This window comes from Larus michahellis, chromosome 1 (assembly GCF_964199755.1).
Source record: "Larus michahellis chromosome 1, bLarMic1.1, whole genome shotgun sequence".
Classification (NCBI taxonomy): Eukaryota; Metazoa; Chordata; class Aves; order Charadriiformes; family Laridae; genus Larus; species Larus michahellis.
The window spans coordinates 8,672,521-8,740,145 of NC_133896.1; the positions used below are offsets into that span (position 1 = coordinate 8,672,521).

A 67,625-nucleotide genomic window follows, 5' to 3' on the forward strand; every position below is an offset into this window, starting at 1 on the left:
GGCCCTGTTCACATCCCATGGCCAGAGATATCACAGCCATGGTCTTGCAGCTGCCATCTCTGGCCCCCTTGGAGCTTAATTTCATGCGAATTCAGTCAGAACATGCACAAAATAATTAAAAGAAGTTCTCTCATCCTTCTTTCCTCACCCCAAGGGACATTTTAGAGTATATACTATTTACCAGCCACGAAACAGTCTATTACTCAATAGAGACACTTGTTTCCACTTTAAGTAACTCAGCAGATGTTACTGCCTTTTTGCCGTAATCTCGGTGATTTTCCTGCAGTCAGCCTGCTACGCACAGTGCCAGGGGGATCCCCTTTTGCATTGAAGCCTCTCAGGCTGCCGGCAAGCTCTCGGCACAGAAAGAGGTTGGGTGAGCTCATGTTGCACTGTGCTAACAGCAGGTCTCAGGGTGGCAGGTCCGGATTTTTGATGGCTGAGAGGTGTGCCACAGACTGGGAAAGAGGGGGCAGCTCTGATGCCATGAAGGTTTGGGCCACTGGTTTGTCAGCCGGGAAATAATACTAAGAGTTTTCAGCAGAGTACCTGTCTAAACTCAGAGGTGAGTTTGTTGCAGGGGGAGCATGGTGGGTTTGTTTGATGCAGGTACCTGGAGATGTGCAGGACTCCGGGCAGAGTGGGGCTGGATTTCTCTCCTCCTTCTGACTAAGAGGAAAAACTCTCCCTGAGGTGTGAAAGACGAATTGCATCCTGAATCCAGGCTGCTGCTCTGATCAGTGTTCGCCTCCTCAATCCTTTAATGAACAACAAGCACATTAGGGCTTTCACTTACTTACAGAACTGCCATAGCAAGCAGTGCAGCCTCTTTTATTTAGAAGTGGGTTTTTCATCCCGTCTCTCAGCTCACTCAAGCTCAGTGCAGCCTCAGAGCTTCCCATTAGCTAAGGACACCATGCAACAGGACAGGAAGGGCACAAACACACGGATCTTTTCACTCCTCAAAAAAACCTACTGGCCACCACAAACCCTTGCCAAGGCATTTCTTGCCTTGCTTACACCTGGAAGGAACATTAACTGCTTTAGTTAAGATAAGCAGAACTTCTGTGTGTCCATCCTGACGTGTCCATGGCATAACTGGAAAATAACCATGAATGTGCTTAACTGTGTAGGAAATGTTAGCAGTGTGGCCACAAGCACTTTTTGAGGCACAGATTACACATACTGGTGTGTTAGGGATAATAGAGGATGGTCCAATTGAGACACGACGGAAAATTACTAGTTGAACCAAACCCAGTATACATGCCGAGAAAAAGGACCTCAGTACTGTTGCTGCAAAAACTATGTGTGTATCCATGAGAACCTGACCTTCAGAGAAGAAGATAACAAGAAGGGAGTACAACAATGGTTGTATCAGGTTGTAACAGGTATCAGACAGCGCTGTTAGCAAAGCTAGATTGTGAGCCTGGTAAGGCTCGCTGCGTGCGCTAGGCACGCGTGCAGTGACTCTGGCCTGTACTTTTCCACTCAATCCGGTGCGGGATATAAGGGGGGCTGTCTCTGGCCAGAGATGGGGAGAGAGACACGAGCGCACTTTGAAGATACAGGGGACGCCCTGAAATGCTGTGCCTGCCCCCCCTCCTCTGCCGTACCGATGGAACTCCTCATTATCCTGCTGCTCAGCGATGCTACTACGGTCTATGGGGTTGGTAAGACTCTTAAGTAACTTTTGGGACATCTGGGAACTGCTTAGCAAGGCTTCGCAATAAAGCTGAATTCACTGCTTTTTTTTTCTCTGTAGCAAGGCTTCACCATCAAGCAGAGTTAACCCTTTTTTTCCTTTGTGTGGGCTCTGGTTTGTACATTGGAATCTTTAAAAAGAACTGGTTACAACTGGTCTATTGTTGTAAGTGGTGCAACTGGTATTAGGATTTGGGGGAAAGCACAGGAAAACTATTCTTGGATGGTTTCTGCACCAGGGGTTTCTGTTCTCCTTTACCCTCCTGTCTTCAATGTCTCTTCTCAGACTCCCTCCATTTTTACCTTTGACAAAAGCACCACTTCCATCATCGCTTTCTTCTACAACACCTTTCTCCAGTCCCCACAGGTCTCTCCTGCTTACCCTTCTCTTTTCATTCCTCCATTTAGAGGAGCCAGAAAGGAGCTACAATTTGGACACACTTCAGAGGTATTGTTTTCAGTCGTACAAGTTTCACCTTTATCAGCACTGTGATCATCTCCCAAGCATAGACTGCCGGCAGCCTGAGCGCCAGCCTTTGGTCAGACTTCAGCAAGCTCAGTTACTGAAAGGAAGGTTGTCCTGTGACTTAAGAAGCCCAGGATCAATTTTGGGACACAAAATCCCTTTGCAATTCCAGATAGCTCCATTCCCCTCTATGTGATCTCCATCCATTCCTTTAGTCCTTCAGCATATCATACATAAAGCAAGGATAAGGACAATCTTTGCTTTGGAATGATCCGGTGAGATGGCACTTAGACTCCCTATGGAAATGAGAGGTAAACGAGGACCCAAACCTACAGAAGCGCTGTCACCTCTGCGCACACGAGGTGACCTGCTCCCCGTTGAGGCACACAGAGAACTTTGCTGCACCCATTACAGGGCCACATGGAATCCAAGGAGCCTTCAGCACGACGGAACCTCCAGGCAGGATGAAGTGAATTCTGTGTCAATGATGTTAAATTCCTCCAGGAATGATTAGAAATAATTTCTTTCAGACAGACACACACCCCTCTCCCCGTGGTAATGCCAAGATGGATTTCTCCAACTGCAGTCCAACATAATGCGACACTGAGCTTTGCTTTGAGACATCGGTCAAGCCCGGTTAGGTGATGCAAAAACCGGTGCTTCCACGTGACTGCTTGGCTAGTAACTACGGCACTTGGGCAAAAAAATATTTACACCGTCTCCATGTGCTTCGCTGGCTGCAATTAAACCACTGACATGAAACACACGGGCCCCGGCACATGGGTAAAACAGCCCCGGTCGCCTTTTCCATTTTAATCTCATTTTTTCCCAGTGTTCGGGTCCTGCCGGGTCACCCGACCGCGCCCCGCGGAGGCCCAGCGCCCCGCCGCACCAACTCCCCTCAGCGGCCGCGCACCGCCGACTTCTGCCCCGTTGCCACGCGTGATGACGCCCCTCTCTCCATTTTTCTCATTGGCTGCTCCAAGGGCGCCTCTCCGCGATTGGTTTGCGAGCGAGCGCTGCGCGGGCTTTGATTGGCGGCCGGGGAGAAGCGGGGAGCGGGATTGGTTGGGAGCGGCGGGGCGGAGCGGGGAGGGGAGGGGGCGCGCGGTGCATGGTGGGGCGGCGGGCGCGCGTGGAGGCTGAGGGGTTCATGGCGGCCATTGGCGTTCACTTGGGCGCTACCTGTGCCTGCGCCGCCGTCTATAAGGTGAGGGGCCGGGGCCGCTTGGGGGCGGTGTGACTGCTCGGGGGGGGGTCCTTGGCGGGAGGTGGCGGCGGGCCGCGGTCATCTCTGTTCCCTCATGGGTCACGCAGCGGGTGGAACTCTGAGGGGACGCCTCTCTCCACAGGATGGTCGCGCCGACGTGGTCGCCAACGACGCCGGGGACAGGGTCACTCCTGCGGTCGTCGCCTTCTCGGAAAGCGAGGAGGTGCGTGTTCCCGTCCGCGGTGGGGGTCGGGAGGGGAGGGGAGGGGAGTGCTGCCTGGTGCTTACTTCTTTGCGTTGGTTTTTTTTTTTCTTTATTTTTCATTCAGGTTGTTGGCTTAGCTGCAAAGCAAAGTAGGATAAGAAACGTTTCAAACACTGTAGTGAAAGTAAAGCAGATCCTTGGACGAAGGTAAGAGAGCAGGTGTGAAAGGGAAGGTGAGAAGTTCGGTTTCCCCCGTTAAAGCTGGTCAGTGAAACGCAGTCTCAGCTCTGATGTTGAAGGCATTTTAATCTGGTGTGATTGTAGTTTGGTTAACCTGGCATTGACAGGAGGGTATGGCAGATCTTAAAAGTTCTTTATATTGTGAACTTTTTATCCAACATTTCATGCCAGTATAAAAAGTAAAGAGATGCATAGTATTTTATGTCTGAATCTGCGAAAATCAAATTGTGAAATTAAGTAACAAGTTGTGTATGTCCTTTTGATATATACTTGAGTTTCTTAATTAAAATGTCATGTACTTGGATGTTTTCCTGTGACTAAAATCCACTGCGGTCTTATTTGTGTGAAGCTGTGTATTGCTTTTGTTACAATCGTGAAACACGCTGGTAATGCCTGTTGTGATTCTTCAGTTAATGGAGCTGTGAGAATTTGCGCTGTCAGTCACAGTGGTACTAGAACTAAAATTGTTGCTCTAGGTCTAACATCAGAGACACAACAACTTTTTAGTGGTAACCTAGCTATGTGTTACAGCTCTAATTGAAAGGAGCCGACAAGGTGATGTCCGTTTTGAGGTATATTTCAGTACTTCTCAGATGCATAACTTTACATAGTTAGTAGCGAACTAAGGATAGTCATCTTACTGCTGTCATGTTATTTCAGTCAATGCAACAAAAGTGTCCTTAAAATCTTATGATTACTGCAGATAGCAGGTTAAAACAATGTATTGGGTTTTGTTTTCCCTTTTCACTAACTAGTAGGTATTTTTTCTACCATTTGGGGAAAGGGGCTGTTGGTTTTTTTCTCCTGTGTAAATGCATCTGTAGAGTGGAAACAGAAATTTTGGTTGAAGTATAGCTTCATATGCTGTAGTCATTACAAGGAATATATCAGCAAGATTAATTTATGCAATTACCCTTGAGCATATGATTGATTTTGCTCTTTTGGATTTGTCTGGACAGCTCTGGTGACCCACAAGCAGAGAAATATATTGCAGAAAGCAAATGTTCAGTGAGTATGATCTAGGTTTTTTTGTTGTTCTTAGAATAACTGTTATCATTTTATACTGTTATTCTCGGCATTGGTTGCATGACGCCATGTTTGTGTTCTGTAGTGGTCAGCTCTTATTGTATGAGTTCCATTTGCTGCTATATAGAATGTTTCTCTTTATAAAAGGTAGAAAACTTACTATGTTCTGGGATCTGCCATTGTAAGTCCAACAGAAACACTAGATGATTTTTGGTCATTCTCAAAAGGGATGATTCATAATATATTTGGGTAATAGCATTGCGGTGTTTCTTAGCACTGGTAGAAGATGCTCAGGTTACAGCATTTTGTGATAAAAATGCTTAACCACTTGGTATAATATCAGTATTCAGTTTGGATAATACTGTGCTTGTTGCTAAAACCTTTTTGCAAAACAGGAGAAAAATTATCTGGGAAAACACATTCCTAAAGAAGGAACAAGTTTTTCTGTGGTTTTTGACTGTTCGTATGGACATGCTGATATAAGTAGTTGCTGTTTTTTCTTATGGAATATAAGCAGGCACGTACTTTTGTTTTAAGTTATGTTTTCGTACTAAGGAGACTTCTTAATGTAAAAGGAAAGTCTGGAGTCTTTAAGTCCATATGAATGTCACTGTCATGTCTGTTGGATAATACAAGTGTTTGTGTTATCTTTAATAAGCATCTTGGAAGCATTTATTCTCTTATAGTAGAGTACTGATGCAGAAAGCATTTACACAGTCCAGTGCTTTTTAATATGGACAAAAACTAAATTAAACATTACCCTTTGTTCATAACCAAATTATGTATCTAACAAAGGTACATTGGGTTTGCTTACAGATAATTGAGAAGAATGGAAAACTTCAATATGAAATAGATAATAAACTTATTAACCCAGAAGATGTGGCAAAACTAATTTTCAGTAAAATGAAAGGTAATAATATGAAAAGGTAATAAATAAGTAAAATCATAAAACATGTTTTAGTTTTCTAAGCTGTCCTCATATTTTTAAGATGTAGTGTCTTGGTTTTTTGCTTTTAATCAACATGTTCTGCCTATGTTTGTAAACAGAAACTGCTCAGTCTGCATTGGGTTCAGATGTAAATGACGTTGTTATCACTGTACCATTTGATTTTGGAGAGAATCAGAAAAATGCCCTTGGGTAAGAGGATTAAGATTTTTCTGTTATTTCACGTGCCTAAAGGAGACCGTCTGGCGGATCAGCAATGGGAATTCTCCTGCTGGACTTGAGCTTGTGACTCTCAGTCACCACATAGGAGTACTATCTGAATTGGGAATATGTGAAAGTGGGAGTTTAAATTCTGGCTTTAGAAACTTCTCATGGAATTCACTGTTGTAACCAAAACGAAATTCTGAATCAATTGAAGTGAGAGGGAGTTTTGGTATCATCAAGGATAGAAGGTCATTTCAGATGTGGATCTTTAGTATCCCCTTTGAAATTAAAACTGTTTCTCAGCTCTCCTCCATAATTCCCCATCCCTTCGTACAACAATACTTGCCAAACCACGTAGCGTTATGTGACTATTGGAGACTGTTTTGGCAGAGAGCAGATACAGAATACACACCAATATTCTACTTGGAAGTTCTGTTTGGAAAAAGTTCTGCTGTAACAATTCCTCCATATGAAAGCATAAGTAGACTTAAAGCTGTACATAATTGGCAGCACCTATTTCTACTTTCTGATATGTAGAAGCCCTTATGTTTAACTGTTGTGAAATACTTAAAGGACACTTAAAGTTGGTCATGAAACATTAGTGAGCTGGGTAGTTGTGTATGTATGTATAATGAAATGTTCTATTGCTTTGGCATTCAAGTTTCAGAATAACCTCAAAGTGGAGGAAATTACTTGTAGGACAGTCCCAGGGTTACTGAATTTTAAAGAAAACGTGTAAAGAAAATGTTGCAAGTGAGGTGCAGTAACTTGATTTGGAAGTAAAAGCAATTTTCCTTGCATGATATCCGGTAAAATAATGTACCAAGAACTTTTAATGCCACTCTTGAAGATGAATTACCAAGTTTGATTGAGGGTGAGGTTTTTCATCTTGTAGTTGAAGGGAATTTTGGTTTTTATGGGGTATGTAGGTTGATAAGTCAGGGTTTTCTTTGACGATGAGCACGCAGCAGATCCAACTACCTGAAGATCGCAGTAGTAACTGAACTTCTCGAGACCTTTCTTTTCCAGTTGCTTTGCTTTGTTACTGCCATGCTGTAACCAAGTTCTTAGTTGGTGGTATATGTAGTTCAGATGAAATCTTAATAGTGTGCGTGACTATAGTGAAATCATGAAAGTAAAATGAAATGCTGTTATGCCTTATCACAGGGAAGCAGCTGCTGGATTTAATGTTATGAGATTAATTCATGAACCGTCTGCAGCTCTCCTGGCTTATGGAATTGGCCAAGATTCACCCACTGGGAAAAGGTAAAATCCTAATATTTTACTGCTTAAATTTAAGCTGCTGAACTTAAATCCTGAGAAATCTTAAATGAGGGAATTCCATGTTGCCTTAGCAGTCAATTCAAAATTAATGATTTGATGCTTGTTTTTCTTTTTTCTCTCAATAAAGCCAATAACGAATTAGAAGTTGTAAATCCGTAGTGTTTTAAATCCCTTTGTTCTGTGTTTTATTTTTTTTAGAATTGTCTCTAAATATTTGTCCCCAGATTCTGTTTTAACTCTCTAATGAGCTGATTGGCATGAAGAAAAATGCATCCCTCCTTAAACAGATTTTGGCATAGCTGTTTTTTAATTGTGCGAGCTGGGGTCATTTTGCATATGCTAGAAGAACTAAAGCTGAGTTCTGAGCTCAGTAGGTGCATTGGGTTTCCCTTATGAATATTCATATAATTCACAAGACTTTTGAAATAGCAAAGACTGCTATCAGTACAAACAGCTGTCTTTTTTCTTCTTGGTTAGTATTTTTTTTACCCTTATCATGTAATTCTTGCCCATAACTTTGAATGTAATGTTCAATTCTCAGTTGTGTTGTAGGAAAAATGTTGGCTGCTGTAACTGTATGAAATAGACTAACTTTGTCCTTCAGGGAACATTGTCAAGTAGTCAGTGGTACAAAAATGCATTAAATACAAACACCACAAATCAAATTCTCTTGACAAAACTGATTAAAACCTGCCATATGCGATACGGTGGTCATCTTTTTAGAAAGTGTGTCAAAGTAAACATAATTTTAGAAGGATTATTAATACTACTTTCTTTTTTTTTTTAACATGGCAGCAATGTGTTGGTTTATAAACTTGGTGGAACATCACTTTCTATCACAGTCATAGAAGTAAACAGTGGAATATATCGTGTGCTTGCTACAAACACAGATGATAGCATTGGTGGAGTTTGCTTCACAGAAGCTCTGGCACAACACTTAGCTTCTGAATTTCAGAGGTAGGTTTTGAATTCCAAGCATGTTGCCATTAGGACAAGAACTTCATTATCTGATGCTTGCTTTCAAAAAAAAAAAAAATCGTGTTAGGCTGTCAGATCTAGCAAACTGTCTCTGAGTCAAATGGCTCAAAGATATTAAAGGAACAATCAGTTGTTGAGGGCCAAGGAGGAAGACTGGGAAATACTTGGTTTAGGGTGGATGTTAACTAAAGCTGGTGTTGAGCTATAAAGGCTCAGCTATGAACTGTTCTGTGTTCTGGGTGATGTATGTGACTAACAGGCTTCTTGCATCCTTTCAGTCATAAGCTTTTTGGGGGGGCGGCAAGGAATTCACCTGTGGGGGTTTCATTTGTTTTTCTTGGGGGCATGAAGGACCGTGGCGGGGCTTGGGTCATCAGACTGAAGTCTGTGTGGCATGTCATCCTATGATGAACAAAAATGAGTGAATGCATTACCATTAGCTCTAGTGATCCTGAGGTCAGTTGCATGCTATCACAGAAGGAGACCTCTTAGATGAAACATACTATTTTGTTGGCATGTATAATGTTCAGTGTTCATTTTCTTCTCAATCTGTGGTTAAAATTGATTAACTCACAGGCCTTTTCTTGCTGTTCCTTGCCGTCGCTTACAGGATTTGCTTAACTGAGAAACTGTTCAGAAAGACTTAAATCTGTATGATAAACACTAATGCCTGAGTTATGGGTGCCTCTGCACAGCATTCTTTAGTTGAAATTGAAGTAGACGCTTTTATTCTTTGAGAGTTTTCAGTAGTGTTATTGCAGATAATACTAAAATGTCTACAGGGAAAAAAAAGTTCGATAGCATTAACCTGTTTTTCCTTTCACAAAGTTAACATTATTGCTCAAATGCCTGCCTTTCTAAACTGGTACCTCTTCTTTTGGTTTTGCATTGTGGTTTTTTTTTTTTGAATGTAGGTCTTGTAAACATGATATTAGAGGAAATCCCAGAGCCATGATGAAGTTAATGAACAGCGCTGATATTGCAAAGCACTCGTTATCAACCCTGGGAAGTGCAAACTGTTTCGTAGATTCATTGTATGATGGATTGGATTTTGATTGTAATGTCTCCAGGTAAAGCAAATCTTGAAGCTACTGCTTTTACGTAAATATAGGCTTGAAATCTTTCTATGTGGTATTTAGTATGTTCAATAAGCCTTGATTATTTTTTATGGTGTTAATTTTAGAAACGGAAGATAACAGAACCATCAATATGAAACAAAGCAAGTTGGTCTTCTATGATGCGATCTGTAGTAGTTGGGGTAGTAACACTAACAATGTTGCCCTAATGGTTAGAAAATAAAGTGCAAAAAGGCACAAGGGGACACCATCTTTGGAGCCTGGTTGTTGACGAAAGGGGAACAGATACTGTCCTTACTCAAGGTGGTTCCCCTCCACCCATTATTGGTTTTGTTGTTGTTTTTTCTTAAAGAAAATAAGAATTTTTGACTCTTTCATCTAAATGAGCTCTAGAATGATAGAGTCATGGAAGTTTTGATGTTCCCTCTTTCTGACAGCTCGAGTAGAAGGATGTTTTCTGTTGTCTTGTTTGTGCTCCTGTGTCATACTACAAGTCTTTTCTCTCTTGGGATGATTTCTTATTGAAATATTTAGCTGATTTTGATTATTGCTCTTCCAGTCAGCTCAGTTTTGGATCAGGATGCTAGTCCTGTGGACTACAGTTGCAGAATTTGCTGCATTCATACAGAGTAAAACTTCCTCTTCAGGTCTGAAAGAGCCTGAAGAAAGAACCGGTTTGTTTTTCAATTTGCTGAAGTACCTACTCCGTGTGCAAATTGGGACACAGCTTGATTTGCCTCTGAAAATTGAAGAGCCTTATTTCAGTCTTTGTGTCTCCATTTCAAAGATGATGAAGGATTTTTGCTTTTTTTCCACATATGAGTCAAGACAACAATACTGTTTGTTTTTCTCTAGAGTACACTGAAGAATGAATGTGCATTTATGTAGGTGTTAATGATGGAATCAATAGCACAGATATCTTCAAAACAACAAAAAAATCATGTCTTTGAGATGAATAATTGGGAAATAAGATTTTTGACTTTTTTTTTTTAAATAAATCACTTAGTAGCAGGTGTAGCTAGAGAAACAAAGTATATTCTAAAAATGATTGTTCTCCCATTTCAGGTATTTGTCTCTAATGGATGAAATGACATTTCTTAAATTTTATTTTTTTTCTTTTAGGGCCAGGTTTGAACTTATCTGTTCTTCACTCTTTAGTAAATGTGTAGAAGCAATTAAAAAGCTTTTGCAGCAAGTTGGGTTTGCGGCAGATGATATTAATAAGGTAATAACAGAAGTCATTTGTCTGTAGTATGCCTTATAACTCCACAGGAAGAATATTTATGGGGCCTGTTTTCTTTGCAGACTGAGATTATTTTGTGATGTGTCTGTTGAGTCTGAGACAAAAATACTTAAAGTACATAGACTCAAGATCTTTAGAACTTCTGTGTTTGCTTTGGTTTTTTTGTTTACTTGAAGTTACATATAAGGTGGTTTGAGTCAATGTTGTTTTTTTACTGCTGCATCTTGAATAAGTAGTAGAGGATTTGTCTCCATTTGGTGTGTTTGTGTAACTCTTGGTAGACCAGAGGATTATTTTCTTTAAGTTTAGTATATAGATTTTCTTCTGCCTTTGCTGAGCTTTGGATGGGATTTTCTGACACTTCTGAGGAAAGCCTGAGTTTTGGCGTCTTTTTTTCTTAGGAGTTGAACAAATTGCTTAGGGTCTGCTTGGTGCCTGTGTTCCTTCTTGACAGCTTAAAAAACTAAGGAACACATTCAGTGACAAACCGTAGAATGCTTTAATACAAAGATGGTGACTAAAGTAGCAAACATTAATAGTTTCATTCGAATGTCTTTTTTGCTTTGGTATGAGAGTGTAACTTCATCTCAACCTCTGTGCACCTGCATGTGGCAAATACTGCTGCGTTTATTGTTGACAGAATTGGCACATAAATTCTGCAGCAAAAGTTAGCTGGTGCTTTTAATGATATTTGATGCTATTTCAGACTCTCAATTAGTGTTTGCTGTGTCACATCAGAGTTTCACTGGTAGGATAACGAAGTAGCCCAGGCCATTGTTCAGAGTCTTTTGTTCTCTGGTGGCAGTATTTTTTTGGTGGCCCAATATGCTGTTCTCTCAGGCCTTAATGCTTGAGGGGGGAGACACACTTTAAATGTAAAAATAAACGAACCTAACTTAAAACTCTTAAGTTATGTTTTACATGAAAAAAAGTGGGAGTTAGCTTTGCTTCCAGATCTAGTTGATCTCAACGAAGTTGCTGTAAGAGAAATGTTTTAAGGGCTTTTCTTGCACAAGATCATTAAGTGAAGGCTGGATGTCAGTGACAACCCTCAGGATTTGATCCTGGGGCTAATACCATTTAATATCTTATTAATAACCTATAGGGGCATGATAGTGAGCAGCACAGGTTACAACATGGGGAAATTTTAAAGAAAAGAATTTGTAGTGTGAGGGTGATCAAACACTGAAACAGGGGCCCACAGAGGGTCCTCCATCCATAGAGATAAGGTCCTGAGCAGCCTGTTGTAACTGAACCTGTTCTGGGCAGGAGGCTGGACTAGGTGACCTCTGGAGATCTCTTCTAACTTGACGTTATTTTATGATGAATTCCTGAATTCTTAAAATGTTACTTCATCTAGCTGATGCTTACTTTAAGAAACGCTTTTTCAAGATACCATTTCAAACTTGCAAGTTATTTCCTTTAATATCAAATATAAAAGCAACAGAAGCCAAGCAAAGATGGCGTCATTTTTTCTTTTAATAACTACAGGTGATAAAATATCCCAGAGCAGTTTGCATTTCTGTATTGCAGGTTGTGACCTGTCTGTTTTTATCTGTCGGAAGAAAGATTTGAAATCATTAAGGTGTGTTTTCCAGGTAGTTCTCTGTGGTGGGTCTGCTCGAATCCCGAAGCTACAGCAGCTGATCAAAGACATTTTCCCAACCGTGGAACTGCTGAATTCAATTCCTCCAGATGAAGTTATTCCCATTGGTGCAGCAATAGAGGCAGGAATTCTGCTAGGGAAAGAGAATCCTTTGTTAGAAGAAGAAGCACTCTTTATTGAGTGTTCCGCCAAAGATATACTTCTTAAGGTAAGGCTACAATGATTTAACTTAGAAAATTTTACCACTGCAGTGAATATACAGCATTACTTAACGCACGATTGATGTTAGAGAAACAGTGTTATTAATTCTACAGATTAGCTGTGGATCAGCAGTAAGTGGTAACTTAGCTTTATACACAAAAAAAATTGACACAAAAAACTGCTCGATTTTTAAGGGGAGATAGATTGTGTCTTTGCTATCTTGTTATAGCTGGACTTGTTCACTTATTTATAGGAATGTTTTTTTTTTTTTACTTGCTTTGATGGTAAATGTGGTAGAGAAGACGAATCTTGGATTTCTTTTCTCTTGGAGTGCTGTTGTAACACAGCTCACTAAAGTACTTAGAGAAAGGCATGAACTTTTTTTTTTTTTTTCTTTTTAAAGGGAGTAGATGAGTCAGGGGCTGACAAATTCACAGTGCTATTTCCGTCAGGGACGCCATTACCAGCTCGAAGGCAGCACACTCTGCATGCTCCTGGAAACACTTCCTCTGTGTGCCTTGAACTATATGAGTCATTGGGAGAAAGTCCCATGAAAGAAGAAGGGAAATTTGCCCAGGTGAGTACATACACTTTCATATGCGCTACTAACCAGTTGGAAATCAAGTGATCTGAAAAAAAAAAAAAACCCAAACTTGAAACCAATCCCACCCCTACCAAAACTTCTTGTTAAAAAATTAGAATGATGTGCATCTCTATGGAAACAGCCATTAAGCATTCTTCTAGCAATGTGTTATGAAGCGTTGAAGCACTTTTTAAAGAAATTGAAGTTTCCTTTTGGAATTTCTAAATGCTGGCGAGGTTTGACATTTGTCAGTACTGTAGTAAGCTTACCCGGGATGAGGGATCATAACCGGTTGTTCCAGTAGTACACAGATTTCCGACGTTTTCGAAATAAAACTGCTGGAGGTAATGATGTAGCTGGTGTGTGTACTGTTGATTACTTTTTGAACTTCTAGGTAGTTCAGGATCTTGGTATTAAATACGACATTTGATTTTTCACAGTGGTAAGATGTGATGTTTAAATCCTCACCTGATATAAAGATACTACTTGTGAGTCAGCCCATTGAGAGAGCACAGCTTGTTTGAAACAGTGGTGATGTGCTTACTCAGTGCACTTAAAGCACCAGGGAGGGGGCAGATGTGGCTGAAATGGGTGGAATACTTGAGAAAATTGGTATTCTACCTGTGTCCTGCCCAAAGATCTTTAAGGTGATAGGGAAAGGATGCTACCTAATAATTAGAGAACTGATTCTAAGTAAAGGAACATGCTCAGCTCTCAGTGTAGTCTGTGAGAGTTTTAGGTACTCCAGCTATCTTGGTGGTAGACCCTGAAACAAAACCACTGAAACGGTTGTGCAAATAGCTAAAAACACGTAGGTTTGTCCTACGTATGAGTGAAGTTCACTAGGGTATGCTTTGATTTTGAAGGATTCATATGAGATGCTAAACGGAATGAATTGCACAACTTCACTATTGTGTCACTTCCATTAAACTGCTGTGCAAGTATTTAGAGAACTTGATTATAATTTAATTTTTTTCATGAACAGATTGTACTCCAGGATTTAGATAAAAAGGAGGATGGCCTACATGACATACTAACTGTTCTCACTATGAAAAGGTACCCAAAGTATTTATTGTTCTGCTGTTTTACTTGCTATGTCACACTTCTGACAAGCAGTCTTTTCTCCTGTTACGGAATGTTTCATTTTTTTTAATTTTGTGCTGAGAAATTTCAGCATTTCATTGCTTACAGCGCTGTGTCCTAGTAGGGGTAAATTCTGTGGGACTGTGGGTTTTATGTAATACCTTCTGGGCTTTCATTGTTTGATTCCTAAAGAAATAAAACTTAGAGTTGTATAGATTTTTAGCAACTTTTGAACTGTTGATCAGTTTAACCATGCTTGAGAGCTGTCAGGATCTCAAATTTCTGGTGGAATGTGTCGGGTAGTTCTGTTGAGTGCCCACACTCTTAAGGAAAGAATGAAGTAGAATGTGTCTCTATTAGTTGCTAAGGAATCCATGAAGGACGTTTCACATGTAGTATTTGTGATGAAAACCTGTGGCTCTAGCCTTTCAGAGGCATGAGGAATAATGCCACAGGAAATCAGACTTTTTACATAATCACCTGTTTATTATGGGAAAATAGGAAGTATCTTATGGCGGGGTGGGGAACGTGGATGACATGATACTGAACAAATTTCTCTTAGGCCTTAATAGGAGTGGTTGGGCTCATTTGAAATAGTCTAAATAGCTTATAAAAATATCAGAAGGTGGAATTCAAAGTAGTCAAAGCATGTTTATTTTCTGAGGACTCCTGAAGTTCATACTGCTTTTCTAAATAATATGAAGGTTGTCTAGATGTTCCTGAAAAACTGAATCCTTACTTGCTGTTTGAGTTCAAAAGACTTGGTTTTCTTCTGTTAACTATCAGGTGTATTAATGCTCTATTAACAGACTTCACCTAAAATACCTTGTTAGTCATACAGAGACTTGCACTTTGCATTGATAAGCGAAACATCTTAGGGATTATATATACAACTGTATAGTGCAGAAAACCTGCAGTATTTTTAAAGGGGGGTTTAGTAGTACTTATAGTGAAATTTCCCTAATCTTTTTTCATCTAACGTATCTCTTTCTGTCTAAATATCACATGTGACTGTTGTATGTCTAGATAAAGTGAGATTCAATATTGTCTCTGATTCTTGAATTTTGAAGATTAAGGTTTTCCTCTTTGAAGGAGATTCTTGGTATTTAAAGACTACTTCTGCTTTTTTAAAAGTCAAGCTCTGATGGTTTGAGAAGATGTGCTTATCTGTTGGTTGCTGTTAATCAGAGTTGAAGATGAATATTTTGAATAATATTACTGCATGCTCAACTTACAAACCTGTACTAAATAAACTTAGTTAGAATATTTAAACATGTTCCTGAATCTTTTCCACCATATGTAGAGAAGATAAATGCTTTCATGGAGAGCAAGAAGTGCATATCTAAATACTCAAACTAAACTTAATTTCATAAATTTCATCTATGTTGAAGCATCTTCTTCCCTGGATATTTTGATGTTCATCTTTCTTCCTTTCGTCTGCATAAAGGCTGTTGTTTACTCTCTCTGGAACATGCAGTAACATACTAAGTGTTGTGTTGAGATAATCCTTAACATACCTTTCTCTTTTATTTAGGGATGGGTCCTTGCACGTTACCTGCACAGATCAAGACACTGGAAAGTGCGAAATCATCACTGTTGAAGTGGCGTCATAATCTCTTTTGAAAGGCAACACTTTTCCAAGTTGATTTTTGTCTCTTGTTGGCTTTTCTGCCAAACTGGTGACTCTCTCTGAGACGTCTTAAATGATTCTTAGAGGACCGTAGTACACTGAAGGAAAACATTAATTTGCCACCAAGTCTGGAGTAGAAAGCATGGTGCAAAATATTAGTCAAGACACCCAGACAGCAGAGCATTGAATTATCAGCACCTGTTTAAAAAATGCAAGGGGCAAATCCTCATGCCTGTGGTTCAGCAGCAAGCATATTACATAGTCTAAAGGCTTTTCCTTGGACTAATCAGGTCCTATGCCCATTCCCTGAGTGTATCTGTGGCTACAACAAGAAAGCATTGAACCAGCAAGAGCCAGAATGGTGAAAATCCACTCTCTGATAACCGTACCAAATTGTACTGAAATCCTGTGTGGTCCTGATGTTGCCTGAAGCCATGGAGGTGATGCCCATTTGCGCTGGCCTCTTGAGTGGGATTTTTTTTTTTTCTGGAGTTACTGTAAGATAGTTTTGTGGTGTTACCTGAAAAATGTGTGTAAGGGTTATGTGTACTTATTTATGTGTTATTAATAAAATACATTTTTTATGCAGATCCTGGTATCCTGCATTCTGTGGGGCACTGTTCTAATCTGTACGTCATCATATATTTGTTCGGATATAAGCTGGCACCTTTTTTTGGTTTTACATAGGGAGTAATAAGAAGGAGACAGAGCAGGCAAGTGTAGTGGGAGGTTTTGAGGGTCTCAGCCTCAAATCAAGGTGCAGTTTAGGGGCAACAGTTTACCCTGAGGGACAGATATTATCTTATAAAACAAAGTTACATGGTAAAGCCTCAAAATTAGAGACAGAAACTAGAGCAAGGGCTGCCTGTCTGGATTTGAAGAGGCCTGTTTTCAGTCACCTGCTTTTTTTAACAGCTTCCTAAATTGTCTTGTATTTACAGAGTGTGTATTTCAATATTTTCCCTACCTCACAAAAGCAAGATACTGCATAGCATAGATATAAGTGCTACTGCATTCCAAGCAAATGTCTGCATTGTGTGGTTTACCAGCTTAGACCTGGGGTTTGAACTTGTGAGTCTTCCTCAGGTGGCCAAAGTGCTGGGGATGTTCTGCCTCCCTTATTGCTGGGTCTTTGATCACTGGAAAGTAAGTAAACAGTTCATCAGTTCCTGTGTAAAAAGACTTCTAAAAAAGTGTCTTGGAAAACCTAAAGTCTGGTTCTGTGAGGGCAGTGCAGTACTTACAGCCCTTCTAAGTACAGGTAAAGAAACATTTAAGCACTAACAAGTGGCCAGACATCTCTAAGGGATGTTTGTTGTGTGTAATAGAACCATAGGATGGTTTGGGCTGGAAGGGACCTTAAAGATCATCTAGTTCCACCCCCCTGCCATGGGCAGGGACACCTCCCACTAGATCAGGCTGCTCAAAGCCCCATCCAGCCTGGCCTTGAACACCTCCAGGGATGGGGCAGCCACAGCTTCTCCAGGCAACCTGTGCCAGTGCCCCACCACCCTTTCACATAGTGAAAAATTTCTTCCTTATGTCCAATCTAAATCTCCCCTCTTTCAGTTTAAAACCTCCCTGATAAAGAGTCCCTCCTCATCTCTCCTGTAGCCCCTTTAGGGGCTCTAAGGTCTTCCCAGAGCCTTCTCTTCTCCAGGCTGAACAACCCCAACTCTCAGCCTGTCCTCACAGCAGAGGGGCTCCAGCCCTCTGAGCATCTTCGTGGCCTCCTCTGGACCTGCTCCAGCATGTCCGTGTCCTCCTTATGTTGTTGGCCCCAGAGCTGGAGGCAGCACTGCAGGGGAGTCTCACCAGAGCGGAGCAGAGGGGCAGAATCCCCTCTCTGGCCCTGCTGGCCACGCTGTGGGGATGCAGCTTTCTGGGCTGTGGGCGCCCGTTGCCGGTGAATATTGGGCTCTTCACCCAAGCTTCCCCCTGACCTTCCCCCCCGGCTTCCCGGCCTCCCCTCAGACCCGCCGGCCAGAGGCAGCCGCTGCCCGCCAAAAGCCTCCGTGCGCGCGCGCCGGCGCCGCGCTCTCCCCTTCCGGAGGGGGGCGGAGCCGCGCGCGGGCTCCCCCTCACGCCTCCCTCCTCCACCCCCCCCTCCCCCAAGATGGAGGGCTGGAGAGGAGGTGAGGGAGCTGCGGTGACCGGGGACGGGGCCGCCCGGCTCGGGCTTCCCCCCTTCCTTCTCTCTTGCGCTGGGTGAGACGGAGAGGGGGGGAGGGTGCGGGGCGGCCGCCCGTCTGCCCGCTCTCGGGGCTGGGGGAGCCGCTCCCCTTCATCCAACTCCGCTCGGACCGTTGCCGCCCTTCCCCCCCCCACCTTCTCCCTCAGCCACCCGGCGGCGGGCGGGGAGGGCCGGGCCCCTGGCCCGCTGCCTTGGGGGGGCTCTGCCTGCTGCGCGGCGGGAGGGCGGGCGAGTGCCTGAGGTAAATACGGGGGCGGGGGACCGGGAGAGGCGTCCGCCGTCCCCTCCCCGTCTTCCCCAACTTGTGGCGGGGCCGCCCGGAGGCGGGCGCTACCGGAGGCCGCCCTTTCCCGGCGGGGGTACCTTGGGTGCTGAGGCGGGAGAGCCCGGGGGTGGCCGGGCTGAGGGGAGGGAGGCTCTAACCTTTGCTCCCGCCCCCCCTTCCCCAGCCCGGTGGTGTGTCCCGGGCTCTGGCGGTGAATCGGAGTTCGGGCCATGCCGCGCTGCGTCCCTTTAAACCCGCCGGAGCTGACAAGGCACCCGCGATCCTTCTGGAAAAGGGTTGTGCATCTTTCTTTCCTCGTCCAGTCACCATGGTTGCATGGCGAGTGCTCGATTCCACTTGGCTAACTCCAGATATTTGGCGGTCTCACTAAAGAAGGGAGGTTTCCTTGTCGCCGTAGTTCAGTTACGGGATGCTTTAATTGTAGCCGGTTCTTAGCGCAGCTTTCGCCTGTGGAAGTCTCTGCCCTCCAAAATGTTGTTCTTCAGAAATGTACATACTGTACAGAATAAAGGTGCAGGGAGGGGTTCGTTGATGTGTTTCACGTTACCTGTTAGAGAAGGGTTGAGTTTGACTCTGTGAGTTGTACAAGACACTCATGGACTGCTATCACAAATGATAATGTGGGGACTCTGGGATAAGGCATAATGATTTCAATTTAGCTGAGACATTAAATAGGATTCTTTACCAATTTTCTTATTGTAGCTTGGTATGTGCCATGTCTAGCTTCACTTGAGACCCTCCAAGAATTATGTAGGAAGGAAAATCTCAGATGTAAATCCATTGGAATCACCAACAGGAAACTAAAGAGTTATGAGGTGGAGTATTTGTGTGACTACAAGGTAGAAGAGGTAAGAGAAACACAGACCAATTTGATCGCTCTTTCAGCTGAAATTTGGAAGCGAGCCAAAGGTAGTTTTGCTCATCATATAAAGTAGTGGGCTGTGAGGACAAAGCTCTTGCTGACATTGAATAAAATATCTTTTAAACTTTGAACTGTAAACAGAAAGTGGTATAACTGCTGCTTTTAGTGTGTTGAAGGAAGGTCTTTTTCTGAAATTACGAAAGAAGATGACATTTTTTCACCTTTGCTATCTAGAAATAAAGCAAAATGCTGATGCTTTTAGGTCGTAGCTTGGCATGTATTATGATGCTCTCCTTTATTTGCAGGTAACAGTCTATATTTCTCTCGTGACTATTGCAGTCTGTTTGATGAAGAGTTAGGCCATGTGCTGCAACTGGATTCCTATGGCTTGATTGTGCCAGTGAAATTCAGTCTCAGGATTTGGCCTTGTTACAGTTATTTGGCCTTTTTGAAATATGTACAAAATGTATGCTTCTTGATTGTAAATACAATATTATGTGTTTTGAATGGATTCCTCTTTTGTGAGGATGGATGATATGACAAATAGTGGTTTTTAGAGATTTTTTTTTTTGTAAGTTTAGAATAACTTTTTTGTTCTGTATGATATGACTAGTTAGTATAACTTACTTAACAGCCTTTAACAAACTAGCCCTCTCCAGGTACAACATTAGCAGTCAGAGTTCATCCCAGCTGTTTATTTATTTGCCCTTAGAGATGATATGTAAAGTATCCAAAGTTGTGCTATAAGTTAATTTGGAAACAGAAAACTTGATTTTTCTCTTTCTCCCCAATTCTAATTGTTATGGGGACATCAAGACCTTTTGCTTTATATGCCGTTGCTTAACTCCAGAGTTTGTCTGTGTACTCTGTGATGGTGGATTTCAGCAAAATTAAATGTGGCTAAATCTGTATCTGTTTCTGTATTTCAAGGGCACAGAATACTATCTTGTGAAATGGAAAGGATGGCCGGAATCTTCAAATACTTGGGAACCTGAGAAAAATCTGAAATGCCCATTGATTCTTCAAAACTTTCTTAGTGACAAGAATGAATACTTGTCTCGGGTGAGAGAAGGCAAAGCACTGAAAGTGAGAAACCATGTTAAAGCTTTACAGCCTGCGGTTGCAGATTACATTGTAAAGAAAGCTAAGCAAAGAATAGCTCTGCAGAGATGGAAAGAAGAGCTCAACAGGAAAAAGAATCATAAAGCAATGATTCTGGTAGAAAACACTGTGGATCTTGAAGGCCCTCCTTTAGACTTCTACTACATTAATGAATATAAACCTGCTCCGGGAATAAATGTAATAAATGGAATAACGACTGGCTGTGAATGCGCTGACTGCCCTGCTGAGAAGTGTTGTCCAAAGGAGGCTGGATTTATTTTGGCTTACAATAAACAAAAGAAGTTGAAAATCCAGCCCGGCTTGCCCATCTATGAATGCAATTCGTTTTGTAGGTGTGGGCCTGACTGCCCTAATAGGATAGTACAGAAAGGTACACCGTATACTCTTTGCATCTTCCGAACTAACAATGGCCGTGGTTGGGGAGTGAAAACCCTCCAGAAAATTAAAACCAACAGTTTTGTGATGGAGTACGTTGGAGAGGTATGTACTTATCCCATATAGATGAATTCTTTATAATAGAAATGTTGGAGATAAATCTTGATGAGCAGTCTCTCAGCTTTAACATTTATTGACTTTACTATATAATAGATAAGTCTACTTTTGAGTAGAGAAATACACTAGACATTCAAGATGACAGTAACATTTTATTGTCCAGAATGTTCCATTCCAGAGCAATTGTAAACGGTTGAATGTAAAGAGAACACTTTTCCCATGGGTTGCAAAGAATTATTTTATATACGTACCCTAGTAGTGTTTCTAAAGGCAAGTCCTTCTTCCTTTCATGGCAGTCGTATTCATCATTCTTCCCTGCTCATCTTTATTATTGTAGTTTTTGCTGTTCCCCAGACACAGCTGTTACCAAACTCCCCACCCCGTCTGCCAGTCCCTTTTCTGTTTTGTCTGAACTTTTAAGGTAGTATTTCCAAACATTTTATTATTTATTTTATTTATTACTTTTGATTAACATCAAGAATAAGACTTGGAGTATGCATGTTACCTGTTTACTCGGTCTCATACTATTTCAAACAGAACCTTCATGTTATAAAATAACAGAACTTGAGATTTTTGTCTTGCCCTGTGTTTATGTGGTTCGACCTTTGCTCTGCTTCAGGGCTCTCTGCATCAGCAGCTCCTGGCAGCCTCTCTGGTCAAGTATTTCTGACATAGATCTGCCTTGCTACTAAGTTTACTCAAAATAATTCCTTCTTTCCCTTTGTACAAATGTTTATGTCTGTATTGTATTTCCTCCATCCTTCCTGCCCCAAATCTTCTAACTTCTCATGTTCATACCTTCCTTGTCAGTCATTCAGAATCCCTCTGTTGAGGGGTTAATGCAGAGTGATGATGATGTAATTTTGTTGCTTAAAGGAAAGAGTGCATATTTACCCTTTCAGCTGAATCTACTTATTCCTTGCTGCTGAATAAGTTCTCAAGTCTGATGTGTCAGAAAAGATTTTTAGAGGGTTTTTTTTGTCCAATTCCACCACGTTTCATATCTGTCTTGCTGCCAAATTGTGATTTCTGTGCTGTGTCTGCACAGCAGAATACATTTAACGTAACAGGCTGCAGATGAAGTTGTTTCAGCTGTTGCTTCTGTCAGAAGTGAGTAGTTCTATTCCTTTGGGGAGTTTCTGGATTTCTACCTTGTGCTAACCTAGTTGCATAGATTCAGCTTTGTGAAGTGATGTATCTAAGTTGTCATGAATAGGATCTTTTATTGAAGTCGAAAATAGCAGGAAGAGATGCTTCTAGGGAGGGAGGAGATGAATACTGGACTGTAAATATGACTGCATTGTAAAGATTTATACCTGTTGATCTTCGTGTGTGCAAAAGGAAAAACTTGAAATTTTATTTTGTGTGGAGTAAACAAGGCTTTCTGAGTCTAATGAAAATATTGTATGTATAGAAACTTAAAGTAGAAACAGTTGATTGTATCTGTCATTATCAAAACTCTTAATAAAAGGTACTGATATTTTTTACCTGAGACAAGGTAGCGCTGTGCATCGGCTGTAGACAAATTACATCTAGAGAAGCCTCAGTCACTAACAAATTAGTTTAGCGTATGTATGTATTCTGTATTCATTAGAGATGGAATGCTATTTCAACATCAAAAAGTGAATGTGGTATTTTTACTAAGTGTTTTTTTTCTAACTTGATTGTGATTTTTGTTTTAATTTAGTAACAGTGAATCATATGATGCAGGTTTCTTTTTTCCCCATTTTTTTAGGTGATTACAAGTGAGGAAGCAGAGAGACGAGGCCAGCTCTATGACAACCAGGGAAATACATACTTGTTTGATTTGGACTATGACTCAGATGAATTTACGGTAGATGCAGCTCGATATGGAAATGTGTCCCACTTTGTGAATCACAGCGTAAGACCTTGTTTTGTATACTAAAAATTTGGAGAATTATCCTAATTGTGACAGAAGTTATCTTCTCCTACTGTGAATATTTTACCATATTCATGGTTTTTCTGTAGTATGTTTCATGCCAGCACTGTCCAGTCAGTTAGATGACATAATACATAGAACAGCATACTTAGCTTTACTCGGAGTACAACTACCTACAAAAATCGGGGAATGAGATGCTGCCTGAAGTGGGCATCTGGTAGGACTGGGGTTGTCACTGAATCTGCTGGTTCTAGACAACCGAAATAGGGCTGTTTTGGGTGTTGTTTTTTTCCAAGTAACTGAAAGACCTAACACATGAGAAGTACTTAATAAAATTAGTGAAGAGTCAAAGATGATAGGAATTGATGCATTATTTTGTAGCAGGGCAGGATGGAGAGTTGTGCCAAATTTCATTCTTCAAACATTGTTAGAGGAAAAAATGAAAATTCCTATGCTTTCTTTGGTATGTCTCCCCTGTAGATGCCTTTTTCCCTCCTCGTATCAAATCTCAACTTGACAGAGAACTTTAAAGTAAATTTTAAACAAGAAATTTTTGTAGTGTTTTCTTTCATGTTCAACTGAAGTACCTAAAGCAAGAAGGCTGCATTTGTAAAGAAATTATGTATCATTCCTGAACTAAAAATTATTTCTTACTGATGTAATGTTTGTGAGGTATGCAGTCAGTGTTCTACAAATATAGTAAATTTACATCTTCAGATTTGTGAGCTGATGACATTTGTATTTCATGTGAGCTTGCTAGGGAGAAGGATGACGAAGAGTTTTAGATACAACCAATTGCTCTTCACTTTTGGAAATAGGAGTGAAGTATTCTCACTCTTCAGTGTAAAGTTAAATGTCTGACTTCACTTCTGATTCTTCGACGTGGGATATATTTTACTGTTGAAGAGCAAAAAAGCATGCAGAGTTTAACAAACTGCCTCAGTGACTGCTGACTTCTGACACTTAATCCAGAAAAAATGATGAAGTGGTTTCTAGTTCCTGCTTAGTGTCCTTGACCCTCCCCTGCCAGCCAGTCCTTAGCAGATAATTCAGAAGCCAGGCCGGTTAGCAGTTGAAAATAGATATTTATTCATGATATGAAAATACTATTTCTGGCCTGGAAGCAATGCTTAAACCTAATTACAGAATAGTGAGTGTGTGTGGCTTGAAACGCTAGGTTGTTTTTTCTTTTCTTTCAACTTTAATTCTTTTTGTGGGTAAATGCTAACCTCAGAATGTAACTTTAATTGCTATGCCAACTTTTTTGTTGTCATCTTTTGAAGGCACCATTATTTTTTTAATAGGCTGTTGCATATTAGTCTAGTTAGTTAGTAGTTGCAGTAGTCTTCGTATGCTGTAAAGGTTGCTTTCTTGAAAGGATGCTAAGCTATGAGTTTTCTCCTTTAACACTATTTCAAGAACGTAATTTGTGGATTTCAGAAGATAACTTGATTTCAGACTTCTGTCACTGAGAGAAGGATTTCAGACTTCTGTCACTGAGAGAAGGATTTCAGACTTCTGTCACTGAGAGAAGGATTTCAGACTTCTGTCACTGAGAGAAGGATTTCAGACTTCTGTCACTGAGAGAAGGATTTCAGACTTCTGTCACTGAGAGAAGGATTTCAGACTTCTGTCACTGAGAGAAGAACCGGTTCTTCCTTTCCTGTGACCTTGCTTTACTTAGAGACTTCAGTGAAACTTATTGTGCATTTTTCTTAACAGAAACTCCATTAATTTTTGCCTTACAGTGTGATCCAAATCTTCAAGTCTTCAATGTGTTTATTGATAACCTCGACTTGCGTCTTCCTCGTATAGCGCTGTTTTCTACACGAACCATCAAGGCTGGAGAAGAGCTAACCTTTGACTATCAGATGAAAGGTCTGCAGATTTTAACACTGTTCTTGCGGGAGGTTTGGGGCACTGGTGGGTTTTGTTGCAGCCTGACTGACGATAGCATTTTGGGTCAGGCACTGTAACTCCTTAACACAGCTCTGTGGATACTAGAACAGACAGAGCACACCCAGAAGCTTTTACGTGCACCTCTGGTATGTTACCTCCTTCAGCACTCTTAGCTTATAGCAAGGGTTTATGGCTAGAAAGTCTGATAAGGCAAATTATTTTGAAGATTTGTCACAAGAATGCTCAAAGGAATGGTCAGGCTACCATTAAAAAAAAAGCTTTCCTTTATTCAAATTGGCATTTCAGGTAAACTACTTTCTAAGTAATCTGCTAGTGATAGTTGTAACAGCTGAGTGGTCTAAGGCACCATAGGTTTGTCTTTGGATTCTGCTGTCTGTAGGCTTCAGTTGTGGATATAGGTCCTACGGTACAGATGTTTAGGATAGAAGGACGGTCCAAAGTTTTTTTTACAGTGAGAACCATCGCTCACTGGAACAACCTCTCCAGGAACTGGAACTCCTCTCCAGGAGCTTTTCAAGACGCGATTGGACAGGGTGCTAGATAACCTCATCTAGGCTCCCTTTCCCATGAAAGGTTGTACCAGGTGATCCTTTGAGGTCCCTTCCAACTTGGGGTGTTCAATGATTCTTTGATAATTGATCATCCACTGAACGCTCAAGGTCAGGTTGGACAGGGCTTTGAGCAACCTGATCTATTGCAAGATGTCCCTGCGCACTACAGGGGGTTAGACCAGGTAGTCTTTAAAGGTCCCTTCCAACCCAAATCATGACTTCATTTTTTTTCCAATATGATAAAAAATTCTTGAGGATTGCTGGCAAGGCTGTTGTGTGTGTCAAACTTTGTATGCAGACCGTTTATCCATAACAGCAATGTATAGTTAGCCCAGCTATTTAGTTTTCAAAGAAGCATCTTTATACTCCAGAGCTGTACCTCATTCGTGTAGAAGCTCTCTTTAAGTGCAGACAAATTAATCTTATTTAAATCCTTAAAACTTCTCTTTTTTGTGCTGTCTGGGACACTGGCATTCAACGCAGGCTGCGCTCTCAGCTGACCAGTATGGATACAGACCTGAGGGTACAAGGCTCCAGTTTGTTGAGCTTTGGATTCTGATATGTACGCTAGGTGTTGCGTCAGCAGACGTTGATTATAGCTTCACACAATTCTTTTAAAAACCGGGGCGGTAGAAGGCTTTTGAAGCCATTGAAATACTTAGTACGGTTTCAGTCTGTCTTTTAAAACTTCCTTATTTGTGTTTGTCTGTGTCACAGGTTCAATAGATCTGACTTCGGACTCTGCTGATGGTCTTAGCCCATCCAGAAAGAGGATCAGAACTGTCTGTAAATGCGGAGCTGTGTGTTGCAGAGGTTATCTCAACTGAGTTTGGGTATCCAAAGCCACAAATACTTTGTTCTCTTTTAAATGTGTTTTAAGACGACTCTTCTTTCACACATGAATATTCAAGTATTCTTAGGTCTAATGTAAATAAGTACAGTGAAAACAAGGCATTACGTTTGCAACTGAAATGGCATCGGCCAAAGAAAGAGGTGTAGTGTTTCAGGCCAATAGCAGGGATTAAAAATTGATTTTTCTAGAACTGTTATTTAGGAAGCAGTAAAAGGTATGATAAGAGAACTCCTTAAAATATACCTTGATTTGAATATTCGATTGTGAGCTTACAGATGCAGGCCTTTTAGGAGCTGATTTCAGTGGGATGAAGTGATGTTACATATTTTCTATACCTTGAAAAGCCTGGAGGCATTTGATTTGAATCCTGAATCCTTGCTGACAGTTCTTTTGCATTTTTATTGTGTAAATAAAAGCTTCAAGAGATTAGCAATAACATTTATGGCAAAAGGGTGAAGGATTAAGGTCAGCCATCAGACTGTGTCTAAATAAAGGTTCACAGGAATGCAAATTCTAAAGTGTCCGTTGAACCCCATGCAAGTAAAGAAATTGGTTTTAGCAGATTCTAGATGTAAGATCAAGGTCTCAAACGTTTTTACCTGATGTTATTTAGAAGTTTTACAAACAGATATGGGTTGTGTTTTTTTTCCCAATTGTTATGTTCTGATTTTTAGTTAGGATGCTGTAAGAGGTCTGCAGTTCTACAGAGAATTTGTAAATACCAGATTATCAGTAGTAATGTACGCTGTTTGTTTTCATTGCAGAAATTTGGCAGTCATTGCTGAAACAAATGACTGGCTTCAGTTTGGAAAGAGATAACAAAAGAATAGGGGGAGCAGCCCATTGTCTAATGAGCTAATGGGTTATGGAGATATGCTCAGTTTTCTGTTAGGTTCAAAAATACCACAGGAATTTATTTGTATTCACAACTGGTTTTGATTAAGTTTTTACATACTGTGACTTTTTTATCTGGTGACAAACTTGTAAGATACTAGGCCTGTTTTTTCTTTCTGCAAAAATGTTAAGTGAAGTTAGACTAGGGGGGGAATTTACCCATTTGCTGTAAACATTTGTAAGATGTTCTTGAATGTAGAGGCTGAGAAATGTACTGTTCTTCAGCTGCTTGAGTATTCTTTTTTTTTCCTGATCATCTTAAAGTTGTCTCGAACCATTTGTAATGTATGCTAAGTTTTGCTTGGCTTCAAAAACACTGAGGAGGGCAGTTGAGGTAGGTTATGAGTGGAGTTAAAGGCAAGGTCCATGCTCCAGGGATGATCCAAGTGCTTTATTCTCTTGGATTAAAAGCTTGTAAAACCTGCACATTGCTTACAAATCATGTAAATGATAGGGTCAGGCAGAATAATGTTGCTCCATAAATGGATGCTAGCTATGTATCATAGGTCAGCTAGTTACCTTTATAAGGTGCACAGCTGTTGGCTCAGGTGAATGAAGTTGCATACCCAGCATATAACCGTTTTACTTCTTTTAGAAAATGCCTTAACTTTCATGTTAATTACTGGCACTCCAAGAGGAGTGCTTCAAAGGATAATACAGGTTGGTTGTTCATTAAGAAGCACAGTTGCATTTGCACTGAAGATCCAGCTCTTTGGCAGAAAAGTGAAATTTTATATGCTGCTGGCCAAAATCAGTTTCACGGTTGGGGTGAAGAGTGTGGGCCATTGAAATTGCTGTCTAAGTTTTGTACTCTACAATACAGAGAGATACACATTGAAATAGATACTTTATATTGTTTAATGAATAGGAGGAAGTTTGCTTAGATTTAAAAGTATTTGACATAACCAGGCTCACCTGTATCCACGTGCTTGGATAAATGCTGAATCTAGTCAATTTTCATCATACCACATCTCTAATGATTTATTTTTTTAATATATAAAGTTGAAGTGGAATGGGGAGCTTTAATGTTAGCAAACTCTAGGTGATCTTACATCATTTGGAGTCATTAGTGCTTTCTCTTGCATGTAGCCCGATTCAGCGATGCCTTTCCACGTGGATGGAGTCTGCAATCTCCAGATCCTTAATCCGCTGCAGCTGTAGCCTTCCATCTCAGTACAGCATGGCGAGAGTGGCTGCTGCAAGAAATGGATTCCTTACCAAATTGTTTTTTCTGGTCTCTCCTGTACAACATGACAGAGGGCTGGTTCGACACTTGTTTTGTCGATGTCCATGCCCGGTTTGATTTAAAAATTGCAAGTAAATGCATTTTAAAAGATAAAAGTCTTTTAAGTTTTACTTGAGTTCAGTGTCTGCCTTTTTCCCAAGGCAGTATATGTTACCACCAGCATTGGAATAACACTGCTGTTCGTTAAGGATATGTGTGTTACCTCTTGCGCGATAAATAAAGGACTGTTAATTTATATTCTGGGAGGTAACAGTATTTTGTATTTATTTGAAGTAAACCCGTGTTTCCAGTTTCCAGTTTAGAGCCTTTAACAGTATTTTATATTTACATATCCACAGACCATTTGGATTGCAGTCAGTGAATTAGCTTAATGGGATGCTGTGACACTTTTAAAGCTCCTTTTGCTGTTTTTATGAGTTTGGGGGGAAAATTGCCAAATTGGAAAAAGAGAAAAAAAGCTACTTTCAATTCCTTAAGGACCCTAAACCAGCCTAGCTTCTGCCTTTGTTTTGCTTTGTGGTCTGTTAGCATCGTCATGGCCAGCAGGTCAGTTTGTCTATATGTACTTTGTACTTCTTACAGACTGGCAACCTGTGAACCTGTGATCTGTCCTCTAGCTGTTCTTTTTCGTTGGGTTTAATTTTCTTTTTTTTTTTTTTTTTTTGGTAGCGAAACTAAAGCTGCAGGATCACCTGTAAGAAAAGCTATTACCTATTTACTTAATCTCAAAGTTAAGTCAGTCTTTTCTACTGCATGTTTTAGGACTGTGTACGTTAGAATATGCAGTTTGTAAGCTCAGGAACACTTTCTTTTCATAATGTGTGATCTCTAGTATTGCTACCTTCCTATAGTTTTTGATAAAATAAATGAAATTTAGTTTTTCTCTTCTTGTTGTCATTCTTAACACACACACACACACATTCTTAACACACACACACACACCCCTTAGCCTGTCAAAATTTGCTGTAGCAGTAGAATTTGCTTTGGGACTGCAACTCTTAATTCCTGTTCTGTACCCAAATTTTCTAGCACTATATGGGCTGTGAAGGATCATGAGGAAGTCACATGTTTCCTATTCAGTTTACAGCTGATAAGAAATGGTATAAATTTATGCTACTGACTTGTCTAAAGCGGACTGGGTTCCTGTATATTTAAGCACACTGTAAACTCAGCCCTGAACTTAAATGTATTTTACAGTTAAGGAAACAAGCCAACAGAAGAAAGGTTTGCTCTGTATGACTTTATTCACAGAGGTAGTTACAACGGCAATTCTGCTTGCTCAAGCTTGTTTAAAAAAAAAATAAAAAATTGGTAGACCTCATTTGGAAAGTATGTTAACAAATCCCAGGAACGGAGTGGGCAAGGTGACAGTGGAGAAATAAATGGACTTGAATATCCTTAAAACCATACATACATGATAGCAATATTTTTTTTCTTTTTTTCTCCCCTTCCTGCCACTGTTCCCAATAGCAGAATGCGGGCTGGTTTATCATTCACATATTGTGAACGATGGCAGAAAGACTGACGATGTACAGAGAAGGGAGAGCTGTCATACTAAAAATCTGTTTAATTCTTTAGGTCTGAAGACCAAGTGGATGGGAGACGGCATGGATTTTTAGATGACGTCTGCTGAGGCATTTTTGTAGGGACTGCTATTTAGCAAAAATGTGAATTACATTCCCATTTTAGAAGCTAAGAATTTTGGCAAAGGGGAAGTTATGACAGCACACGAGCATGGAGAATCCATTGTTTTGATTTAAAAAAGAAATCTAAACTTGTCTGAACTCAGGGAAGTCAACAGAATGTTGCAGAGGAGGTGAAATTTGGAAATATAAGAGTCTTGAGTAATATAGTGGCCTGTCCAGGTTAACAGGTTAGCTTCTGTTGCTGTGACTTAGCCTCCAAGGCAGGCTACACGCCACAGGATTTTATTTTTAAGTAGTTCTGAAAAACAATTCAGAACAAAACAAAACACGGAGGAGCTGGTGACAAGTTGCTTGCAATGAGTTAGATTTAAACCATAGACAATGGTGTATAGTACCTCATTCAAGAGTTAAAATTGGATGACAATGCTCACTCAGTGTAAACAGAAATTGCTGGAAAAGAACAATTTGATTTAAAAAAAAAATATATATTGTCATAGAATCATAGAATCTTCATGGTTGGAAAGGACCTTTGAGATCATTGAGTCCAACCATACACACACACAAAAAAACCCAAAGCCCTACAATGTCTGCCACTAGAGCATGCCCTGAAGTGCCACATCTAGACGTTTCGTAAACACCTCCAGGGATGGTGACTCAACCCCCTCCCTGGGCAGGCTGTTCCAGTGCCTGACCACTCTGTCAGTAAAGCCATTCTTCCTAATATCTAATCTAAACCTCCCCTGCCACAACTTCAGACCATTTCCTCTGGTCCTGTCATTATTCACCTGGGAGAAGAGGCCAACACCCACCTCTCTCCAACCTCCTTTCAGGTAGTTGTAGAGGGCCATGAGGTCTCCCCTCAGCCTCCTCTTCTCCAAGCTAAACATGCCCAGCTCCCTCAGCCTCTCCTCATATGACCTGGTCTCCAGACCCCTCACCAGCCTGGTAGCTCTCCTCTGGACACGCTCCAGCACTTCAGTGTCCCTCTTGTACAGAGGGGCCCAGAACTGAACACAGCACTCGAGGTGAGGCCTCACCAGGGCCGAGTACAGAGGCACCATCACTTCCCTGCTCCTGCTGGCCACGCTATTCCTGATACAAGCCAGGATGCTGTTGGCCCTCTTGGCCACCTGGGCACACTGCTGGCTCATGTTAAGCTGGCCGTCCACCAGCACCCCCAGGGCCTTTTCTGCCGGGCAGTATTTCTCTAGTCTGTTCGGCAGTTGTTTTTAAAAAACACTGCAGTGAAAACTCAGGATTAAAGTTGCAGTGAAATTATTGCATTGTTCGCATGGTTTTTCCTAGAAGATGTCTTGTTCCTCCACACAGTTAAAAATGTATTACTTTGTTAAAACCTGAGATCACATCTATATCAAAGGCAAACTCTTAGAGCTCATGATAAACACTAAAAGAAATTTAGTGTTTCTACCCTTAGTTTTGTTTGGTCCATTTTTTGTCTATTTACAGGCCTGGAGAACTGAGCCTGGGGAGGCAGAAGGCTTTTACAGTCCCTCCTAGGAATACTTCCCTTTTAGTATTTCATGGAAGGAACAATAACGTTACACAGGCTGCAAATGCCTGTTCATGACAGTAAGTTGTGTCTGAAAAAAGCATCAATTAGCATAGATGCAGATAGCAATCAGCACTAAAGAGCAAACTAATTTGGGGTTTAATAAACAAATTTTGGTATTTGTTATTCCTGTTTTCAGGAGACTTTTTTCTCATTGAGTATATTTTCACCTGCTGCTAGCTTCTTATACAAATAGTGCAGTTTATCTGGCTGAGGCACTTCAGCGTCAGGAGTCAAGGGAATTTCGAAGTCGGAGGAGCTCTGGGAGTCCCTCCTCAGTTCTAGATCAGGAGTCCTGGAGTTGTCACCTGTTTCCACCAGCACATCTTGAACGTGAGCAGTGCCAGCTTCTGCAGCTTTCTCACAGTCTTTGCTTTCCAAGTCACAGCCAACATCGTAGGCACAAGATCTGTTCTGACCCAGTGGCTTCCACCTACTGCTGTCAGGTTGACTGTCTTTGCCAGTCTCCTGCAATACAGAAACACCCGCTCTGCTCCCACCTTTGCCGAAGCCGCTGAAGTCCAAGGCGTTTCTCTCCTGGGAGGTAATGAGTACTGTGTCTGTTTGGCTGTCCCAGCCCTGGCTCCCCTGCTCCGATATGTGCGTCGACTGAGAAGAATTTTGGGAGGAGATGTGTGTTGAGTCGCTTACTCCATCTGAATCACTGAAGAGTGACTGGGATCCCCCGGCATCTGCTGAAGATGGGACGTTGTCCTCATTTTCAGAGCTTTCTTCCAGTTTGTTGCACTTGAAAAATGCATCCCAGCGAGGGACATCGGCATTAGACTCCTGATGGTCACTAGTTACTCCATTGAAATTTGATGTGGAAGTGGCATCTGGCTCATGGGAAAGAACTTGAACTGTATTTTTTTCAGCTTCTTCTTCTTCGTCATCTTCATCATCATCATTTGATTCCTCACAGTCCACGAAGTCTACCTCAAGGGAGGTGTAAGTTGTGGTCGCTTTGTAACTTTCTGTGCTCTCCTTAATCTTCCCTTCGGCACTTTGAGATTGTCCTGTGCTGCAGTGCCTGCTCTCTTCTCTCTGCTGTTTTGGAATCTTAGGCCTTGCAGAAGTTAATTCTGTATCAAAGAGATCATCTTCATCTGCCAAGGAAAGAATGTGGAAAAAAAAAAAACAACTGAGAAAAGTTCAGATCTCTGGTAAAATTCAGTTGAGAACAAAGTTTTTATTAAAATTCATTTAGTATGAAGAGAGGAAAAAGTTATTGAACCCAGATGGAGACTTAGCAGGGCATTATTGACGGTGTTTGCCTTGCCCTGCCTAGCACAGCGCCTTACGAGGAAAGCTGCTGGCTGCCATCTTCCATATAAGCTACGGCAGATCAGATGTAGCCCGGGCAGACACATTTATTCAGACCCCCGATGTGTTTTGCCAGGATTACATCACCCTCGCATACTTGGCACTTCAGAAACAGCCAAAGAGAATGCAGTGGGCCCAAAGTTGTCTGCTAGTTCCCAAGCGGCATTCCAGAGGCTATGTACAGCATCCGCTTACCATCATAAATTTAAAAAGCTGCTAGGTGCTAAAAAGCCAGCAGCGTGAGATAATAAAGGGGAGCAATTCCACTGATACAGCACTCTGTCCCCCACAACACAGGAGGTGATAGAATAAAGTTCCGTTAGAAACAGCTTTAGGTGGGATGGTCTAGGACTGTGGAATGGAACTCTTCCAGAAACTTAAAGGGCTGTTAAGCATTAAGTACGTTTTAAGATCGCAAGTAAGTGTGACTTTACAGAGTTAGTGCGCTCTCACCCTCCTAAAACCCAAGTGCATTTAATTTATATTTCTCCTTTCCAATGTTGCTTTGAACACAGACTACGGTGAGCGCCATGGCTTTCGGCACCTCTGCTTCGTCTCAGACTTTCATTTCAGGCACAGCAGCACCAGCAGAACCTTTACCTGTATCAGATGAGTCTCTCTTGTGGGCTCTCTTCAGTGTTCCTAAGGGCTTGTACCTGGGTTCCATGTTTCTCCTGTATGACCTGCATAATGGCTTTAATCTGAGATGAATGAGGAAAGTGATTAATATTTAGAACTCAGTAGACACTTTCAGGACCAAACATAAATCTTTTAACAATCTAAGTATGCTGCCTCATGCCTTTCACAAGCACTGCAGCAAAAGTGTTAAAGGCAGCAATAGCTAGGGAAAGTTCTTAATTCATTGGTGAGCTTAGGCAGCTTAAAGGTAGAAATCTGTCATTTCTTTGTATGTACCTTAAAACATGTACACCATTTAGAAACTTTTAGTCCCTTGCTTAGCGAAGACAAGATTAGAGGTTCAAAATCTGACTTTAGTTTTATTCAATAATTGTTTCTCCTTTCTTATTAAGGAGGAAAAGAAGAAGGAGCAAAGAAACGAGTCCTCGTTTTGTTCAGACTGCTGACACCACTGCTCTCCTGGCCCCTAAGAGCGCTTTCTGAAGCGCCATCATCTGAGCAGCAGACAAGTACAGGTCTCTGTGATGCTCAACAGAAGCCAGGAGTTCAAGTCCCCAGAGAAACCCTCTTTAAAAGAAACTTCCAAGAAGTAGCAATGACAAATAGAAATCGGTCACAGAATAAAGTGAGATGAATTCAGATCCCACTCGGAGTTTAACAGCAGAAAAGCCGCTATACATAGATATAAGTAGTGCATAGAATAGAAACTTTCGGACTTAGCACCACATGCAAGTGTTCTTCTGAAAGCTCAAATTTGCTGGACTGAATATAGAAAAAAAATAGATCTGAATTATCAGACAAAAGCAAAAGGCAGCGGCCTGCTTGTGAGGAGGGGAGTTCAGGAGGGGAGTTCTTACAAGAGCAGAGATTAGATCACCACCATTGAGCAGCCACCTGTCACTTACATTTCCAGAACTTTGTCTTCTGTCCCACCCACTGGCAGTACATTGGGATACACATTCACAGGACGGATATAGCTCAGGAAATCCTTAATCTAAATTGAAAAGAAGCAGTTTACCAAGTTACATCAACAGTTAATAATTTCACTTACTGGCAGCACTGATCAAAGCACACCCACAACAAATAACTACCAGTTGTCTCATGTGAAGACCAGCATGACCCATGAGCCAAAACTCTATCCAAGCGGATGGCTCTCTAACAACAAAACAGGTCTGAAGGGATGCTGAGAACGCAGCCTCACCCAACCACCTCGCTGCAGTTATCAACTATTACGCAGGCCATCACTATCTCTGAAAGGAAAGGCTAGACAGACCTGTTCCTAGGCAGTGTGATCCAGCGCTTCGCTGTCCTTACTGCCGTACGTCTTTTCAGAACTCCATTTTTCTTACTGGATTTCAAGTCCCTAGTTGTGCAGATCGGGCGTTCCCTTCCTCAAAGACTGGTCCCAAAGTCTCCCTTCGGTCCACTATAAAAGCCCATTATCACAAAACACGTCACTTTTTCCAAGCCTTACTCTCTTGTAGATGCTCTCCAGACAGTAAATGTCTTGAAGAATTATGTTTGGTTTGGGACACTCCACGCCAGCCGAGGCTTTATCAGTGCTGAGCACTGAAAACACTTCCAAGTTTGCAGATGACACTCCTATCTATACAAACCAGTAGGATGCATCTATTTTTGAAGGTGAAGGTATGAGTCTGTGACAACGTATCACCCCCCACAGTCTGCCAGCCAAGCTGCCATGCTGGATGTACTATGCTAGTACCTCCGTTTAAAATTCTGCATGGCAGGGCAAATTAAAATTTAAACAGGATTTTAAAACCAGGACCATCTTCCTAGGGTTCTGAGTAATCTCCATTTTGTATGTGCACAGCTTTGTGACAGGTTAATTGTTAGCACTGATCCAGTTCCAGTTCAGTTTCTTAGGAGATAGAAGTATTTTAAGAACTGGATCGTGTCATATTAAATGAAAGCGTGTGATTCTGGAGAGGACGCTGCCATGAACAATTTCCTTTTAGTCTTTAACACAGAAAGAGGAGTGACAGCGGCAGCTAAAATGTGAGAAAATTCTGTTTAAATGTGTGGGCAGGGAAAAGAAGGCAAACCCACCCAAAACTGAGTCACAGCAGATAAACAATGTATTGCAAACCAAAATTCCAAGCTTTAAGCACTGCATAGTTACAGAATAATCTAAAATAGAAAGGCAGTCAAAACAATCGTAGCAGTGACCTATACTTCGAGAATAAAAAAACAGGTTTTTAATCCTGCCCTACCTCAACATGCTCTTCTGCAGCTATGCTAAAACAAACTTCTGTCTTCAGCATCCAGAACTTCCTACCCCATTATGTCTTATTATTGAAAAGATTTTGTTAATTGTGACAAGTCACGTCATTCACTCCAAAATAATTATTTTTTTTTTTAAATCAATGTATACTCAGGACTACAAGTATACAAACCTCGCTGTATGAAGAGTGGAAAGAGAAGCAAGCTCTGTATGTACTCTCCCCAGTCCTAAAAAAAAAAAAAAAAAAAAAAAGAGGAGGCACAAGAATTAGGTAACTGCTCTTCATCCTCAGTCAACAGGCAAGCATAACCTGCTCTTAAGAAGTCTATTGTGAGATTCAGTTCCACCAGCGTTAGGCAAGATACACACCTGAAACAACAGGTTTCTGCATGGCCCAAATGCTCACCTCACTATTACATTGGTTTTCTTGATCCTTTCTCCAAACCACATAGTGGAAGGTTTGATGCTGATTATGTGCAAGGGAGTTCCATTTTGGCAAGTCACCCCACAGGGCAGCCTGTTTCCCCGAAAGCAGTCATCATCCTGTCAGATGCGATATAAAATTAAGTGTAATCCTGACCTTTTTCCCCCCAGAAACTGAGCAACATAGTATCTAGCCACACCAAATTTTCATCTCACTTCCAACTCCCTTGAAACTCTCTTTGCTGTTGCATCTTGCTTCCATATAGTGCAGCTGACAAAGTAAATCAATCCCAGAGACCAGTGTCTCATGCCACCTTCAGTTCTACCTGCACTCCTCCAAGTTGGAGTCTTTGGCTCAATAGACATGGCGGAAAGGGAAGGGCATACACTACAAGCACACAGTGCACGCACGGGTGCAGGAGACACCGTACAAGTTGCCTTTGATATATTTACGTGGATAATACTTGACTGATCTAATGCACAGCTTGTCTCACTTCATTTAACATTACAATTTTCAAGTTTCAAATACAAAGAAACTATTTCTAGCATCAGCTAATATTTTTTTTTTCTTTTTTTATAAAAAACATCAACCCACTAACTAACTGAAGTTCTCACTCTCCTTTGCATTAAGCCACCATTTGGCCCAAGTCTTCATTAGCACAAAAGGACCAGGCTGAGAAAGCTGGGATTGTTCAGCCTGGAGAAGAGAAGGCTCCAGGGAGACCTTAGAGCCCCTCCCAGTCCCTAAAGGGGCTACAGGAGAGATGGGGAGGGACTCTTGATCAGGGAGTGGAGTGATAGGACGATGGGTAACGATTTTAAACTGAAAGAGGGGAGATTTAGATGAGATATTAGGAAGAAATTCCTTACTGTAAGGGTGGTGAGACACTGGCACAGGTTGCCCAGAGAAGCTGTGGCTGCCCCATCCCTGGAGGTGTTCAAGGCCAGGCTGGATGGGGCTTTGAGCAGCCTGGTCTAGTGGGAGGTGTCCCTGCCCAAGGCAGGAGGGTGGAACTAGGTGATCTTTAAGGTCCCTTCCAACCCAAACCATTCTGTGATTCTATGACGAAAATGCTAGCACCTATAACCAGCCTTTCACAGCGAAGGTAGCAGAAGCTTTGCTGATACACACCCGAGGATGTCGACAGGCGTGAATTTGCGTGTGTCGATCGGTAGTAACATGGTAGAGGATTTCTGGCATGTTTCTGAACATATCAAGTTTGTTCACATGCACCTAAGAGAAAGGCACAGTTTACTCGTAATTAGCTTAAGGTGTTTGCCAGACTGAAGCTGGAGCAACTATACGGATGTGGTTCTGCTCACAACAAATGCTGGCAGGCATTTAGACAATTACTACCCACTAATGATGTCCAAGCAGAGAAGTGTTCACCAAAAGTAACTTGGACATCTAGAACAAGCAGAACATACCTCCTGTGCTGAAGAGGGATGAATATTCATCAAAGGAAGTCAGAATAGATCTGTTAACTACTAATGTCATAAGTAAATGAGAAGGCTTTTATCATTCACAAGGTAAAAGGGAGAGAGGTAAACAATGAGCTTGAAATCTGGAGATTAACTTCTCCCTGGAGAGCCCAGATGTTCCAGACTGAAATCAACTAGTTAACTCATTTTGAGCACAACTGTAGCTTTTTTACGTGAAGTTAATGAAAGCACGCACATCTTTCACACAGAGCAGTCCTCTGAACAGCCATTTCCAGCGCGGTGACTGGCCACAGTCATTCCTGAGGATCTATTCTAAAGCAGCAATTACCGAAACGTTACCTTGATTCCAAGTTCCTCACTGAGGTTTATGAATAAATATTCATATCCGTAAGCAGCTTTGCAGTTCAGCCACACAACATGATAGCGACTCAGCGAGGTCCAGCTGCGCACTAACTCCAAGATCCCATTTAAACATTCCTCCTGAAAAGTTTAGAAAACGTTGGGAATTGTCTGTGAAGATACTTCCAAAGCGTTGTGATTTGGTAATGCAAAATGGCATTGCCTTGCAGGACCTACCTAACAAAGGGGTGGTTAATTAATTAGTGGCTTTAGGACCTTTCCTCTCACAGCTTATTCAGACTTACCCGGCTTGGTATATGATAAAATTTAGGATCGCAAAAAGTGGTGTCCAGATACACACTCTGGATGTCTTTTACTCTGAAAGAGAAATGTGGTATCAGAGTGAGCAGCACAGTACTAAGATATACCATTTCCTTTCTCTTCAAAAGGAGGTAGTTCTTCCTCTTTATTACAAAGAGCAAGTCAAAGGGGGCTTGTAACTGCAGTATTGCCTTAATGCAAATAATCCGTAATAAAAAATGAGGAAAAAAAGAGCACATTATTCCTGAATTCTCCATGCCTGTGTGATCTTTTATTCTTTCTAAATCCTACGAACAGCCGAAGCCTTACCTGGTCCCTGAATGCAAAAGCTCCATTCTGGCTGCTTCTCCTTTTGCAAGCCTGAAATCCCCTGTATAGAGCACAGTGCCGCTTTCACCTTCAAACAAAAACCTACAAACAGAAACAACTTTGGTAAACTCAAAAATATAAAGCATTAAACACCAGGCGTTGATTTGTTACCTTGCTTAGAGCAGTCTATGTAACTAATGTAAGATGTAATGGAAATACTGGGCTCACTTTGGTTCTAGAGTAATTTCAGATAAACCCAATAATTCAGACTCAGTGTGTCTGGAAAATAACCTACGCCAAGGCTGGTCAGAGTTGAAGACAAAAGCCTGACAGACTCTGTGAGGGCAGCCCAGCTGTCTGTTGCAGTCAAATTAATCTAATTAGGCATCTGTACCAGGAAGCTGAGCACCTTCTTTTTAATGTCATACTTAATGGGGGATGTATTTTCAATGACAGGTTTGTATGTCATTTTTAAGTACAGTTGAAATCAAGAAAGCTGTTATTCATAGGCATGGGAAAAAGTAATCTGCCCCACCAAGGTAACAACTTCTGTCTGGACAGATTCCAGAGAGTACAGTGGTTTTCCACCTTGACCAAAGCTGGTGGGCCACAACAGTATTATCTCCAAGTAAGAATTTTAAATTTACCAGCTTTTTCTAGTTAGGAAAAAAAATAATCACAAAAAGCACCAGTACTTAGTGAGAACTCTATAGGACAAATTTCTCAGCAGAGACATTTAGAGTACTGAAAGGACATACATGACTGATCCTGGACAGTGACCAGCTGGTAGAAGCGTCACCTCTATATCTTCTTTCTGGAAGAAATTGTTAGCATTATTTTCACACTGTTAAAAGTACTGACGGTACTTTCATTGACAAAGTGAAAGCAGCGCATTATTCCCCACAGCCTCTTGCAGCATTTAGCATTGCTTTTGAATGAAGAGATTCACATTTCAACAAGCCCTGAAGAGCAACGACCATACTGTCATGCCTGAAGAGATGACTGAATATTGTGTGGTGCTCATGAAAGCCACTCAGCCAGAAGACAGTCCTACATCCTTGTTCCCTGGTGAAGAAGCATCACGGAAACATCCTAGAATATGCTTTGCCTGGAGATGCTCTACCAGACCTTTAAGTCCTGCACTTAAAGCTTGTTAAAATAAATACAGGAAATACAAGGTGAAAACATCACATGAGCAATAGGTAAGTAGGAGACCACTAATACCGTGGAAAGACATTACCTAAGAAATGCTATGATAATAACAACAAAGCGGGGAAGAAGAATTCATGTGGCTGCACATCTTGGAGAGAAGGGGAACATACATTTTAAAACTAGCTTGTCCGCTTGGGATGTTACAGGTAAGATCTGTTTCTCATGCTCATTTAAAGAGTATTACTGCTCGTTACAAATACATTAACTTTTTTTGGTGACTTACCTCACCAGATGTTTCATCTACTAAAGAAATCTGAGTCGGAGTTTCAACTTCCAATGCAACCTGTAACAAAATGAATAAATGCATTGCAGGATTTACTGAACATTTTGTTTCATGCTTATGGCTAATTACTCACGATATAGACATCTTTAGCACCCACTGTGGCTAATGCTAAGCCTGTAAAATTAAGCTCATTTTCACGTAGCATGTAATGAATTTCATTTCCAGTGGGGAAAAAAAAAGTTTTCTAAAAGTTTTCTAAAAATGAAATGGAGATATCTCAATCAAGGTGTGCATGCCTAAAAAAAGTTAGAACGTCTTGGACTTCTAACAGCCACAGCTCTGGTTTCTCTGGCTGGATCATACGCTCTCAGCACCTTGGGATTCACAAGACACTGCATCGCAAATTTCTGGGCAGCTCCACGAGATGCATTCAGCTGGTGCTCTCACAAAGGTGGTAACATTTGGCTTCTCCATCAGAAAACACAACTTCAGTCAAACTCAGAGCTTGCTCCAAAACACAGATACGTGCGCCAAAAAGTATTTTATACTAAGAATTCAAGCCACTAGCAAGAGCTGATTTTTTAAACATCAATACTAATTTTATCATCTACAATTTCTGAAGATGAATAAACTCAAGAGGCTGATCTAAATTCTGCATGCTCGATATTTCTCCATAATTCTCAAATTTCCTACTGAAGTGAAACAGTTGTCAGGTTTTATATCTACACTGCCTGAAGAATTCTTCACTGACAGTCACAGTTTAGCTTCACAGCCATAAATGATACCATCACCAGCAGAGTTCTCCCCTCTTCTTTGACCGTTTAAATGTTAAAGCCAGCAGCAGATTCAAACAGTCTCGTGCCGTATGTACAAAAAAAGGTCAGATTGGAATTATAAAAACATTTGTCTGGAAGCCGACATCACAATTGCTTCTTTCAGTCTGGTGAATATCAAATCAGCTGTTAATTCATTTCCCAGTCACACTACAAGTAGAAAGCTTATTTATTGTAAGACAAAGCTTGTGAATATCCAACAGCTACTGTCTGATTTAGGGCCTGTGCAGCTCATGCCACTACCAGCAGTCACTCCTGGGAGCAGCAGCTGCAAACATCTATGTATTTTTTTAATTGTACCTCTGGCATCTCTTCCCAGATTAAGATTTTCTCAAACAGGGATGTCAAGACCAGCACTGCCCACTTTCCTTTTACTGCTCATACAAACTCCTAATAGATTAGATATCTCCCCTCAAGGGACCTCTTCTTCTAGGTTAACCTCAAGGGATACTGGAAGCAAATGGACACAAGCTTAAAAATAAGAAAAACAACCAACACCACCAAAAAACCCACCAAAAACCCGCTTCATTTTATTTTTGCTAGTTCAAGAAGATTATAGGCTTAGAAAAATTGTCACCTATGCACACTGTGCGCCTTCACACATCAAACATGCCTAAGGGATGTTCAGAGTCCTTTTTACAGAGCCCTGAATCATATTCACACTCCAAATCATTACATCTTTCTGGTTCTTGAGGCTTCATATAAAGCTGGTTATCTTCTCCCTCAGCTTCACAACTAAACTAGGACCTTGAACAGAAAAGTCACCTACTTTTTTTTTCTCTTACCCAGAATTACCTCCTAGGTCCCACTCGTATGAGTTTCTTTGGATATGGAGCTTAAGACCCACACTTACAACCTATTTAAGGAAACTCTGAGCTGTAACTCCCCCAAGGAAACAAATTTCAGCTTGCCTGAAGTCCTTCTTCAGCTTCCACTTGACTAGAAAACTCTCCTGTCCTTGCTTGGGGGATACAGCAAAATCCTTACACTACGTGATGCTGTATGTACATACAGTAAGATGGGAAAAGAAACATGTTCAATTTCAAAGCCCGCATCTGCAAAGGGAAGGAAATAAATAACTACAAGTCAAACCTATACATGACTACTCATCACATGAATTTTGGCTCCAAATAGCGGAAATCAAGTAAACTAATTAATTTCTGCGGTGATTTTACATCACTAAAACATTTTCATGTTAGAGATAGTCCATTTTCCAAAAAGCAAAAAGAAGACAATACAACTACAAGATTATACGTACTCCAAGCAATAGAGACTTTAAATGAAGCAAAAGGGAAATTAAGTAAGGACAGGAGCAAAGAGATATGAGCAAGGTAAGGAAATGAAGGAGCGATAGAAATGATCAATGTACAGATGGAGGACATTTAAAGCTGAAGTTGAGAGAAAAGTATAAATTTTGTGGAGAGAAAAATAAGATTAAACAGTAACCAATAATAAACTGATGCCATAGCAGGCAGCAAGGGAAGGCATACTGATGCAGGTACTTGAGCCCTGAAACACTATCTTAACACCAACATTTAGACATTTCTGAGGAGGGGAAGCTGCTTCTTCCCTAGAATCACTGTTCAGAAAGCGATCATTTAAAAATAAACAAAAACTCACAATGTGATTCTCCCAAAACTTGTATTTCCAGCTAGTCAGCAGCAGTTCCTTTGTTACTGGTGAGCAGTATAATTTAACTTTCAAGCTGTGAGGAGACAAAAACACAGATGAGTGTTTTTTAAAGTAGAGGCAGGGAACAATCCAACAACGCATCAGCATCTGCCACCTAGAACATCAAAACACGCGCTCAGACCCCTCTTTCATCTGAGGAGACCTGCAGAGCAGTAAGCCTGCAGGAGCAGTTTTGCACCAACGAGAAGTGGGATCAAGGTGAGTTACTCCACTTTGTTGAGTAGGATTTTCTTCAACGCAACAAACCCGAAGACTTACATAGGTATGCCCGTGCATGAGTACTTTTGTGCAGAAATAAATAAAGTGTGTGGCACACGGTTGTATGTACACCTATCTTTGCTTATTTTGATACCCACCAAGGTCTGTTTCAGCCGTGCATGCTTTTTCTGGAACAGGCATTCAGCAGAACACAGAATAGTTCCTTATAAAGCTCTAGCTTTTGCACAGTGCACAGAGACCCAACAGGCAAAGAAAGATTCTCTGCTCATATCTGATGAGATGCAACATCCACTCTAATAAATTGAACGGTGTCTAGGAACTGTCCCACAACCTTCCTGGGCCCATTCCCATGTTTGACCATCCTCATGGTGAAAAAGAAAAGCTGTCCCTTGCCCTTCCATTATGCACCTCTGAAAAGCCTGGCTCCATCGTCTCTACCCCTACCTGTAAACAGCAATACACAGATGTCACCTACTCTTAAGGCTGAAGACATCCAGGTCTCAGCCTCTCCTTGCATATCATGTGCTCCAGCCCCAGACCAGTTTGGTGGTCCCGCTCCAAAACACCGACACTGTTTTTTGTCCAGGAGATACCAGGACTGAATTCAGTACTCCAGACAAAGTCTCACAAGTGCTGACCAGAGGGCAATGACTGTCTCCCTCAAACTGCTGACCACCTGCTTGCTCATACACCTCTGAGTGCAGCTGGCCTCCTCCACAGCACAGGCACAGTGCTGTCTCCACACACCAACAAACTTCCAGGGAATAACAGCAGCAAGGATCCTCATGAAGGTCAACAAGGCCAAGTGCGCCTGAGTCGGGGCAATCCTCGGTATCAATACAGATTGTGGGATGAAGGGATTGAGAGTGGCCCTGCCAAGAAGGACTTGGAGGTACTGGTGGATGAAAACCTGGACATGACCCGGCAACGTGGGCTCACAGCCCCAAAGGCCACCCACATACTGGGCTGCATCCCAGCAGCGTGGCCAGCAGGGCGAGGGGGGGATTCTGCCCCTTTACTCTGCTCTGGTGAGACCCCACCTGCAGTGCTGCCTCCAGCTCTGGAGCCCTCAGCACAGGAAGGACATGGACCTGTTGGATCGGGTCCAGAAGAGGCCACAGAGATGCTCAGAGGGCTGGAGACCCTCTGCTGTGAGGACAGGCTGAGAGAGTTTGGATTGTTCAGTGTGGAGAAGGCTCCGGGGAGACCTTACTGCAGCCTTTCAGTACTTAAAGGGGGCTTGTAAGAAAGATGGGGACAGAATTTTTACAGGGCCTGCAGTGACACGACAAAAACTGAAAGAGGGTAGGTTTATGTAGGACATAAGGAAGAAATTCTTTACTGTGAGGGTGGTGAGGCACTGGCACAGGTTGCCCAGAGAGGCTGTGGCTCCCCCATCCCTGGAGATGTTCAAGGCCAGGCTGGATGGGGCTTTGAGCAGCCTGGTCTAGTGGGAGGTGTCCCTGCCCAAGGCAGGGGGGTGGAACTAGATGATCTTTAAGGTCCCTTCCAACCCAAACCAGTCTGATTCCGTGACTCTATGAACAGCTTCCTTACGCCATTTTGCTCACCCTTTGCTTTGACCCAGCCGCCTCCTCCTCAGGCCTCCCGGCTCGGGCCGGCCCGGCATCCGCTGAGGCCGGGCCGCAGCGTCGCAGCCGGGCGGTGCGGGCCCTCCCGGCCCCTCTCCCCCTCAGGCAGCCCCACCCCAGGCCCCTACCTGCCCTCCAGCCTCCGCTTCAGGGCGGGCGCCCGCAGCCCCTTCATGTGATCTGGGGAAAGAGGGGACGGCCATCATGAGGGGAAGGGGACACGGGGGGGGGGTTGATGGTTGCCATGGGGACACGGGGAGGGGTGGCGGTTGCCATGGGGACACGGGGGGGGGGTGGCTGCCATGGGGACACGGGGGGGGTGATGGTTGCCATGGGGACACGGGGGGGTGGCGGGGCTCACCCTTGTGGCAGTGCGAGAGGAAGTAGGCGCGCGCGCGCAGGTTGTCGCGATCGAAGCGGTCGATGGACACGGCCGGGTACTCGCGCACGCGACCCCCGAACCGGCTCATGGCGGCCGACGGCACGGCACGGCACGGCACGGCGCGCCGCTTCCGCCACGCTCGCCCCGCCCCTCGATGCCCCGCCTCCCCGGCCTGTCACAGCCAATCGTGAGGCGGCCCCGCCTTCTGCCGGCCTATCAGACGCGCGGAGGGAGAGGCGGGAACGTCTGATTAAAGAGGCAGTGGAGGGGTTGCCTAGCAACGGTGGCCGCTGGCGGCCGTTGGCGCTGTGAGGAGCGAGCGCCGCCATCGCGCTTCGGCGCCCACCTCCGCGCCCCCCGCCTTGGAAGAGGCCCCGTTTTGCGGCCCTCGCACCGAAGTGGACCGTCTGAGGGCTGGGCGGCCGGGTCGTGGCTATTGCGGTGGGAGCGGGGCAGGGGTATAGTCACAGCGGTGACTCGGGCCAGGGCCTAGACCTCTGCCCAAACACCTTGGCAAATACAAGCAGCTCTGTGGAAGTCATTGGAAATCTCTTACTGCCTCTTCCAGGTTCCCAAATAGGTCCTGTGAGTGCTGATGTGTGTTCAGTGATCTAGGAAGTGCAGCCACCTCTTCCAGCTGCTCTGGGCCAGGATCTCTGCTGCTCAGCCACTGCAGCCCAACCCGGGGGGTCTCTGCCTGGGCTGAGGGACACAGCTGCCGCTTTCCTGTTTGCAGGCTCCATGAGTAACAAAGGTGAGCACGTATCACAGATGTGGATGGTCACACAGACGGCCACGGATGAGGCACTGATTTCAACAGCACCTACATACAGGACTCACAAGAAACACAGACAAGTCCCTTTCCTCCTCTTCGGCTGGTAGCAATAAAAGTTCACTAGTGCAGGCACACACATATCGCTCTCTAGGCTCACAAGCACACACATTTGTGGATTGCTTGAGCACTGGCACAGCTCCTCTGTCTGCCCAGCACCCCTGCGCAGATCCCAGGCCCCCTTACCTGCTTCATGGATCCCCTACTTGCCCACTAGTCCAGCTTGACGCTCATAGCAAGCATGCATTCGCACGCTCGTCCTTTCATGCACTCCATGTTCACAAGTCCCCTTGTTCACAAGTACCAGCACAGCCCCCCCCGCCCACTTGATATCCTGACCTGGACCTGAGGCTCCCCCTACTCTCCAGCTAGTCCGGCTTAAAATTTGCTAGTGAATATGGATATGCACCCTATGTATACCTGGACTGAGGAAGATACAGGCACTCACCCCCTCCTCCCCAACAGCCAGCACCAGGCACGCAGGCTGTGACCCACAGTCCTTCCCCAACTGCTGGCATGGAGCCCCTCACTCATGCCAGCCCTCTCCAAGTAGCTGATTTTTCAGGACACACTCCATTCCTGCTCCAGTGGCTGGAACATAAAGGCCCCCACTCACTCCTGCAGCTGACACCACGGGCCAGGAGCACCCCCAGCCTGACTCCAGCAGCTGGCACCAGTTTTCACTCACGCACACAGAGGTCTCAACAGTAGCTGGCACTTATTACTTGCAGCACACACACGCACAGGACAGAGAATGAGATTACGCAGGTAGCTAAGAAAATATTTAATAAGATATAAGAAAGTAGGACAGACTGTGATGATCAGGCACAGGGGTCAGCCAGACAAGCCTACTGACTGGCCCTGTTTTACACATGACCCGCCTCTTCTATACTCCTTTCTATCTATCCCCATCTTTGTTCTTCCCTGCTCCCCTTCCCCTGCACGTCCCTCACAGGTTTGTACAGCTCTGTTGATTCCTGCACCCCTCCAAGTCTGGGGTGCCCCCCACCGGTTTACAGTGTTATCAGTTGCAAAGTCCGGGTTGATCTTACTGGCAGTGGTGCCTGTAGTTTCTTGATAGCCCAGCAATTAGTGTGAGTGGCGAGGTTTGTTTCCTGTTATGGTCTCTATGTTTGTTTTGTCAAGTCTGTGTCTCCGTATGTTTTGTTTCTGGTTTCCCCTTTTTCCCTTATTTTCCCAATTGACAAGGTCTTGGATCAGATAACCTTGCTGGAATAAACATTTTCAAAGTCCCACATGCTCCCATCAATTAGTGTGAAAGAACAGGTTTGGTTCTCATCATTGCCTCCCTCATAATTTGCTGTTCAGGTTTGTGTCCCCGTATGTTCTTGTTTTATGGCTACTTCCCATTCTTTTTATCTCTTGTTGCATTGAATAAGGTCCTTGACCAGATGCCCTTAACGGAGCAGACACTCTCCTCTCACATACCCTTACAACTTGTATAAGCATTAAGGAAACTACCATATACAAGCCCAGGCTAGCTAGGATTCCATAGAAATTGTGCTATGATTGACATTAAAAAAATATGTTCCCAACGCCAAAACAGAGGTATATGACAAAATTAAGAGTAGCTAAATGTTGTCGTCTTAGCAAAATCCACTTCACTGTTCAACAACTCCCTTTAAATAAAAAGTGTCAGTATTATGCTGAATATTTTCTTACCTTCTCTTGCATTCTTTCATTTGCCTATATCTGTCTGCTGTCTTTCGTCTTTTCCCTGAATTACAGGCTGTCTGGAGTACAGCTTATCTCGTGCTCATGTACAATGAAACCAGCCCTATGCCTGGAACTCAGAGGCACTACAATAGACAAAGAGTACAATTTTTAAAGGCCTTAATTAGCAGCCTAAAAATATTAGGATGGCGCTTTTGTTATTTGAAGTCACCAAGCTGGCACTTTAAATATGAGACCTTTATACAAATTTTTTTGAGCAGGAACACCTGTGGACAGGCCATCTGAATTAATGGTGACTCAGGAAGTGCCAGGCATATCTAGATGCCTTGAAGAAGCCCATTCATTAGATGAATTCAGTACCTCCCATAAAGAAGTACTTAACACTAATAACATGTAAGTTATCATAAGACACTTAAATTCATTATAGTGTAGCATTTATTAAGATCTAATGTTATTGCTAATAGCATTGACCATCTGAAGTTCCAGGTTGACAACAGTTCTCATCAAACATTGATGAGCATTTACAGGGCATGAAAATTTCTGTAGATACTAGAGAAGAGCCCTTTACAAGGGAGAAAAAAAAGCATCGAGATAAATATCTCAGAGAGAACACTAAATATTTAGAATAAGGATATATACTTATCATGTTAATTTGTATGTTACACCTCATAACTGGGTGGGAAAATTACTTTTTTTTCTTCTTTTTTTAGTAAATTGCTGCCTTCACTTACAGAATGCTGCAGAGCCTGGTAAAAGAATGTCTGGAGTACTGAACTGCAAGAAATAGTTTACTGTTGCCAGAAAAGAGCCCTTGTGCATATTTTTATTGATCTTTAATGAAGTGCGTGCAGTAAGAGATGAGAGGCCCTTCCTTTGGGTGCTAATGGCTCTCATACAGTTAGACGACAGAGATGCAGACTTCTGCTATTTCTGCATTATGATAACGATAATCCTTGATATCATTTTCCCAAAGATTTGTATGCTGTGGTACGATATTTTTTTTCTCCTTCTCTGCCTTTCTAACTGACTAAGTTAGTGCTTTTGATAAGACATCAGCATTCAACTTTTCATGCTCTCAGTTGATACAGGAACTTGCCGAGTAAGAAAATTTTACTTTGTGCACAGGGTTTGGAGACAGCACGCTATCCGCAGGGAGTGGGACTGTTCATTCTCTCACTAAAAATCCAAAATTTTTTCTCCTTCCTTGAAGATACCTTCCTAATTATGAAGCTTGGTGACATAACAAAACTAGGAAAGGACTCATTTCTGATTATATCTGCTAGGCATGATAGTCTTCTGTGTGTTTTGCTTGCAGAAGCAACATAAAGTTCTATTTTAGTAGCAGAATAAGGTACACTCAAGAAAGCAAATGCAGTGAAATTAAAATATAAGATAGAATTCAAATGATTCATATTTTTTTGAAATATAGTTGAAATCCGTCACTTTTGAGTTTCTATTGACTCTGCATTTTTTTTCTTCTTAATTGCTTATTTTATTCTTTTTTTGTTTTACAGTTCAAGTTTCATCTTGTCCCAGTTCTGCTCTGTTCAGGTTTAGCAGTTGATTAACCTATTTACTATTTCTCATCAGATTGAGCAAACGGGTTCTGTGTGAGGAGGAAGTCAGTGGCTTTCAGTGCAGATTTTGATTGAGCAAGGGTAGAATAGTATGAATTTTGGTAGGTTGTGTGCCTCGCCTCCTTATCGCATCCAGTTTATTTCTTAAGACCTCTTCTTTGTCACCTCCACTGCAGCCATGTGACTGGCAGTGCATTCCTCTCCCATCCTGAGTGTTTGCTGCTCTTCAGTAACAGTCCAGCTCTTCAGTTCGTGGTTCCCAGTTTAGTGTCCCTTCAGTAGGAAGAAAGAAAAACCTGAAAAACTGCCTGCCTCAAAGGGATAGCAACTGCAGAGAGGTGGAATAAAATTAAAAAAAAATTTAAAAAAAGCTGTATTTTATGTACTTTTTTAGTGCATCAATATGCACAAATTTTAGGCAGGTTAAGTCGAGGTATAGAGGTGTATATAGAAGTATATGTGAGTTGGGTTTGTTTGAGATCAAGTAGTACATTTAATTTGATTCCAGCTGCTTATAACATTTTTCCTTTTTAACCTCAGACTTTGAAGAGAAGATAATATTGTACTGTCTGTAATTCCTTTGTTTTAAAATTTTGTTTCACACTGACAAAATTGCTTGCTTCTTTCTTCTCTATTTCATTTTCAAAAATCTAATTTCAGGAAAAAGCCTGAAGTCTCTGGAGTCATGGCTAAAGCTGACATCAAACCAAAATCTATACATGATGCCAAAAAGTGGTCAGCTGATGTAGAGAACTTATACAGATTTCAGCAAGCTGGATACAGAGATGAGGTTGAATATAAACAAGTAAAACAAGTTGATACGGTAAGAATTAGAACTCTGCAAGGGTTATTGCTTTAAACTTCCGTCTTATATTAAATGATTAAATAAAAATGGAGGTACTGCTTATTTCCTTTCATTTCGGCTAGTTTCTGGTACAGTTTTTTTTTCTCTCAGGTCTGACTTGAATTCTTGAGCTATTATTAACTGTGCAGAATAACTTATTTCACAGAAGTGAAACAGAAACACTGCCCAGCCTGTTTTTTTGTTCCCTCTCTCTTACTCATTTATAAGCGTTATAGATTTCTTTGAATAGATGCAGCTGGTATCTAAAAGAATAATTTGTGTTTGAGGACAGGAATTTATCAAAGTTAGTTCTCTCTGAAGTTTCCCCATTACTCTGCCCATAGACCTGACAGGAAACCCAGTCATTGTCCAGGGGGACAGTACTGTGTCTTTGCTGCCGACTTCAGTTTTACAGTTGAAATGTGTGGGAGCATAATCAGACTTTGTGCACACTCAGAACTTGGCTTCTATTGAAACTGCCCACAATAGAAATATTTGATGCCAACTGTGGTAAAGGGAGTTGTGACACGGGCATTTATCAACTGAGAACATCAAGGGCTTCGTCCTCTGCTCACTGCAGTTGGTAGCAATGCTCCCTAGCACATCAAATCAGCTAATGAATAATGGCCAGACATTCAGTGGCTACTTGAGATTCAAAATAGCAACCAAGAAGTTAATACAGCAAACAACATATTATCTTCATTAGAGCTCTGTAATTTGTCTTCCAAAGCAGCAATTTGTAGTATGAAAAAATCCACTTTTGAAAGATCTTAATTTCCTGCACACATAGGAAAGAGCAGAATGTTCCTAAGAAACTCACTCCTCATCCCGTTAACTCCAAATAATGATGTGCATAATAAGATGAAGTTTATTCTTTTGTCGTGGGTTTGGTTACCACTGTAAAGGCTGTAGTGTAAATTTCTTTAACTGTGCAAAAGGAAATCCTGTCATTAGTGTGGTAGGATCAGTCTGTTTAAGATTTATGGCAGGGCATAACCGTAGACAATTAAACACTGATAAAAGTTAAAGAACATCCCTTACTCAGTGTAAAAGGAGTGTGTATTCTGTTCAAACTTGCCAGGATCTGGCAGTAATTCTCTTTCAACTTACACATTTTGAAATGTCTTGTTTACTCCATATTACGTTTCCATAATGCGGTTGTTATTAATGACGCAATTAAAATGTAGGTGGAATGAGTATTAAGGCTGTTATGTTTAGACAGAGAATGCAAATAACTCATCTGTATGCCTGAAGTAATAAGGTAAGTGATGAAACTATCTGAAGAGTCTGGGACTCTTCAATTAAAGAATGCTCCAGTTTGACATCCTATTGTCAACCCTGTCTGGAAGAGAATTAAGATTCTATTATCTGATTTTTAAGGTTCAGTTTGATCAGAAGTAGTCATACGTGTTCAAGCTGCAGATAGCTACCAAAGCCATAAAGCTGTTGAACACACACACAAGTGCTCAAGCCTTTCGTTTACAGCTTCACGTTGTGGAGCACTAAAGCGCACCAGGATGGTGCTGGTTTCCTGCAGGACCGATCCTGCTGTATTTGAGACTATGATACATATAATTCTGTTTATTTTTATGAAATTGCTAATGAAAAGCACATTTTTCATGGTCGGAAAGATCCAGAAGAAACCCTTAAGTGTGTGTCAGTCTTACGGAAGTGGAATTTCTCAGCCTCTCGGTTTACAGGATAACTGAATAGCATCAATGTTTTATTCCTAAGCGAGGTATTTTAAAAGCTTTGACTAGTCCACTTTTTTAATTAGTCTATCAAATATTCTTAGATTCTTATTTCCAGACTCTTCTGATCACATAATTCTAGACCAGAAAACTGGTTTCTGACATATTGTTCTTAATCTTTTTTTAAAAGATAAGCAAATGAATAGCAAAGTAGCGTTCAGATGGAAATGAGGTTTTCCCATGGAAGTATACCCTACATTCTGTGCAATGTAAGGCACAAACATAATTTAGCGTGAGCGTGCTTAGGTGAATGCATATCCATTTTATTCTATTCGCAGGTAGAGCGTTGGCCAGAAACTGGATTTATTAAGAAACTTCAGAGAAGGGACAATACGTTCAATTATTTCGATAAACAAAGAGAATGCAAAGACAAAGAAGTCCATAAAGTGAAAGTTTATGTGTATTAGTTTTGTTATTGTTCTAATTTGTTTGTATTTTTTTATAAATCTTTTTGTGAGAGTCTGTAAGTAAATGAGATTTGTGTAATCTGATGTACCTTAAGTATCAATGTCATTCTTGAATAGAAGGAGGGATACAGGAAATGTAGAGAAGCTTTGAATTATAGACATAGGATTTTTTTTTTCCCCTCTATAACCAAAAGTCTTATTATCCCTCATTTTTCTAGTTACAAATGTTTTGGTTTAACTGTGTGTAGAGTCCATTATAAGTACAGGCATCAATTATTATTCCAAACGATATAATCTTATGGACTCTGGCTAGGGTCAGCCACAGTCTATTGGTGTAGCTAAGGGTTATGAGACTGCAAAAGGCCAAAAGGCGAAAGTTCCCTTGGAGAAGAGCAAGAACAGCAAGCAGAGAATTCCGTGAAGGACACCCAACAATCGAGTAGCAAGCACCAGTGCTAAACTGCAGATTTAAGAACTAGGTTTTGGGATAGAAACAGTCACAACAAAAACGTCTTTCTGAGCAATAGATAAGGCATTCCCAAAGTTTTTTCGTCAGGTGCAAGTATGAGTTATTTGAAGAGGAACTACTAATTGACCTGGTAGCATATGCCTTTTTATGGAGGGGGAAAAAAAAGATTGTGGATTTACATACGGTGGGTTCAGGTAGTATAAAATTGCAGGTAGAATGTGAAACCCATGCCAAGTAATATTTATTATTAGGTAACTTATGCAGATAATGTGGAATTTCTGGGCAGAATTAACCTCATCTAACTTCAAATACCATTGTAGCATCTAGACCTGATCTTGTCATTTGGACTCCCTTTGTTCCGAATGGAGGGAAGTTGGCTCTTCTGGGCACAATTAATTGCTTCTAAATATGTAACCTTTGCTTTGAACATGTTGTTGTGCTGTCGGCTCTGCAGAAGCTGTCCACACGTGTGCTCCAACTCTGCAACACCTGGTAAACACGAGGTGTCATACTTGCCTTCACTCACCAGGGAATTTAAGCGAAATACTTTAAGATGCTAAAACTCTTTAGACAATTGACTTGTAGAACAGATTATTATCTAAACCAGTAGGTGTTTAGATCTCAACCAGTAACAGGTAGTTACACAAAACTGTTATTAATATGTCCTGTTTGTAGAGCATAAAGCAAAGGGATATCTAAATTAAGTTTTAGGCATGGATTAGCAGCGTATACACTTGACCATGGGTCTTAACGGATATTCTTCTCTGGAACCTAAGGCAGTGGCCAACTCAAGATGCGAAATAGAGGATTTATAGCTCCAAGCCAAAAGTAGTGGTGAGGAGCAATATTCAAAATATCTCATTGACAATAGGTGACGATGATCTCGTCACCTTATTTAGAATAATTGGAAATGTTTAGCTTAAATTTGTATGAGCTCTTTGTTAGAGAAATGACTGAAAGGTACTGTGAAGCTTTTTTATTCCCGGAAGGTTTTAATGGCATATAAGTAGAGAGTTATCACAATGATAGAAATAAAGCATTGCTACAGTAAATTTCACTTCAGATTTTAACTATGATTTCTTTTTTGTTTTGACTGCTCTGGATATACTTTTTAAGAGAGGACTTCTTGCGTACTTTGCCATCAAATAGCATGAACAGAACAACTACCAGGATAATCCATCTATTATGTCACTTTAAGGCCGTGGATCTCACTTTGTTAACTTCATAAATTCCTAAAAAAGAAATCTTCCAGTGGATATGAAAAGAGCCTTTAAAAATTTCACAAAAATGGATGTGTTGTACAGCCAACTCACATTTATTGGCAAAAATTACTGCTATCAGCACACACAGAATAAGCAAGGATGTTTGGCACAGCCATTTTCTCAGTCTATAAAAAAGACATAGTTGGGTATTCAAGAACAGGAATTAAAAGTGCAGGTAACTTTTTAGAGCTTAACTTTTTTTAAAGAAAGACTTTTAAAAATTGAAACAAATGTAAAAGATGATTCTGGGCTTCCCTCATTTTACCTGCCTACACCTCTATGTTTTTGCAGTACTGCTGGATGTTTTCTCTCTTGTATTATGTTTTAAATCCATAAGTGTGTGTTTCATACAGCCCGCTGGGGTTTCTTTTCGTTTCAAACAAGTAACATGGGAATTCGTGTTCCACTTCTGAAATGCTGGTTTTGTATGAGTTGGCAGATTCTTCTCGCTTTGAGAGAGTGAATTACCAATACTGTCAGTGTGCTGAAAGGTTGAATCTCGCTGTAATATTCAAAAGATTAATGGGGTCAAAAGGAAAGAAAAACCTTGTAATTAGTGCTGGAGACGAGTTTGCAGACATCGCCTTTTTCAGCCCTGATGCTGTATTTGGGAGTTTGCTCACTTCATTAGCAAAAAAGCAGGTTTTGTTTTGGCAGTGACAGTGTCAGTTAGAATCGTCCTCTGACATTCAGTTCGTATCCGTATTTCACTCTGGTTCATGCTAAACTTAAGGTTACTTAAAACCACTCTCATTTTTTAAGGATGGTAGCTGCACGTGTAATGGCCTCAGCTATGAAGCCGGAAGGGTTCCTCTCTGTAAAAAGAAACAGGTACAGGGGTTCTCGCCTGAGTTCGAGTTTGTGATCACAAAATAACACTTATCTAGTATAGGGATGTTTGCTTGAATTGATTTTTAGAATCATAGAATGGTTTCGGTTGGAAGGGACCTTAAAGATCACCTAGTTCCACCCCCCTGCCATGGGCAGGGACACCTCCCACTAGACCAGGCTGCTCAAAGCCCCATCCAGCCTGGCCTTGAACACCTCCAGGGATGGGGCAGCCACAGCTTCTCTGGGCAACCTGTGCCAGTGTCTCACCACCCTCACAGTAAAGGATTTCTTCCTGATATCTCATCTAAATCTCCCCTCTTTCTGTTTAAAACCATTGCCCCTTGTCCTGTCACTACAGGCCCTGGTAAAAAGTCTCTCTCCATCCCTCTCATAAGTCCTCTTTAAGTGCTGAAAGGCCTCCATAAGGTCTCCCTGGAGCCTTCTCTTCTCCAGGCTGAACACCCTCAACTCTCTCAGCCTGTCCTCACAGCAGAGGGGCTCCAGCCCTCTGAGCATCTTCGTCGCCTCCTCTGGACCTGCTCCAACAGATCCATGTCCTTCTTCTGCAGAGGGCTCCAGAGCTGGAGGCAGCACTGCAGGTGGGGTCTCACCAGAGCAGAGTAAAGGGGCAGAATCCCCTCCCTGGCCCTGCTGGCCACTCTGTGGGGATGCAGCCCAGGATGTGGGTGGCTTTCTGGGCTGCGACCGCCCATTGCTATCTCATGTCCAGCTTTTCACCCACCAACACCAAGTCCTTCTTGTCAGGGCTGCTCTCCATCCCTTCATCCCCCAGCCTGCATTGATACTGCGGTTGCCCCGACCCAGGTGCAGGACCCTGCACTTGGCCTTGTTGAACCTCATGAGGTTGTTAGGGGCCCGCTCCTCCAGCCTGTCAACGTTCTTCCTGAAGTGGCTTTGTCACTCAGCTGTGCTTGTTGAGCATGAAGCTGATACTTGAGTATTAACCAGTTTTCCTCTGTCACCATTACGCTGGATGTACCTCAGTCAAAAAAGCTGTCAAAAGAATTTAATATGTCAGTATTTTCTCTTATTTGATAAATCCTTAACTGAAATATCTTATACTTCAGTTTTAGCATGTTGAGAACTGTTAGCTTACTTGTGTCTTAGCTTAAGGTCGATAAATTGTGAAAAAGTATCGGGAGTAAGCAATCCGGGGGAGCTGTGCTTCATTTTCCAGGGGACACAACGGTTCATATCAAGATAAATAACTTATTTCCGAATGCCATTACAAAAACTTTTTTTACTGAACTTTAGTAACTTTAAAGAGTTAGAGATAAAATCACATCTCCCCGTTTTATTGCTTAGAGACGAAAGTATGTGCTATGTTGCTGATTTGAATCTTAATAAAAAGTAGTTCTGTGCAAATACTTTCCAAGGAACTTTTCTTATCTGCTGGTGTTCCTCTTATCAGGCAATACGGTGATGCTTTCAGTGACCACTTGCAGCAGCTCAGCCCTGTTGGCGAGGGCTTTCCAGCTGCCCAGCTCCGATGTACTTAGTCTCATTCTAATTCACTCCGTGGCTTTGTACACGACAAGAATAAACGCTTTCTGTGCCTGGGGGAGCTCATAAAAGGAAGTAAAACAAACTTTTCCAAGACCTACTTTTCAGGCCTTGTGTTTGACAGCGACAAGTGAAATGGCAATGGCACAACCTCTCTGAATTCATCCAGTTACTTCGGGGAAAAAAAGGCTGCGTTTGTGTGTTCTAGGACGGTTTTCTGTGTTTTCGGTCTTTACTTGAATTCATTATGGGACAGTATTGTCTGAAAGCAATACTACCATTATTTGATGGCTTTACGGTTGCAGCAGCTCAAAGTACTGCACAAAAAAAGCAGTATAAGCATTTTAATTTTTGCTTTGGTGCCTGAGTGGACAGTTGTCTTTCCAGCTCTGAAGACACTTGAACCTCAACCTTTTGGTTTTCAAACATGGTTTCCTTGTTTCAAGGTGTTGAAAATGATTGAGTGGCTCCAAAGTCATTAAAGGCATCTTTGTAACTCAGCAGCTGTTGACACTGCTGCTCCTCACATGGTCTGACACAAGTGAAGTCTGTCTGAAAGCAGCTTGGATGGAGCTGCCTTGTGGTCTTTGCAGGTTCTCTCCTGTTACCCCTGTTCCACCGGACTGGTGCTTACTGGTAAGAGCTGCTTTCTTAGTAGCCCGCCTGTGCTGAGAACCTCTTGCCAAGTTGTAATTACTTCATAAAACACATTTTCTTTCTCTTTGCAATTGAGACTTTGCATTTACTTCAAGTTTGAAGCCCAGCACGCCCACAAGTAGTATTTGGGAGGGTGACTGGTGAGCGTCTACTGTCAGAAGAATTCCAGGTTGGCACCAAAAAAGGTACCCCACACTCGTGGACCCCTTGGAAACCCTCTCCAATGTCTATGCCCGCACCCTGGCTCTCCTGGATAGACCTTGAGTCTTGTCTTCTACCCACCAGCTAGTGCAGCTTGACATTTGCTAGCAAATTACATGCACGTGGGACTAAATTCACTAAGGAAACGTAAACGCAGACAGGTCACTGCGGGTGCTGGCTCTTACACCCCTCAGATAAGCACGTACATCCCCCTCCCTCTGGTGCTGACACCCAGACCTCTGGTCCCTGTCACCCATGGCCCCTTCTCCAGGGGTTGGCACACAGAATAGACAGTGGGATGATACAGAAAAGGTAATTAAGAATGGGATTTAACAAAAGGACAGGCCAGACTGCAGGGATCAGGGGCACGTCCTGCCTGACAACCTGCCCACATGGGCCTGTCCCCTCCAACCTCCCTCCTGGATGTCTTCCCACACTTGTTCCACCCTGATCCTTTCCTTCCCCTGCATTCGGTCGTTCCCATAAACTTCCTGACATACTGAACATACTAAATTTTGGGCACTCCCCCAGGATCCCTCAAATATCCTTAATACTCATCCTAACCATGTTTCCTCCTTCTTATCAATTACTCTCCAAGGCTGGTGTAGTTCTTTTAACGGCCCATCAGTGCCTGACGAGCTCTGGCCTCTGTTATTATCTCTCTCATCACCTGCTCATTAATGTTTGTGTCTCCGTGTGTTTAGTTTAGCGTTTTCCTAGTTATTTGTTATCTCTATGATATGGAATAGTCCTGAACCAAATAACTTACCCAACCAGATGCTCTCACGTTTTCATGTCCTCATGCCAGCCTCCTCGAGGCAGGCAGTTTGGCTGCGGTGGGAAGGATAAAGCTGTGTAGAGGCAGCAGGACCTCTGTGGTGGTGGTGCTGCTGCAGACCTCCAGGCAGGTGGTATCTCTAAGGACGTGGAGACAAAGGGAAGGGAATGCCTAAAAACAGGAGGAGGAGGATGGGGGAGGGAGAGAAAATGGGCACATGAGTTCAGGGAAGGATGAGCGTACGTAAGGAGTCAACCACACAGATGCATCAGCATTTTGCCAGCGATCTTGTACCCACAGAAACCTCCTCCCTGGCTGGCAGCAGCTCAGTTCTTGTTGGCTGGGGTAGCAGGACGTAGTCCCAGCATCTCACTGCAGATGTGTGTCCTGCCTTGGCAGGAGCACCCGAATGCCTCAGCCAAGGAGAAGCTGTCCTGCTTGGGTGGATAACCCGCTGGCAGCTGCTTGGTTTTGCAAAGGGGATGGGGCAAAAAGTAGGTGGACTGGACACGTGGCAGGTTCATTTTTGCCCAAGGTGTCTAGAGGCCATCAGCTGCGCTCTGCTGCCCTGGGGGACATGCTTGTGCCAAATACACCACGTCTCAGGAACAGCCAATGCTGGGATGCAAGTGGGGAAGAGCCAGCAGGTGGCTGTGGGCGCTAGGGGGTAGGTGGCAGGATGCTGCGTGTGGAGAGACGGGCTGGAGCCAGGCCGCTCGATACAGGGATGTGTTGGGCAGTGATTCTGGAGGAATGAGCACGGTGGTCCTGCAGATCTGCCTCTTTCCATGGCTCTGGTCTCCTGACGCTACAGACAGTGGAGCTCTTGCTTTGTAGCCCTGTTCCGCAGCTGTGGTGGGTAGGGCCTGTTGACTCCTGTCCTAACCTCCCCAACGGATCCATCTTCATCTTCTTGAGAAGGAACTTGAGTCACAGACCACAGGGACCCTGCTTCTCTCCATTGACTCTTCAAAAAGGAGGAGGTCTATGTACCAAGGGCTGAAAGACTGCTGTTTTGAGGAGATGCTCATCAAAAACATGAAATACCTCTTTGATAGCCTATTGCTTACAACTTTGGTCTCAGTAAGTGAGAAAGATCACCACCCTCACAACTACAAACAGAGACATTTATTTAAAATCTCATTGGATTAATATTTTGTCAGACCAGAGCAATATTTCAACAGAGCAGAAAGATTTATGTATCTGAAGGATGAGTTCAGAAGAGGTGTTTAGAAGAGATATTTGTTGGTAGTACGTCTATTGCAAGCAGATTATTGAGAATGCAAGGCAAAAGAAACAGAAGAAATATAAAAACTTAAGTATGCTCCAGACAATAAAAAGACATTAAAATGTCATTGGGAACCAGCTCAGCAATAGGTTCTCTGTTATTTACAGTTTTAGCATCTGCATCCATCAGATAGAAAAAAACCTCACCAAATATTCGTAATTCCTGCTTTACTATCTCAGAGCAAAGTAGGAGGATCCATCCACACCAGATAAAATAATTTACCATCTGTAATCAAGGAGGATGTGAAGCATCACCTGCCAAATATAAACACTTCCAGTTCAGGAGTCTGGGGTCAGGTTCGTTTCCAGTCTAAAGACCAGGAGCTCAGGACTCTCTAATTCACTAATTTTAGATCTTAACAAACTTTGGAGAACTGGAGAGGTGCCAGAGGATTGATGGAGGGTCAACATGATCCGGTGCTTAAAAAGGGAATGATACTAGACCGGATAAACAGACTCTAATCAGGGATAAATTAATGAAGTGGTTACGTTGGGACTCTGTCAATAAAGGAGTTAGAAAGTATTTTCTCTGTGCTCAGCTGATCCCATGCACCTTGGCTGATTTAAAAGTTCCAGCGATGAGCCACAGGAAAGGTGAAGAAACAGGCGCTTCGGAGGTTTTGTTTCTGGAGCATCTTATTTTACTGCCTGAGGACTAACATGGTTTCTAACTGCTATCATCAACCTTAGCCCAGAGTTACCTAAATAAAAGCAGTGACGGGTGCTGGGCGAGACCCCCAGACGAGAGGTTCCCGCCTCTCACAAGGGATGGAGCCCTTCGCCCTCTGACTCCGTGAAATCCATAAACTTTTAGTAAGATCACAGCTCCCCTGCGCAAATAGGATTTAAATTACTCGCTTTTCAATTTGGAGGCTGTAGCTGCCGCAGGTTTTGAATTGCAGAGCCCACGGAGAGGAAAAAGCCTGTGGTTGCGGGCAGTGCCAGCTGGAAGCATTTCAGCACAGGAGGCAGCAGGCTGGATTTCGGGCAGGTGTTTTAGTCACCCCGTAAGTAACCAGCATTTAATGGAGCGCGTGCCTCCGGGACACGGAGCCTGGGGAAGGAAACCTCCTCCTCCTGGATGCGCTTGGCTGCCAGGTGGCCTTGAGGTGACTCGGGAAGATGCAGGAGTCACGCAGAGGCTCGCTGCTGGTGGGATGACCTCTCCTGGCAGGGGAAGCGCGCTTGCTGCGGGCCAGGAAGGTTTTTTTATCTCACCTCTCCGCAGAGAGCATCATAAAATTCTGCATCCCAAGGACGTGGCGGTGCCAAGGGGACCATATGCACACAATGAAGAAGGACAAGGAGGGGGAGATTTTTCATTTCATCCTGCTTAAACGACAAGATAGAAAACCTGCAAAATCGGGAGATGGTACTGTTGCTCTGTGTCCTTTTGTGATTTATTAAAAATAACATATTTTTTTTCCTTTCGAAAATACAGTAACCATTTAGATTTCCCTGTGGTGTTACTGCCGCCCTCCCTGGCCTGACAGGTGATGTCTCATTTGCAAACGCGGCAGACGAGAGGGCTGGTTTCGCCGTTCTGCGGGTGCAGAAACGACCGGCGTCAGCTGGAGCGTCTTCCCCTGCTCTTCAAAGGGATGGTTTGAAGCAGCCCCACAGGTGCTGCCCCACTTACAGTCTGACACCAACCTGAAAGAAGGGCTGGAGCGGGCTAAATTGCTGTTACACGTATCAGAGGCTCAGCAGGGAAATTTTCATGGTATATGCATACATATACGTTAATGAAACATTTATCTTTTTGAAGATTTTTTTTCTCAAAAAAAAATATATTGAAAATATTTTTTCTCTAAATTGTCTATCAAAAGCTGTGACTTTCAGTTGAGATTTTGGGGCATGAAGGAGCAGATGGGAAAACGTCTGTGATACATTAAATAAGATAATGTAAAAGAGGGAGACTCCACGATTCTCATGAAACTCAAACTGCTGGAAAAGAAAACCCCAAAGGAGAGCGAAGATGGTAATAATTTGGACAACACATCCCCAGCTCTGAATGTTTCAGCTTCTACATTTGTTCAAGCTCTCATCTGATCTCCAGGAGCTAAACATAAATGTGGAAGAAGTCAAACTAAATAGTTTTGCAGAACCTTTTAACGCCTGTTGCCTGCATTTCCCAGCTGGGAGGGATGGCAGGGGCTGAGGCTCGCGCTGCATCTCTGAGCTCCTGCCTCCCTCTGCCGACGGCCTCCCCCAAACCTCCCCTCCACTGCCAACGATAAAAGGCTGTGATTGTTTTTCCCCCTCCTCTTGGGCCAATGTTCCTCCCCACGTCCCCAGCAAAGACCGTAAAGTCCAGGGAGCTGGTGGATCTGCCTGCTCACGCCAGCCCCGCCGTGCTGGTCACTCCAGCAGTGCCACATTCCCCCACATGGCATCTGCCCCTTGGGTCCCACCACCACTGGACTTCTCCGTTAGAGCTAAAATAATGCGTGAATCCGTGTTTAAGGGAAAATCTCTGAAAGCTCTAAGGCAGAGACTCAAAAAAGTTGCTATAAGCTGAAAGCAGCAAGCAGGGACTCTTGGCTAGATCACTAGTTACAGCTGGAGTACGCTTGAAATATTTTTTGCTGAATTTTGATGTTGGTTTTTTTGTTGGTTTTTGGTTTTGTTTTGGTTTTTTTTTCAGTTTGAATACATCTGTAACACCACTTGGTATCAGTTTAAAAATCTCTGGGTCCTTACAGGCAGCTACCGAGTAAAACTGACCGTGGGAACTGCAAAACATAAAGGTTTTGGTTTCTCTTCTCTTTTCACACGCAATCCTCAGAGACCCCGTGACCCCGCAGCAGAGCACGTTCCCCTGGCACAGGCAAGCAACGTCCAATCTCAGCATTGCAGGATTAATTGGAAAAAATCACGCCCCTTGCTCTGGAATGGAGAAGCAATGCTGGAAGTCCACAAGCTGGTTTCCCATTGAGGGTCTGCCAGGGTCGGGTGACTCTTTCCGTAGAGGATGACAAACACAACTCTTCTGGGAGGACAGAGAGGCATCTCAGTGTTGTATAAATATCTTGTCAATTTTTTTCCTATTCCAGAGCATTTCCTCAGGTTGGGAGCTGTTTGATGATTTGTTAGGACAGAGATGAGTTTAAAGTCCGTCGTAATGAAGCAAGTTTGTTAATCAATCTCCCTTTGGACTTAAAAATGCAGGTGAAAATAGCTCCTGGGTCTTCCAGGAACTTGGGCTGTGGAAGCTTTGTTAGGAAGCTCCGAAGAAAATCGTACCCTTTCAAAATAAACCATGCCAAATAGAATAGCCAAAGGGCCATCACACTGGGGGCTGAAGGCTGACTTAATGGTGCAAAAACCAATTACCAGGCTGTAATCACTAACGGCTGTGTTGGGAAGCTGAAATCGCTACAGGGAAGGAGACAGGAGAGCAGCGGCTGCCGTTGCTGGAGCTGCGACTAAGATAAATTGCAGCAGAAAGGCAGCACTAACAAAGAGTTACGGAATAAATCGATGCATTAGAAAACCCGGCGCATTAGATCACTTGAAAGGACACGCAGAGCATCGGGGAGCCGGGTCGGTGGAGAGGTAAAGACAGCGTTGCCTGCACAGATGAGTTACTGACCTCCACCGTGGGACTTGGACAGCCAGCTGATGAGTTATGGAGGCAGCGGCATCAGTGACAATGATATATAATTAGCCTTGGGATATATTAAAATTTTCATATATGTGCTGAATTAAATCTTCGCCCAGAGTACAGGAAAAACCACATGATGGCCTTTAGAATAAATAAAATATTAGACAGGAGAGAGCATATATTTTTTTTACGAGTCTACGGTGCTGACGTTCTGAAGAGACTCCAAAGCTCTCTGCAATTTATGGGCCAAATCTATTTCTCGGAAGCAGTGCCAGGACTATTTTTTGAGAAAGGAGAGCTCAAGCTCAGCATGTAAACCTTGGAACTGCTCTAACACTTAGAGGCAGCCAGCTATGATAAATGTACAGCGCGCTAAACAAGAACAAGGGAAGGCAAGTTGCGTCCCACCTGAGCAGAACAAACCTTTGCAGTGTTAAGCCACCTGAGATTTCTTTTTATATTATTTCCTCCACTAAAAAACAGGTTGTTTTTTATTTCAGACCTGAAAAGCATACGTACTTTTCACTGAAGGTTGATATACACACTTTAAATTGTAGAAAGAAGTGAGTCAGTGTTATGGGGCATCAAAATTATGGCAGTCATGGATGCTGACATCAAGTTCGTAACAAGCGCATCCATGTGATGACTGAAAAGTTTGAGACATATATTTTGAGTACTAACATAATATTTCTCAGGGGAGATTTCAGAGGTTTGATGAGCTCTGAAATACGAACTCAGTGGATCCTGTATCCTGAGTCCTGTGTATCAGCCTCTTGATGTCAGCAGGGTTTGCTGCTGGAGCTCTGGCTGCAGGAGAGGGACCGCACCATAGAATCATAGAATGGTTTGGGTTGGAAGGGACCTTAAAGACCATTTAATCCAACCCCCGGCCACAGGCATGGTCTTCCACTAGACCAGGTTGCCCAAAGCCCCATCCAGCCTGGCCTTGAACACCTCCAGGGATGGGGCAGCCACAGCTTCTCTGGGCAACCTGGGCCAGTGTCTCACCACCCTCACATTAAAGAATTTCTTCCTGATATCTCATCTAAATCTCCCCTCCTTCAGTTTAAAACCATCCCCCTCGTCCTGTCACTCCACTCGCTGATCAAGAGTCCCTCCCCATCTCTCCTGGAGCCCCTTTAGGTCCCGGAAGGGGCTCTAAGGTCTCCCCGGAGCCTTCTCTTCTCCAGGCTGAACAACCCCAACTCTCTCAGCCTGTCCTCACAGCAGAGGGGCTCCAGCCCTCTGAGCATCAAAATGCATCCTAGTCCATGGACGGAGTAGGATCTGCTGCCAAATTGAAAAAGAAATGGGAAAAAAATGGAAAAAGGACTTCAGCTTGGAAAGGATGGCTGATTTCCAGCGCCAACCCCCTTCCCCCACTTTATACTGCTTTTCACAAGTTGATCAAACTCCATCTGTAAAGCAGTGTGATTCTCTGCTCCTCAGAACCCTGCCTGAAATGTTGTCCTAGAGCTGCTCTCCTTCCATTAACTGAAATCCCCCAGTCAGGACGGGATGCTACAGGTGGATCTTTCGGAGCCATTTGCTCTCATGCCAACATAACCCATTATCTTAAACATTTTGTCTCCCTCCTTAGCATTTATTCCTTCCCAAAACCCGCAGTTTTCCTTCTTGGCCTCCCTTTTGCGGGACTAACCAAGCCAAGCTTTTCAGTTTTCTCTTGGAGGATGGGCCCTTGCGCTGATCATCCCACCGCCGAGTTCCTCCCAGTGCCTGCTGCAGAGCAGAATGGTCTCTCCAGAGCTCGAGTGGCCAAAACGACGAGCAGACTCCAGATGGGATCTCACTGGTACCTGGTACCGTGGCAGAAATCACTCCTTTTTCCTGTAGAAATTCCTCTCCCTTGATCACATGAGCCTGTGCTGCTGTTACACCACATTGGTTCATGGATATCGTATGACCGGCACCAAAAGCTTTCTTCTCCTTCTCCATTTCTGACGGAGGAAATCCCAGCTTAGGGCAGAAATTCCTGTTTGTCTCCAAGCGACCCGTGAGTCTTGACACATCCGCACCCCGCTCGCTGCTGTTGTTCCCGTATAACCTCCGACAAATGATCTCTCAGAGAAACTTTTCAGTCTTAGCTTGTTTCTTCCCTTCCCTGAGGACTACTGCTACAAAGAGTTATTCATTCCCATGCTCTGAAGGAATTCAGCTGCACCGTGCGCTGACAGGGAGAACGAAACTCGTGGCTGGGACCACGTGCACAAGCAGCGGTCTGGCTGAGATACTTGCTGCCGGGGACCATCATCTCTCGGATGAAGTAGACTGCCTCCCACAGGACGTTTCTCACCTAATGATCCAAGTGTGTCTCCTACGGAGAAAGAGGACTCAGCTCCACGAGACACACCATGTGCTGAACAAACGTTGTCATCCACTGGAGGAGACGCGATTGGTCACACCATTTGTAAACTGACAACAGACGCTTGGACAAGTCAGCTGCTAAATCCGCGACGTTGTCTCTTGCGTCCGATACGTTAATGGCTCAATCAGGTTCTCACTCATCAAATTAGAGTTGGTGCCTACTCACTGAACCTGTCACCCAGAGAAGCACTTGGACGCACAAGCAAGTGGTCCAGGCAGGAGATGCAGATCGGTTAAATGGAGAAGACATGTAGCATTTAAAAAATGAGATACTGCAGCAAAGCATGGGCTGAGTTAACTCCCCCATTCTGCTCTCAGCATGGACACCCAAGCACTTTGTCCCCTCCAAGATGTGTTTGGCTGGTCCCAGGGCCAGGAGACAGCCCACAGGGGCCAGGTTGTCCCACACCGCCACCGAGGCCCAGCTGTGATCTCAGTGCTGCCATGGCACCAGCTCACTGGGGCTGTGACCCATCTCTGAAGACCACAGGCCCCTGCATCCTGGAGGTCAAACTAATGGCTATTGTCTAGTGAAATTCAAGAACAGAAAATATTATTCTAGAGATCTAAGGATGAAGTCTGGTCTTTTTACTCCTGGGCAGTCTAAGAGACACCTTTTGTACCAGAGCTTCAAGTGTTGGAGGTGCTGCTGATGGAGAAGGAAGGAAGCAATAGAAAGGGAGTTTTTGTCAGTTGATGTCCTAAAGAGGTTGAGACAAGCACAACCCACCCTCCTTGGCCAGAAAGACGAAAGGAGTCTCGAAATGAGCTACGCAAGTGAAACTCCTGGTGAAACAACAGATAAATCATAGAATCATAGAATGGTTTAGGTTGGAAGGGACCTTAAAGATCATCTAGTTCCAACTCCTCTCAGTAGACCAGGTTGCTCAAAGCCCCATCCAGCCTGGCCTTGAACACCTCCAGGTATGGGGATGGGGCATCCACAGCTTCTCTGGGCAGAGTGGATAAATAAATGGTTTTTATTTGTCTTAAGAAACCCACCTAGCACTGGTTGGCATCTTCATCTCATCTATTAACTGTTTATTGGTGCTATTTATGTTCAAGTAATGGGTTTTCATCAGGTTTTGCCTGTGTTTTGCATCTGTTCTTAATTACTGGTAATTAGGCAATAGCTGCTGAAGCAGGTTGTGTCCCTTTGTCCCATTTGAGACCTAACTCCAAGCACAATCGCAGTACGCGACGCAGGGGACTCCCACAGTAGCTCCCCTCCAGCTCCCCTGGCCCCCACCAGACCCAACGCAACCCTCAGGATTTAACTTGGGCAGAGCCCGAGCCCACTCAGGAGTAAAATATATAAAGGCTGAAAAACAAACGTGAAACTGGCCGTAAGGTCTCTGTAGGTCAAGAGCACCTGTGTGTCAGGAAGCCACGTCCTTCACCCCATGGGATTTTTTTATTCCGAGCGGCTCAAGATGCCATGAAGAGTCTTTCCACTGAGTCCTGGAGACCCTTCTTCACCAAGCAGCAAGCGTGGGAACAAATGCTGGAGGGTTCCAGGAGGTTTTCCCAACTTTCCACCTGGTACTTCAGCTCAGGACAAAGTCAAGCTCGTCAAAAGCTTGATAATTTTCTGGCCTTGCTTGAATTTAACGCCTTTCATCTTTGAAGTTGCGGTGCTTTGGTCTTCAAGCGCTTCGACCACGGAGGCCAAGTGGAGATCAAGTGGACCTGGAGCCCTGTGTACACAGCACCTGCCCCGAGGCCAAGCCAATTCCCCCACCGCTTTTCACTTAAAACGACCCAAATGTTTCGCAAGAAAAGTGACTGGTTTCACTGGACTCGTTCAAGAGTTGGGGTGCTCCTGGGCGCCTTGGGCAAGGGCCTGAAGGGGGGGGCCTGGGGGTGAGCAGGAACCGACCCCCAACCGAACAACTGCACAGACAATGAGTATTTACAGCTGGTTTTCTTCTTTCTGGTCTTTTTTCGCTGCAGATCAGGCCTCTAAAGCTTTTCTGTCCAGCAAGAAGGAAATGCCCATCGTATTTCTACTAGATTTCACTGGTATTTACTGGAATTTCTCGTTCAGGGCAAGAAACCTCCTGGGAAGTTGTGGGGAGGTGTGTGATGGGGGAGAACAGGGTTGGGAGGAAACATCAGAACCAGTTTGAACAAAAAAACCTAAAATCTGTCCTGGGAGATGTGACCTTTAGTGCATCTTCAGTGGTATCTATTCATCCTGAAATGCACTTGGAGGAACGTTGTAGCTACGAGGGGCTGGGGACATCCGCGAGGAGAGATACTTTGTGAGACCAAGTGCTGGGGTTAGAAAAAGTGAAATTAAGAAAAAGTAAAATATAAAGTAAATTACTAAAAATACACTAATAAAAAGAAATAAATAAAAAAATCAATCAAATAAAAATAATAAAAATGTCAATTAATAAAAATAAGAGTAATTAAAAGGAATAAAAATTAATTATAAATCACCAGGCTTTCACGCATGCAAACCCACCTTGGGCTCTGACAAAGCAGCAGCAGCTTTCGGCAACGCGGAGGCAGCGCAGGGGGTGTCCCTTGGTGAAGCCGAGCGAAAATTTCGGCTCTTGTACAGGGCAAAAATACTGCACCGCCGCCGGTCCCAGCTCCGGGGATAATCGCTCCCTTTTGTCTGATTTATGTAGGTGACAGATGCAGGCGACTGGGAAGACTGTGCAAGTTCATTTTTCAGCTCTGCCAGTGTCAGGTGTATAAAGTAAATTAAAATAACCTAAAATAAAAAAAACCACAATAGAAAATAAAATAAAATGAAATAAACAAACTAAATAAAAAATAAAGTGAAAAATAAAACAAAAAATAAAATAAAAATTAAAAATTAAAAAATAAACAAAACTAAACTAATAAAATAAAAACCAAAATAAAAAATAACATAGAATAAATAAAAGAACTAAAAATAAAATACAAAAAGTAAAATAAAAATAAAATAGAAAAAGTAAAATAAAAATTAAAAATAAAATAATAAATAAAACTCCAAATAAACTAGAAAATAAAATATAATAAACGAATTAAATAAAAATGAAATAAAAATAAAAAAGTAAAAGAAAAATAAAAAATAAAAAAACCCCAAAATAAAACAGAAAATAAAATCTAAAA

At 42.7% G+C, this 67,625-nt stretch overlaps 4 protein-coding genes across 9 annotated transcripts; 3 read left to right on the plus strand and 1 right to left on the minus strand.

Annotated features, from left to right (window-relative positions):
* Positions 1–3,252: 3,252 nt before the first annotated feature.
* Positions 3,253–16,270, plus strand: HSPA14 (heat shock protein family A (Hsp70) member 14). Of its 3 annotated transcripts, none has more exons than XR_012585305.1 (14): positions 3,253–3,377; positions 3,520–3,600; positions 3,707–3,789; positions 4,782–4,830; positions 5,665–5,758; positions 5,896–5,986; positions 7,166–7,264; positions 8,078–8,239; positions 9,175–9,330; positions 10,459–10,561; positions 12,178–12,393; positions 12,839–12,963; positions 13,955–14,025; positions 15,587–16,270. XR_012585305.1 is itself a non-coding variant. In XM_074573338.1 (14 exons), the coding sequence occupies exons 1-14, from the start codon at positions 3,282–3,284 to the stop codon at positions 15,663–15,665; spliced, it is 1,554 nt and encodes a 517-aa protein (XP_074429439.1). In that variant the 5' UTR covers positions 3,253–3,281; the 3' UTR covers positions 15,666–16,270. The 3 variants fall into 3 exon arrangements, 2 of the variants coding, with proteins under 2 accessions (XP_074429439.1, XP_074429438.1); XM_074573338.1 differs by having other exon boundaries at positions 12,790–12,963; XM_074573337.1 differs by lacking the exon at positions 3,253–3,377 and having other exon boundaries at positions 3,390–3,789; positions 12,790–12,963.
* Positions 16,271–17,766: 1,496 nt separating this feature from the next.
* On the plus strand, positions 17,767–28,884 carry SUV39H2 (SUV39H2 histone lysine methyltransferase). The gene is made up of 7 exons (XM_074573341.1): positions 17,767–17,817; positions 18,865–19,010; positions 19,955–20,626; positions 22,374–22,520; positions 24,287–24,416; positions 25,727–25,842; positions 27,846–28,884. The coding sequence occupies exons 1-6, from the start codon at positions 17,799–17,801 to the stop codon at positions 25,834–25,836; spliced, it is 1,224 nt and encodes a 407-aa protein (XP_074429442.1). The 5' UTR covers positions 17,767–17,798; the 3' UTR covers positions 25,837–25,842; positions 27,846–28,884.
* A 343-nt stretch (positions 28,885–29,227) lies between these two features.
* Positions 29,228–44,565, minus strand: DCLRE1C (DNA cross-link repair 1C). 2 transcript variants are annotated; one of them, XM_074573339.1, is made up of 14 exons: positions 44,390–44,518; positions 44,157–44,208; positions 42,146–42,230; positions 39,693–39,752; positions 39,016–39,071; positions 38,258–38,359; positions 37,933–38,005; positions 37,628–37,768; positions 36,978–37,079; positions 35,829–35,965; positions 35,595–35,649; positions 34,086–34,174; positions 33,142–33,242; positions 29,228–32,324 (listed from the first exon to the last, which is right to left on the minus strand). In XM_074573339.1, exons 1-14 carry the CDS (start codon positions 44,496–44,498, stop codon positions 31,354–31,356), a joined length of 2,133 nt encoding a protein of 710 aa, XP_074429440.1. In that variant the 5' UTR covers positions 44,499–44,518; the 3' UTR covers positions 29,228–31,353. The 2 variants fall into 2 exon arrangements, with proteins under 2 accessions (XP_074429440.1, XP_074429441.1); XM_074573340.1 differs by lacking the exon at positions 44,157–44,208 and having other exon boundaries at positions 44,390–44,565.
* A 138-nt stretch (positions 44,566–44,703) lies between these two features.
* MEIG1 (meiosis/spermiogenesis associated 1) lies at positions 44,704–51,596 on the plus strand. Of its 3 annotated transcripts, none has more exons than XM_074572619.1 (4): positions 44,704–44,868; positions 44,979–45,164; positions 49,175–49,337; positions 51,388–51,596. In XM_074572619.1, the coding sequence occupies exons 3-4, from the start codon at positions 49,200–49,202 to the stop codon at positions 51,514–51,516; spliced, it is 267 nt and encodes an 88-aa protein (XP_074428720.1). In that variant the 5' UTR covers positions 44,704–44,868; positions 44,979–45,164; positions 49,175–49,199; the 3' UTR covers positions 51,517–51,596. The 3 variants fall into 3 exon arrangements, with proteins under 3 accessions (XP_074428720.1, XP_074428721.1, XP_074428717.1); XM_074572620.1 differs by having other exon boundaries at positions 44,704–44,851; XM_074572616.1 differs by lacking the exons at positions 44,704–44,868; positions 44,979–45,164 and adding an exon at positions 47,225–47,330.
* The last annotated feature ends 16,029 nt before the right edge of the window (positions 51,597–67,625 follow it).

What these genes read in the sequence shown, in the direction of transcription:
- SUV39H2 (XM_074573341.1), top strand. An exon ending in CCCACTTTGTGAATCACAGC is followed by an intron (nt 22,521 to 24,286) that starts GTAAGACCTTGT and finishes TTTGCCTTACAG; the next exon opens with TGTGATCCAAATCTTCAAGT. An exon ending in CTTTGACTATCAGATGAAAG is followed by an intron (nt 24,417 to 25,726) that starts GTCTGCAGATTT and finishes TCTGTGTCACAG; the next exon opens with GTTCAATAGATCTGACTTCG.
- HSPA14 (XM_074573337.1), top strand. Translation starts at nt 3,521, where the DNA reads ATGGTCGCGCCGACGTGGTCGCCAACGACGCCGGGGACAGGGTCACTC. An exon ending in TTGCAGAAAGCAAATGTTCA is followed by an intron (nt 4,831 to 5,664) that starts GTGAGTATGATC and finishes GTTTGCTTACAG; the next exon opens with ATAATTGAGAAGAATGGAAA. An exon ending in AATCAGAAAAATGCCCTTGG is followed by an intron (nt 5,987 to 7,165) that starts GTAAGAGGATTA and finishes GCCTTATCACAG; the next exon opens with GGAAGCAGCTGCTGGATTTA.
- DCLRE1C (XM_074573339.1), bottom strand. Translation starts at nt 44,498, where the DNA reads ATGAGCCGGTTCGGGGGTCGCGTGCGCGAGTACCCGGCCGTGTCCATC. An exon ending in GTGAGGAACTTGGAATCAAG is followed by an intron (nt 37,080 to 37,627) that starts GTAACGTTTCGG and finishes CCTTTCTCTTAG; the next exon opens with GTGCATGTGAACAAACTTGA. An exon ending in TCCACTCTTCATACAGCGAG is followed by an intron (nt 34,175 to 35,594) that starts GTTTGTATACTT and finishes TTTTCAATTTAG; the next exon opens with ATTAAGGATTTCCTGAGCTA.
- MEIG1 (XM_074572616.1), top strand. Translation starts at nt 47,227, where the DNA reads ATGGTGACTCAGGAAGTGCCAGGCATATCTAGATGCCTTGAAGAAGCC. An exon ending in GTACTTAACACTAATAACAT is followed by an intron (nt 47,331 to 49,174) that starts GTAAGTTATCAT and finishes ATCTAATTTCAG; the next exon opens with GAAAAAGCCTGAAGTCTCTG. An exon ending in AAGTAAAACAAGTTGATACG is followed by an intron (nt 49,338 to 51,387) that starts GTAAGAATTAGA and finishes TTCTATTCGCAG; the next exon opens with GTAGAGCGTTGGCCAGAAAC.